The sequence below is a fragment of the Scardinius erythrophthalmus genome (assembly GCF_964197995.2).
Source record: "Scardinius erythrophthalmus genome assembly, chromosome: 5".
Taxonomy (NCBI): domain Eukaryota; kingdom Metazoa; phylum Chordata; class Actinopteri; order Cypriniformes; family Leuciscidae; genus Scardinius; species Scardinius erythrophthalmus.
In genome coordinates, this window is record NC_138225.1 from 20,690,073 (window position 1) to 20,761,401 (window position 71,329).

The following is a 71,329-nucleotide window of genomic DNA, read 5'->3' on the forward strand; positions in this document are numbered from 1 at the left end:
GTATAACAATGGCGAAATGTATGAATACTTACACACATACGTAAACTCCTCCATCGTTAGTATGACCGTTCTGACTGGTGATGACGTGGTGTGCGAAATGACAGCTGGGTGATCATCGCACTCCACTTCCTGTGAAGTGATGTATCGATGTTCCCTTATTCCCTACGCCGTGCACATGTGCCCTTCGAACTGAACATGTTCGCTCCCTTCGGATTGGAATCTCACTTAAGATGGCGGAATACCCTGTGAAGTCCACTTCGCAGTCCACTTACGGTCAAATGGAACGCACCTCTAGAGCGACGTTGTTGATTGTTTGAGCATGTGACTGTGCGTTTCTTCTTGTTTTCTATTGTTATGGGCAGCATATTTCCCGCGCGTACAAACACAGCCACAGACAGTGAATTGTTTGTCGGTTAGCGAAGAAGAGCATGATGTATTTTGTATAAAGTTTTTTTTGTTATTAACTGTTTTGAGAACTGGAAATGCACAATTCATGCATACAAATCTGTAGATATTAATAAATGAAGATGATTAAATTAGACCGATGCATCAAAAGTTACCCCCCCCCCCATAATCTTTAGATCCCCCCCATGTGACCCATGTAAGTGGGGAATTCCCTCCCAGTTTAAAAAACGAAATTCAGGCCCTGCATTTATTAATAAATGCATTAAAAAGCTGAGATCCTAAGCTTTAAAATGATATATAATTTGTGTTGTTCCATTCAGTGGTTGCTTAGTAATAATTTTTTTTCTTTCCGAATGGGAATAAATCAAATAAATAAATAAAAAAGCTATAGGCCGCCTACTCTATTTTGATGTGAAATGTTGCATTTATTTAAAAAAAAAAAAAAAAAATTAATATATTAATTCTAATGGAAAAATAGCTCATAAAAATTATATAATTCATGCAAAATATCATAAATTCCAAAAATTCTAAATAATAATCAGAAAACATTATAGAACAAAAATATATTTGATTGGTTATCCTGGGAAAAAGTAAAGTAAGATTTTAAGGCTTCGCCCGTTTTCGGGCGGGAGGAAGCTAAGTGTGACTATAATACGAAGAAGCCCAGAGGGTTAAGACAAACCTAGTAAAAACGAATGCAGTCTATACACTGACTTGGCAGCTCTGTGAAATGTAATACAACAGTGCCACCTACTGTCTAAATGCATTAACATTAAAAGTGTGAGGTGAAACTCTTTTGCATAGACATAAGTAAAAGGGTTTGTCAATTAGCCTGAAATTATTATTTTTTTTTAAAGAATTCAGATCTTGTAAATCCTCACATTGGAGTCCCGAGTTCATGTACAAAGTTTGGTTTCGATACGTGGCAGAGTTCCTGAGAAATGGACGACTTCCTGTTTGGCGACTACGCCGCCGATTTCATTTGGCTGTGACGGGCAAATGCTTCCGAAAATCAAAAATCCTTCTAGTAACTTTTGTGAGGCTTGGTCCAAGGATCATGTATGTCCGGTTTCATGAAGTTCGGACCAAATTTGTGACCTGTGAAAATTTGGTTTCGCTTTCTGTTCAATATGGCGGACGAACGACATGGACTTGTGATGTCATCTTCGCGAGCAGCTTACACCGGTACTGGAACGGTGTCTCTGACTCAAAGGGCCTAGGCGCAGGAGCTGGCCAAAATTTATCTCCCGGGAATAATACGAATAAGAATAAGAAAACTTAAGAAGAACAATAAGTGTGCTGCTTTCAGCAAGCACACTTAATAATATCATCTCATTGTACCCAGTTTTTGAAAATGCATATTATTGCATTCACAGAGGAAACTTTTCGCTGATTGTATACAGTTTAACAGAAGTTACTCCCATAATTTGAGCAGAGTCACGGGACAGAGGACAAGCCCTACTGCATAAAAGCTTTTTGTCTAGCAATATTATCTATGTTGGTTTCAAACACCTTTTTGCCACATTTAAACATCTCTTTATGATTTTTTTTGTATCAGTCATTGAGTAAATTAGAGTAAATCTAAAGGCCAGGCAACTTAAGGCAATGCTCAACTATATCAGTGACCTGAAAAGTTTAAATGAAAATTTGTTCTTACGTCACTTCGATTTCTCATACTCACACATAAACACAAATACAAACTTTTATATTTTTGTTTCTGTTATACATTCTGTTATACATTTGTTTCTGTTATACATTTTGTTATTTTATACAAATCAATAACTAAAAATGTTCAAGTTCACAACAATGGCTCATATTTAAAACTTTTCAAAATAAATAAAACAGTTTAATATACCCCTTAAACTTGCAATGAAGGAGGGGCCCGAGCCAGATCTAATGAATCTCATAGAGACTTTGGGGTGGGCTCATTTGACTTGGGCCAGTACTTAATCATATAGCAATCACCCAGCAACTCTAGAAACAGCACAGCAATATGCTAACAACCACTGAAGACACATTAGCAACTGGATAGTAACACTATTGCAAGCACACAGAACACGTTTGCATGGGCATGCACCACTTACATTTTCTTTGTAGATTTTCCCAAAATTCTAGTTGTATGTTACTTTTTCCATTTTTGAGCTTTTACTAAATTAATTTCCACAATAGACTTACTTGCTTAAAATATTGCTTAAACCTTTCATAAATAAAATGGATGTTATTGAAGAAATTAAATCTGCTATGCTTTAAGGTCTTTACCGCATTCAAAGCCATTTTCTTAATGTTTCAAAACTTGCTTGGCATCCTATTTGCACGTTCCTGCAAATGTTGCCAAATGCCAACCGTGACGACTGCCCTGTTGTGCCTTGCAGCTCAGTCTTGTCCGAGCCAAACAGTCTACAGAAACATGTAATGTATATATACATATACAGGGTGGGCCATTTATATGGATACACCGTAATAACATGGGAATGGTTGGTGATATTAAAGTCCTGTTTGTGGCACATTAGTATATGTCATGGTCACCACCCATCTTGAGGAGTTTGCCCCCTCACATATACTAATGTGCCACAAACAGGACTTTAATATCACCAACCATTCCCATGTTATTACGGTGTATCCATATAAATGGCCCACCCTATATGTATGTATATATATATATATATATATATATATATATATATATATATATATATATATATATATATATATATATATATTTTTTTTTTTTTTTTTTTTTTTTTTACTTGCTCTCTTGGTCATTTCTCCTACAGGACGTGTTATATATGCCTGTGTGATGTAAGTGGCTCAAAAGGAATTCAGAGGGTGGGGTCAAACCTTGTTCAATTATGGTAAATAATCCTATAAAAAAATAAAAGGAAAAACATAATTATGTTTAAAAATCAAATGCTATTCTGAATGTTGTTGATGTCAGTAATGGTTACAACCCTGCCTGAAACTACCGTAAATTAAAATGTAGTCACTTTTTTCTTTATATGAGACAAAAAGTGGAGAAATATATGAGACATTCTCAATGTATGGTAGTGACAAGATGGGGACAGTATTTTGAATGACCTGTACATAGTTGTGTATGTAAAGTATATTCAGGCCTACATTGCAATGCCCTCAGAGTGAATGAACTGTATGAAAGTACTGTCAGTAACGTGCCAAAACATATTAGAGAAGTATGCAGTAATGCAGCTTGGCTTCATAGACTCTTTAACATTTAAAACAGATTAAGATGAGAGGTTGACAACTTCACACCTGCTGTGTTTGAAACTGTTTTGGAATAGCTCTCATTGTGTACATAGTCTGAGTTCAGCAGCTCATAAAGGCTTCCATAATTGATAGCCACAAACAGCCAACAACTATTAAGCTTCTCATCACTCACAGCCCTAAATACCTTCAGGGGATATAGTGTTTAGCTCAGAAATAAACAGATAAAGCAGAACATGATTTACACACAGCATTTATTGTGTTTTGAGTTCTAAAAAATAAATTTTACAAGTTAAAGAAAAGTGCATTCAATGTTTGAACACGTTAAATGTCAAAACTCATGGAACCGCCAAGAATTGATACATATAAATTATTTTGCTTTGTTACCATTTCGAACTTTTTAAATCACAGTTAACATTTTAAATTATCCACAAACTGAATAATTCAGCTGCATATTGCAATATAAAGAACATTCTTTTCAATCTACATTTTCTTTAAGCCATAAATGTTTGATTATTTTGTTTATCATGTATGAAGGAAAAATGTTTAATACTTTTTTTATCAAGACAGTCATCAAGACCGTTCCATACAAGGTCCTGAATTATGACACTTGGCTGCAGTGACCCCATTCAAAAGACTGAGTGTGAAAAGCGTCTTGAGACGTGAAAAGCATCTAAACCGGACACCCACATTCCTCTATCTGGTTTCCGCTGTCAAAGCTACATTTATTTCTGAACATGCCAACTGCTAACATGGACCATAAGGGGTTCGAACAAACAGCTGCAAGCTTAGATCAGCACCAACTAATTACCTGGCATAATTTAATTAACTGCATTGAGCTTTGTATTTTTGTATATTCAATAATTTAGTTCAAATAAATTACTAATAGCAACACATGTTATGACAAATAAGGTCTGAGGCCTTCATAAATTCCCTTTCTTGATAACCAACCTAAAGGTAACAGTTTAATTTAATGGTCGCTTTTTTGTGTGTGTGTATTGAATTAATCAGAATCATATGTTGCTGAATTGCTTAAGAGTAAACCTCTCTAGTGGAGGAATTTAAATATTACTCTTCTTTTCATAGTTTATTTACTGCTGCAGTGTAAATGAATTACTTAAGTAGTGTTACCCATGTGTCACTTTTTGACACCCTGACATTTATTATCCCCTTTTGAATGATTTATAGCCTCCTTGTCACTCATGATTGACAGGTAAGCATGTGTCAAGAAAACAGTGTCTCTGGTTTACAGTGCCAAAATGACTGGTCATTTGTTGAATCATGGGTATTCCAGTTGGTATACCTGTTGAGGGTAAACTGTTGCTGATTGTATTTTCCTTTGATTGTTGGGGGTGAAATTCACCCAAGTTAGTATTACGTAATGTTGACACCCTGAGTGTCAAAATCTTTGCTGTTTGATCAATAGGGTAGCCTATATGTTAATTGAGTCAAAATATTTGAGTCAATACATATGAATACCATTACACCTACAGCACACTGGCTATATTCATTAAAATAACATGTCTGGGGATGTTTTAAGAACAACTGTGTGTGTGTGTGTGTGTGTGTGTGTGTGTGTGTGTGTGTGTGTGTGTGTGTGTGTGTGTGTGTGTGTTATGTCTGTCTATCTATCTATCTATCTATCTACTGCTTTAAACTTCCACAGCAAAGACTCCAGTGTTGAATGAACTCTCCTGGGAGTTTATATGGCTCCAGACTCAAGAGTGTTAAAGTCTTAAAATATGAGAGTTAAATTAACACTCAAGAGTGTTAAAGTTAATGAGATAATTAAGTGATTCATTGAGTGATGATTGACCATTATTGAAGACACCTGATGTTAACAAGCAGAATCACTGAAGAAGAAAAAGCACAATTTTAAGTCACCATGTGGTGATTGGTGTTTGTTTTAGTTGGGTTCGTGACCCTTACATGTTTAACTTTAGTTTTTGTTTGGTTGTTGTATCTGAGTTATAACTGCCAGATATGCAAAGAGAAAGTTGATCAGGTGGTGTTATGTTTTGACATCATCATCATTTAACCTGAATCGCTAAACTCATTTAGAGTCTAATCTCTGGCTTAAATGTATATTGTTGATTACAGCATCACTGTGATTCTACAGCACAAAATCCAGAATTTTCTAAATAATCCAAAGGATGTTTTAAAAGTTGTTCTGATAAAGATAAAAATCTTTCTTTTAGGCACACACAGACATCAAGAATCAGTGTATGAATCTCAACAATGGTGACAAAAAGAATATTCAATTAGGGAAAGGAAATTATTAAGACAATTCAGATCCTAATTTATTCATACCGCAATGCATGATGGGAGCCATAAATTAGTTTTGATTGGTGGCACCCAGAATGCACTGCAACATGCTTTATTATTGTCACCATTGTTGAGATTCACAGGCTGATTATTGATTACAGTGTGTCTAAATAAAATAAATTTCAAATTTCAGAACAACTTTTGAGGTATATTTTGGATAATATTGAAAATGCTGAAAATTGTTTGTTATAGAATCACAGGCTGCTGTAATCAACAAGGTAGACATAACTCTCGAAATGAGATTTGTGATTCAGGTCAAATTATGATAATGTCAAAACATAACCTGATCACCTTTTCTCTTTGTTCATCTGGCTGGTATAACTCAAATACAACAGTCAAACAAAATCTAATGTTAATAGTTTAAAACATGGGTGTGCTCTTTGATACCAATCTTTCATTTGAAAGTCACGTGTCTAGTATCTGTAAAACCGCATTTTTCCATCTTAAAAATATATCTAAATTACGTCACATGCTCTCATTGACAAATGCGGAACAATTTGTTCATGCGTTCATGACATCAAGGCTAGACTATTGTAATGCTCTTCTGGGTGGTTGCCCTGCACGCTTAATAAACAAACTACAGCTAGTTCAAAACGCAGCAGCTCGAGTTCTTACTAGAACCAGGAAGTATGACCATATTAGCCCGGTTCTGTCAACACTGCATTGGCTGCCTATTAAACATCGTGTAAATTTTTAAATATTGCTGATTACTTACAAAGCACTAAATGGTTTAGCTCTGCAGTACTTGAGCGAGCTCTTAACGCATTATAGTCCTTCACGTCTATTGCGATCTCAAAATTCTGGCCAGTTATTAATCAAAATCGACTGCTGGCGGTAGATCCTTTTCCTATTTAGCACCAAAACTCTGGAACAGTCTTCCTAACATTGTCCGGGAAGCAGACACACTCTGTCAGTTTAAAGCTAGATTAAAGACACATCTCTTTGACCTAGCATTCACATAACACATTATAGACTTCTAATTCAATGTTAGGCTTAGGGTTGCCAACCGTTCCGTATAATACAGAATCGTTCCGTATTTTACACATAAAAGTCTTGTTCCGTATTGAACTGATACGGAACGCACTTTGTTCCGTATTTTTGAGAATCAATTCAGTGCAAATCCATGACAGACACATATAGCTTCCAATATATGTCAGACTATATGAACGAAGACATTTGTAGGCTATGATAAAGAAAAAAAAAATGACGGTGCGGTAGAAACTAATTTCTCCCCCGGATTGTCTATGATCAGCGTAGCTTTTAACAAGATGTTAAATGTTTTTAACATCTTGGAACATCATCAGAGAATGCCCTTTTAATTGGTCGTTTCAGTCATTGTGAGTCACGTATCGTAGCAACGATGACGACAAGTAACAACAGCGGGAAATGTAAAAATGACTACCTCCGAGCAGCCGGCGAAAAATAAAAGAGCACAAAAATATAGAATTGAATGGGAAAATGACTACCCGTGGCTGGAATGCGTGAGGGACAATGAATACACGGCCAATTGTCCGAGCGATGTCAAGGTTCCTTGTCCATCAGACGTCTCCAGAGGCTGATATGGTAGGCTATGTAAATTTAAAACTCAAATATAGTTCATAAGAAAGTGATTATATTAAAAGAGATAGTACAGGTTTAGCCTAACATTGTAAAAAAATCCAAAAAGTACACATGGAAAAAATAGCAGCACAATGTGCTTAGTCTGGAGGTTATTTCTGTGAGATGTTCCATGTGCATACATTCAGGTGTTGTATTGCTTGAATGCAGTATTTGAGTGCAATATTTTAGATTTTCTTTATTAGCTGTTTTTTTATTTATGTTTTTTATATTATTGTTTTGCACTGGAAAGAAAGTTAACTATAATGGAAGTATAATTATATAAATATATTTGCACCACACCTCCTTAAAATGTTGTCTAATTAAATTAAATATATATATTTTTGCACTGGAAAGAACATTCTAGAAGTCTAATTCTATTGAATAAGTTTGCACAAGGCTACAGAAAACTGTTGTTTATTTTTCTTCAAATGCAGTCTAAGCCGATAAGATTTGAATGTTATATGTTGTATTTGTTTAAGTTAAAAATAAAACGTATTATAAACTAAACAAATCCATGGTTCATTTTTGGCAAAATGATCATGATAGGCTTTATATTTCACATCTAACTTATGTGGTTCAGTCTTGTATATTGATTAGGCCTACTTTGCTATATAAATATAGGCCTAATAAGTTGTATTATAATGTGCTACAATGTATTAAATATATTTATCTAAATATATCAATTAGTTTCCACAATATTCACCAGAAGTCATCATTTCAGGAGTTATTTTTCAAACCCCCCCCCCCCCCCCCCTCCCTATGGAGGATCCCTTTACCGCTCTACAGATAAAGCGTCGTCGGGAGAATTCAATTCGTGTACCTACCCAGAAGTGACAAATAAAATAAAATTCTGTATCAAATTTATAAGGAAAGACCAGTACTTTGTTTAGGCTTGGTTTGTAGGGAATTCCAAACCTGCTCACACATATTCAAACGCACATAACTATAGAACCAATTCTTAATGCGCATGTGAACGCCATCAGCGTTTATCACAGGTTCGCGTTTAAAGTCTGTGTAGAGAGAATGGTGTCGTCTTGGCGGCCCATAATTTAATAACAAATGATCGTTGCGACGGAAGCGAATCAATCAAAACTAACTTTAGCTGGAAAATAACTTTATTAAAGAACCGCTATAAAGCCAAAACAATCTATGTTACCTTAAATTATACGTTTATCACTGTAAAGCTGCTTTGAAACAATCTAAATTGTTAAAAGCACTATATAAATGAAGATGACTTGACTTGACTAGTTTAAGGGTCACGAGCCCAACTAAAGCAAACACTGATCACCATAACGATGCCTTAAAAATTTCAATTTTCTCCTTCAGTGATTCTGCTTGTTAACATCAGGTGTCTTCAATAATGGTCAATCATCACTCAATTAATCACTTAATGAGCTCATTAACTTTAACACTTTTTGAGTGTTAATTTAACACTCATATTTTAACACTTTAACACTCTTGAGTCTGGAGCCATATAAACTCCCAGCAGAGTTCATTTAACACTGGAGTTTTTGCTGTGTCAAACTAATTTAAACTTTAAACTTCAGACTAATTTAAACTTCTTCAAACTCTCTGGTCCAAACTTTCTCAAGCAAACTTAAATTTTGTCTCGACAAACTTTTTAATTTAGTAATATATTTTAAGGGGTTTTAATTTTTTAAAAATAGGACAGTTGAGGAGGTGAAAAAAAAAAGGAATTTGTTCTCAGTGACACTGAAATTCAGGTACATATAAGATTTTACGAAATTAAAAATGACTAGATATTGTTTGCTATACTAAATATTTTTTTCAGGAGTTGCTCCAAGGAAATTGTGAAAGGCTCACTGAAACCCACATGAACAAATGGTGGCAAATGAAGACTGGGAGAATGGCAAAACCAGAGAGCTTTCATCCAGCCTTGTCAGCACATGTTGAGGAACTTCTAGGACACATCGACAACATTGTTTTTGAGCAAAAGAAGGACAAAAAGCTTGAACATATCGACCTTTTAATGTGTGAACTGATTCCTGAGGTACGCATTTTATGGGATCATGTTGGTACAAATATATACTGGATTTTTTGATCACCAAAAAATAAAATCATAATTTTCTTACCCTGTTATCATTTGATAATATGTTGAGAGAAATTGATGGCTGATTTTTATATTTTTTGGTGAACTAACTCATTAAGTAATTACTTTTTTATCTTTTGTTGTTCAGATCAGCCTTATAATACTGAGACGAACGGAAGGTTTCAGTCACTTTTGGGCTGATATATCTTATCTTGTGGAGTGTGTCATTAAAATAGCCTTTTAATGTCACAACATCCTAACAGTGAGTGATGTTGCATAGCACAAGCGGAAATGACAACAAGGTTCAATGAGCTAACGCCTGCTGCGTTGTGTCTTCCAGCTTGCCCATCAAAGTAAAAACAGTGAGTAATGTTCCATAGCACAACAGACTTTGCGAGTGTACAGTTGCACGTAACGTGTTGCAACATGCGACGTGTGTTTTGCAGTGTTCCCTCAAGCCGGTCCATGACAAGTCCAGCCTCCTCGCCTACCAGGTCACGACCCCACCATGCCGAGGGGAAATGGTGCCTTGGCACATCTCAAGTGACTACATCATCTAGGCCTTAGGATGGTTCCACAAAGAATTGACTGCACATACAACATGAATTTACTTCAGACTAAAGATTTGACTTTACATACAGCAAAAGACACTGCATCCATGTGTCTCATTAGCTAAAAAATACTTTAACCTTACACTCTCAGAAAATAAAGTACATAATTGTACCTTTAGGGTACAATGGCTTGTCACTGGGGCTGTACTCTCAAGGGTACAATATTGTACCTTAACCTTTAAAAGAAACGGTACATATATGTACCTTTTAATGTTTTTTGACCCTCAAAAAGGTACATACAGTATATGTACCTTGAGGTCCAATAATAAGCCCTATTGGGTACGTTAGTGTAGATTGTTAGCCTGACTTCGTCATACTCATATTCTAGTCAGAATGTGAGTCTGATACCGCTCCATAGAGATTTGATTATGGGGCGTGTCTCAACCGAACTAGGAAAAAAAAAAACTCTGCACTCAATTGGATAGACCTACAACCAATCAGAGCAACGGAGTAAATGACGCATGTTCTTCATTCATATTTTCAACCAACAAAATGTCGCGGGCGCGGCTCTCTGTTCCTCTTTTAAAATGAATGCGCTGTCAATATCTTCTATAACAGACGCGATGGCGGAATCTACACATGATGTTTCATAAACAAAGTTCGGGAGGAGCACGTACAAATAATCAATCCAATATCAACTTGTCATCAAACAATACCATGTCTAACGTTACCGAGGAAGCATATTCACTCTGTCAACTTACCTAACACTCCTTGACAGTTTTTCAGCATCCCTCGGTCCCTCCACCACCCCGAATCCTCACTCTTGTCTTGTTCTCTCACAACCAGGAACACGGGGGGAGTATGGCTACCGAGCCCACAGCCCTCTCGGACAGCACGTCATATACGCATTTGTTCTATCTTATTTGTGTGAACTCATGACATCTCATTTAGCCTACGCATTTATTCTATCTGACTTATTTGTAAATGTGAACTCGTGAAATCTCAATTCTCCAGCTGCAGTCGTCTTTGTTGTAAACTAATTCAAATCAAGCGCTCTTTGGTGACGTAACCGCAGACCATCTGTCCATCATCGATTAAAGCCCGCCCTGGCAATTTAATTTGGCTCGGCCTTCTGGGAGCCGAGCATAATTACTCCTCAATGGATCGAGTCCAGACCGAGCTTCCCGACCAAAAAATGTTGTGGGCGGGGTTCGGGCTGGCACCCAGGCTAGTAGATTGTACCTTGGGGGACAGAAATGGACTCCTACTGCACCGCTATTTCTGACAGTGTACAGTTCATTAAATATTTTAACACAGCTAACTCAACATTCATTGTTTTTTAATCTTCACAATGTATAGCCATGCAGAGGACTATCACAAAAGTATTTAGGAAATTAAAGACATACTAGAGTATGTCTGTTTAAAGCTGCTATTGCCCTATTGCTTAACAAATAACTTCATCACAAAACATACCTAAAAATGTTATTTCTTTCATTAATCAGGATACAAATAAAAGATTATTATGTGAATTAAGGGGTTTGATTGATTACATTAAGATTTGTGATTCCGTAATCTGTTCTTTAGTCAAGGCTAAACAACCAATTAATATTTATACTACCCAAAAAACATAGCTAGCATTCTGTCATTTATTTAAATATCTAAACTGTTAATAAGAAAAATAGTAATATACACAAATAAACATTATTTTATGGTTCTTTTCATTTTAAAAAAGTGTACTTGAAAATGTTTAACATATTGCGCTGATTATTACGATAAAAAATAATGACAATTATAATTGCATTACGAATTGCTGTGAATACGGTAAGGCAGTATCAGGGCAGTATAAGCTCAGGTAAAGCGCAGCCAGCACGATCATCGGATAACGTTAGCTGTATGCTATGCTACTATCTAAGCTAACTAAAAAACACTAACAACAAGAAATGTTTAATTTCACAATCTATAGCTTCGGTTAAATACTAGTATATGAAACGTATAAGTTAAAATACATTAATTTTAATGTGATAATTAACACGTGATAATTGCCATAAGGTACGCGCGTTTGTCCTCGGAGTTCCCCCCCCATCAGGATTTCTGATCGTAAATATTAGTTTTTTTACAATCGCTATGACAGTTTTTTCAATACTTTTAACAAATTTCCTAAACTCTTAATGCACCAACACACCTACAACACACAATTGGCAAAACAGTTAATTTCATGCTCAAAATCACACATTGTAAACTAAACTCCAACACTAATTTTTCAAAATACAATACACTAGCAACAATACACTATGTCTACCAAAACACTGCAAACATGTCTCAAAAAAAAAAAAAAAAAAAAAAAAAACACTAACATGTTCTCATCCAACAGGAAGATTTAGTCAATCATAGCACAATGTCATAAAACCCCTGACATCAGATGGAATTACAGAAACTGCATTATTTTATATGTGTCAGCCCTTATACAACAGACAGTATATTGTGATCATAGATTGTGTTTTGCACTGCAGTTTCATTTGAAGCCTCTCTACATTTTTGTTTTGTTGGGTTTAGGTCTTTTGCTGCAGAAATTCAATATAGTTTTTTTTACAGTCGCTAGGACACATTTATCAATACTTAAGTCATTTTTTCAAAACTCTTCACACAGTTCTCCTAACCAACTTTCGGCTCGGCACAGCAGTTCATTTCACATTCAAAATGCACTAAAACTACCAAATCACTTCATACATGTCTCAAATCAACACATTCCTCCACAACACTAGCAAAGGTTGACAGCCAACAAACACACTTTGTCACCCACAAAACAATGACCTAAAAAACACTAACAACATGTAGCATTATACAGTGTTTTCTTGTGTAAAACAAGGACACATCTCTGTTTATAATTCACTGCAATATATGGGTTACTGGAATGAAACAGACATGATGCAGAATGCTTCAATATATTTTATGTCTTTTATTTATTTTTAGTTTTTTGCAGTGAGTAATTCCAAAATACAAGAAGTTGTATACACACCATCCACTGATACAGAAACAATAGTAATGCTAATCTATTCGGTCTTCTCCATTTGGCCACAGGTTCTCATCCACATCACATCTTATGTCATCTAGGGCAAGGAAAGAATCTTCTGGCATGCCTGATCCATCCCTGGCATTTGATCATGTGGATGGTGGTCATAAACCTTCCACCTCCATGAGGAAAAGAATTCCTCCATGGGGTTGAGGAATGGGGAGTAAGGTGGGAGGAAAAGTGACACCATTCTGGGATGGGCTGCAAACCACTCAGTGACTGCACGGGAGTGGTGAAATGCCACATTGTCTCATACAATTATAAATGTTGGCTGATTTCTTCTCTCTGCATCCCTTTCCTCACCTAGCACAACCCTTCCATAGAGATCATGCAGGAACGCAAGGAGACGTTCAGTGTTGTATGGCCCAATTAGTGGTTTGTGTAACAGCAGTCCATCAGTGGATATTGCTGCGCACATTGTGATGTTGGCACCCCTCTGGCCCGGGACATCCACTGTGGCTCTCTTCCCAATCACATTCCTCCCTCGTCGCTGTGTTTTGGCCAAGTTGAAACCCGCCTCATCCACAAAGATGAAAATGTGGGGTGTTTGCCTGCCTTCAATCTCCATGACTCTCTAAAATAAATCCACAAGGCAACATAAGCTGCTACAGTAGTAACGTGCGTACACCAACTCCTGAGCTGGCGTAGGATTTGAGCGTGCAGTACACCAACGTCCATATTGATAAATCTCAAAGTCACCGTGGTTTTGGGTGTACGCTGGAAATTTGGTGTACGCACTTTTGATAAATTAGGGCCACTGTATGTAAATGCTGTGCTGTACTGTATATCTACTGTATGTCCTAATGTACTCCAGGTTTATAGAGTAGTTTACTGCAAAACACACTGTGTATAGTACAGTAATGTCTGTATTGCATAACCTTACCTGGATGTATTGGTGACGGAGTTCTTTGATGCGCTCACTGTTCCTTTCAAAAGGAACTTTGTATAGTTGTTTCATTTGGACTCTGTGTTTAGCTAGAGTCCGAGAAATGGATGTTATGCTGATTGCTGCAATGTTCCCAAAGACAAGGTTGTCCTCTACAACTCTGGACTGAATGTCCTTCAGTTTTATTTCATCGTCAGCAATCACCATGTTGACAATAGCAAGTTCCTGTTCTTCATTCAGGAGCTTTCCTCTGTCCCCTGAGGGAGGTAGATGTTGAATCCTTAGAGGGACAAAATACAGTTACATATTAGAGACCGGAGACATACAGTCACTCTAATACTGTAAATGGTAATATTACAGTATTTACACTTTGCTGTAGGAGAAGCAATATCCTACCTGTTGGTTTCTCTGAAAATACGGACAATGGATGCCACTGTGTCCCTGCTGAGATTTGGCTGTACTCGTTCACCAGCCTCTCTGTATGATAGCCCGTGGTTTATGACATGGTCAATGATAGTAGCTCTTATTTGATCAGTTACCCTAGCTCTGGTCCTTCTTTGAGCACCACCACGCATTCTAACTCCTCTCCCTCTACCTTGCCCCACTCCTCTCCCTTGTCCTTGTCCTTGCCCCACTCCTCTCCCTTGTCCTTGCCCCACTCCTCTCCCTCTACCTTGCCCCACTCCTCTCCCTTGTCCTTGTCCCACTCCTCTCCCTTGTCCTTGCCCCACTCCTCTCCCTTGTCCTTGCCCCACTCCTCTCCCTTGTCCTTGCCCCACTCCTTTCCCTTCTCCTTGCCCCACTCCTCTCCCTTGTCCTTGCCCCACTCCTCTCCCTTGTCCTTGTCCCACTCCTCTCCCTTGTCCTTGTCCCACTCCTCTCCCTTGTCCTTGCCCCACTCCTCTCCCTTGTCCTTGCCCCACTCCTCTCCCTTGTCCTGGTACTCGTCTTCCTATCCCTTGTGCATGCATTTTTTTTTTTTTCTTTCTTTCTTTCTTTCTTTCTTTCTTTCTTTCTTTCTTTCTTTCTTTCTTTCTTTCTTTCTTTCTATTTTCTATATTGTTCCTTTTCCACACAAGATCAGCCCAAAGAGTCCTCTTTTAGAACATATGATCATGTGATTGAAAGAACCTCAACACCTGAGTGTGCTTCCTAGATGGGAATCAGCTGTGATTTATATTTGCATAACTTCAATAAGCTGTTTCTCATTAGCAATGGAACAAAATACAGGGAATATATTCGTGTTTCAATTCACAATGGCCCTCATTTATCAAAAGTGCGTACACAAAATTTCCAGCGTACACCCAAAACCACGGTGACTTTGAGATTTATCAATATGGACGTTGGCGTACGGCACGCTCAAATCCTACGCCAGCTCAGGAGGTGGTGTACGCACGTTTTGAGTGCGGGAATGCGCAGAAAAACAATTCCTAACACCACAAAACGCACTGACAAACTAAAAGATATAATATATTATGACCCACTGTAAAAAACAACAACAACATTGTAATTATAAACTTCAGTGTTTATTTTTGTGCAACATGGACTTTAATGTTTAATTTGTGTGAATTTGCCAAAGCATTTCAATTGTAGGCATATGTATTCCTTAAGTTGCGAGCCTGTGCGCTTTACCTGACGTTTCAAGCCTTGTTTATACTTTCGCCTGGCTCCGCAGCGCGAGTCTCCGCAGACTGCGCGCGCACCTCCCCAAACGGACGAGGCGCTTATACTCGACGCGCTCGCCGTTGTATTCTTTGAAACGATGGTTAGGCCAGGGTTAGGCCCGGCAGGTGTGCACGGACTGGGTTTAGTAATGAAAGGCTTTCAATGAACAAAAAAATAATTCAGACTGACAAAATAATAAAATGCCATTCTTCTTATTTTAAATAATAATAATAATACAAATAATAATAATAACGAAATTCTTCTTCTAAATAACAATAAACATCATTAATAATAAAAATCTAGAAATCAATTTTGTTTCTTTCCACTTCCCTGGTTTCGCTTTCTCTTTCTCAAAGAAGTTTCTCTTCTTTGCCGTCTTCCGTGTGTCCATGGCGTAAAATGAGGGCGTGGGGGAAGCGGAGACTTGAATATATAGGGGCGTGTTATTCTAATGACGATCGATTTCAGCCGCGGCATTTATCAAGGGCAGGTATTGCGTACACCAGAATTTCAAAGGTACGCACAGCTTCATAAATCAGGCGATGAGAAGAGTGTAAGCATAATCTTACGCCAATATATACGCCCATTTCTACGCAACATTGATAAATGAGGGCCACTATGAACAGCTGTTCACTTTGACTTTAGCCTGTAAGGTTAGGTTTAGAACATGGTGTTATCTGTTCTGACATACAGTGTTAAAGCATTGGTATATTTGGCAGTAAAAATCCATTGTTTTGGTCTTGTTTGAGCTTGTGTGTAAAAGAAGCTCAAACATTTTAAATTTGTGTTAATTGTATGCATTTTATTTTAAAGCAACAAGAAATGTGTTAATAGTATAGCTTACACAGACGGATGTAGTGCTAACTGTGTTAAGAGTTTTGTAAAATTGTTAAAAGTATTGAAAAATCTGTCACAGCAATCGTAAAAAACTGTAAACATGTTGAATATTTACGAAGAGAGCTGAAGAGGTCTCCTAAGGAGTAACAAGATGGCAGCAGAGAGGACGCGGTCACACACTTTTCAATGAAAATATGATGTATTGGGGTTAAATGATGAGTTGATCAAACGATAAAAAAGTTTAATCATCAAGGTATTCTTTTTGTAACCTACCTTTAAGAAATTTTACAGTAATTAAATGAAATTAAAGTAATAATTATATTTTTGGCGACTGGAAAAATGCAGCACTGCACCGGTGATGACTCCGGCCCTTCGGTCCACAGTTAGCAGGCTCTTGAATAGCACTATTGTGGTACTGACCACACCAAATATACAGTAGTGGCCAAAAGTGATGTGCAGAGGGTTTAAAAAAAAATAATTATTACCCTACAAGTTTGCTTAAACCATCAAATTATAAGGAAAATATTTTTATATTTATATTTTTTTAAATATGAGGGAAGAACAAAACACTAAACCTAGTGAAGGTATTTATCTGACAAAATTATTTCAAGTCACCTTTATTTCTACAGTGCTTTTTACAGTACAGATTGTTTCAAAGCAGATTTACAGAGATAACAGGAAAATAATGCAACAAAGTTAGTCTTGGCTGTACAGCAGCTCTAAAAGAAAATAGTGTCATTGTCCAGCTTAAGTAAGTTCAGTGTTGATTAATTTCTACCAGAAAGACTCGAGAGGCAAAATGCCTAAACAAGTATACATTTATTACAGTTTTTTTCAGTCGCTAACAAGCGTTTGTCCAATCAGTTGTCACATTTTCAAAACTCTAAACACAATTAGCACAGCATCAGCCTTTTGTGGCCATACCATTCACACATTTCTTGTCGTTTTCACACAATATGCAGTCAGTGAACACGTTTCCACAATGCTTACATTTTCTTAACAGACAAGCTATACCTCCCAACAAAATGATGGATTGTTTTTGTAGTATTTACAAATGTTAACACACAACATCCCACAATAGCAAAAACAATATTCCAAACCTTAGATACAGTATGGACTGCATTTATTTATTTACCATTTACATGAAACTTTTACCATTTTTGTAAATTTCATGATTTTAGCAAAATGTGATTTTGATTGCTAGCAAAATGTGTTGCTTTTGAACAATGTCATGAAGAAACAAGCTTTTCTTCCTGGAGTAATGATGCTGAAAATTCAGCTTTTCATCACATGAATAAATTTTACACAATTTATTACATGACATACATATTTTTAAACAGAAATCAGTTATTTCAAATTGTACTACTGTAATATTTCACAATATGAAAGTTTATAAAAACCTCTGCTTCTGCAATGATATCAGTTCAAAAACAATATATCAGTGAGAGAGTCAAGGAGCTACAACAATATGTCCAGGTATAGTGTATATTCAATTCAATGTCCAGTTCTATAAGCTTTGCACTTTGCAAGTAGGTAACCTACACAGCAATAGGTTACAGTACAGTATGGTATACAGTAAATGACATGATTTACATAAACTTTGTTTTGAGAGTTATGGAATTGGAGGCCAACAGGCCCCTCATGAATTCATATACATAGATGAGGCAGGATTCAATCTGGCCAAAAGGCGTCGACCTGGACAAAATGTAATGTGGAGGTGGAAGGTTTATGGCCATCAGCCACATGACCAGATGTCCCTCCTTGAAGCCATGGATGCTGGCTCCAAGGGTGGATCCGACATACCAAGCAGTTTTATCCCAGGTGCATCACCTTGGATGATATCAGATGTGATCTTGATGAAAACATGTGGCCTAACCCTGAAGATCGCAGAGATTAGATACAGTAATTTTATGGTTTTTTTTGCTGTTGTTTTTTTGTTCAGAATGCTCTTGTGTGTTTCATGGAAATTTTGTTCACTGTAAGCAATACTGTAAAACTTTTTCTGTTCTATCAAACCGTGTTTCTACTGTACCTCCTGTAGTAAACAGTAAAGGTATAAAAACTGATTTGCTTTTTACTGGAATGATTATGAATGTGAACAGTACTGTACATGTGGACAGTTCCCAACCAAGAATTTAGTGTAAAATGGTGGATTGCACGTTTTGCATGCAAATACCTGTAAAACTGAAACATAAAAGTCTATGCAGTTTTAGTAATGTCAACAATAGCCAGGATTTTGAAACCTGGTGTACTTTGATTGAGTGCATGTACCTTGTGAAGTGAAAACAAGTGTTATTCTTTGACAGAATAATCTTATTTTGAGTCAGATTTCCAGTGTTTTGGTAAAGTTAGTGTGTGCGCAGAGAAACATGTTTTCTGTTTTGAAATGAAGAGTTAGTATATATTTAACAAAATGTGTTTTTGAGAAGACAATTAACCATTTGGCCAATTGTGTTTTGTAGGTGTGAGTCTGTGTTAAGAGTTTAGAAAAAGTATCTTAAGTATGGGTAAGCGCTTGTTAGCGATTGAAAAAAACTGTAACAGCCCAGCAAGCAAATATTATTGGCGTAGGCCCTGTCCGTAGCTCGCAATCAGAGGGTACGGAATCTGCATTTCTTGCCAGAAGATGAAGGTGGAGCGCACCCTACCCCTGGGAGATATGGACAGGGACCATCCTGGACTGGTGGTGGTGGGAGAATGGAGGAGAAGGAACCATCCTGGTGGTGGTGGGGAGGATGGAGGTGAATGTAGGCGTCAGCATCTGCAAACTCAGAAGTTACTCAAGCTCAAACTGAGCAAGTACCGATCTTTTACACTACAAGTATTAGAACACGATTGGATAGATGAGAAGGTAATAAATGATGTAACAATTTAGTCTTCCTGGCAGAACTTGCGCTAAAGCTTTCATTTCCATTGTAAAAAATAATTAAATATCTATTTAGTAAATGTATCTATACAGCTGCTCTGGAGAAAACAGTGATGTCATCGTCCAGCTTAGTTCAGTTCGCATGTAATGGTGTCAATGCAGGCAGATCAGTAATTTTGTTGAATATTAAGTGACAAAAAAGGGCAAACTACAGCTACAGGTTTTAGAAAAACTAAAAAGATCACAGGAGGGGAAAAAATCATACATTGTCTGCAACATAGTCATTTATTAATATTTCGTTGTCCTCTCTTGTTTTTTCATGTGTTCATGATTTCTTTGTATGACAGCCTGGCTAAAAACTATGTCTGTACAATTTGGAATGTTTCATTGTGTTATCACAAATAAACAATTGACTCCAGGCACAACTACACAATACGCTTACAAAATCTTTAACACATTTTTAATACTATTTGAATAAAGGGTGAATCTGACAATTTTCCTTTCCACAGCATCAATAATAATTTCTGATAATGTTGCACAATGCAAAGCAATAAAAACCAAAAAAACAAATTTAAATATTAAAGTTTCAGGGCCCTATTTTAACGATATGAAACGCAAGTATCAAGCGCAAAACGCAATTAACTTTGTGGGTGGGTCTTGGGCGCTGTTGCTATTATACCGGCGGGATAAATGACTCTTGCGCCCGACGCAAATCTAAAATGGGTTGGTCTGAAGTAGCTTCATTATTCATAGGTGTGGTTTAGGCATAACGTGAAATAAACCAATCAGAGCGACATCTCACATTCCCTTTAAGAGCAGGCGCGCTTGTTCTATAGCGGATTGCTATTATAATGGCGGATTTGCCAGGCGCACACCAGCAGCGGTTCACAGCCGAGGAGACCGACGTTCTCGTCAGGGACGTAAAACACAGAGAAGTGACATTGGGGATGGAGAAACACACCCAAATTAACTTCGGTTAAACAGGCGTATGATAATGTTAATGTGTAAGCTAGATGTATGCTTTTATAATAAACTGTCTATCTATCTATCGTAATAATGTATGATTTGCAAAAATGAAAACTGCTGCTTCTGTGTAGATGAGAGAATCAAAGTGTATGCGCGTTGTGCACACGCTACATTGATTATGGCCAAGCATGCGCCCTTAAAATAGCATCTGAATAATATGCGCAATGCGCCACTGAATTTAAACTAGGTTTTTTCGGTCAGTGGTGGAATTGTTTTCTAAACCTGCAAAATAGCATCAGGGAACGTTTGCGCCGGAACACGCCTCCTCTTTGCGCTGAACCGCCCCCGGGAGCGCAAGTGTATTTCTTAGTTAACCGACGTGCGTCTGTGGAGGGAAAAGTCCACTGTGCGCGGGTGCAAAATAGGAATGATACATGCGTCGGTGTACAAAGTCAATTGCGCTGGGTGCAAGTTATGGCCCCCAGTATCTTAAAGGTCCCGTTGCATGCGATTCCATGTTTCAAACTTTAGTTAGTGTGTAATGTTGCTGTTAGAGCATAAATAATATCTGTAAAATTATAAAGCTCAAAGTTCAATGCCAAGCGAGATATTTTATTTAACAGAAGTTGACTACAAAAAACGGCTCGTTTGGACTACACCCCTCTACATCCTGCATTAGTGACATCACCAGAACCGTTTCTTGACTAACCTCCGCCCACAGGAATGCTCCCTCAACTCTACTGGCTACTTGCGCACTTCTTATAACTTAGCCTACTGTGTTTACTCAGCTCTTACGGTGATTTTCTGAAGTAAAACTGACGCTTCATCTTTTGTGTGATGTACAATAAACTTTATTAAACTCATCAGTACATGTTTGATCATCATTCAGACAGCAGACTTGTAGGCTATTAATAAATAATGGATACATAGCCTACAAGCAGATGACAAATACGTTATAATAACCGTAATTAAACTACTAAACCATACCTGTTTCATCTCTATACAGCACTCTGACTCTGTAGGCATTATTGTCCGACTCGAAATGAACGCCGTTACTGAGAGTTTCTGATATTATCATCATTCCATGAGATGAATTTTTCCTGACAGACTGAGCACGAGCTCATGAAGCTCCGCCCCCTGTGTCGTCCAGCAGCACCTCATTTGCATTTAAAGGGGACACACTGAAACGGCTCGTTTTTCTGAGCCCCAAAAAATGTCAATTTAAACATGCTGTAAAAAATGATCTGCTGGGTATTTTGAGCTCAAACTTCACATACACACTCTGGGGACATCAGAGACTTATTTTACATCTTGTGAAAAGGGGCATAGAACGGGACCTTTAATTAAATAATTTTATTTTAATTACATTAAATGATTGGTGTCATGCTTCAGTGACCTCACCCTTGCAGGCTCACTATTGGCTGATTCAGTGGTTGAGGGCGGCCATTTTGGGTTGACATCATTGTAGTCCATAGTTTGCAGCACTTAAGTCCCACTTCAGTCAGTACTTAAGAATCAGTCTAAGGCTTTACTGAAAGTTGCTTTTAGCTTCTTTATAAAAGTCTCCTACTCTTAGAGAAGTCCTACTTTTTACTAAGAATTTTTTTAACCTTAGGTCAAAGCTTAAGACTATTCTTAAGAGCATTTCTGAGAAGTTTTATAAATATGGGCCCAGGGAACGAGACACTGCGTCTCGTCGCTATGCCTCCGGGCTGCCTGCACAGTCCCTTCAGATGAAGAAGTGGATGACATGTTCTCTAGGCACCCTTTTAAACGTCATGGTCACACTAGTAGTGACGTCATGGCCAATACGATTGCAGTGATTATACAGAACTTCAGTCATCAGTCATGCTGGTGTTCCCCAAAGTGTCTCAGGACGCAGTGTCTCGTTCCCTGTTTTCAGGGAACAAGAGTTACAGTCGAACCCGAGACGTTTTTGAACGATGGTGCGCAGAGAGACGAATCCTTTCGTTCTTATGCTCTGTATCAGATGTTCTCTGCTTTCTGCAGGAACTATTAGATAAAGAGCCTTTTCAACAGTTAAAGTTCATCTCAGCTTGTCATGTGGGGCTGGATTCAGAAACAATAAGCCAGCACCCCTTAATACAGTAAGACGATTTATGAGGGGGCGAGACGGTTACTTCCAGTCACTAAGTCTCTGATCCCATCCTGGGATTTATCTGTGGTTCTGGATGTGCTCTTCCAGCCCCCTATTGAACTACATCAAAGCGGGTGAGTGAATTACACGCTTTGTCTGTACATTCTCACTGTATGCGGTTTTTAGTGGGTGGATCGAAAGTTACACTGAAAACTAATCCGGAGTTTGTTCCTAAAGTCAATGTGCAGAGGATGAGTAGAGCAGTCCGCTCTTCGTCTCTTGTGCTGACAATTATAAGGGGGGACACATTTAGTTTGACCACTCTCTAACTGAGTGGTAAATGCGATTGTAATGTGTCACAAAGTCGCAAAAATTTAAGCTCTAAATTAAAGATTCAAGCTCACTGTTCAAGGGTGTTTCTATTTTGGACATTTGTGCTGCAGCGAGCTGGGCATCACCGCAAACATTTGCAAGATATTATAGACTGGATGTGACTGAGCCATCTCTGGCTCATTCAGTGCTTGGTGTGGGAGAGTTGTGTGATTAGTACTCCACACGTGTCATTCACTCATATTTTTGTATTTCAGAAAAAAACCTTGTTGCTTGCTTATTATAGGGTATTATATTATAAATGCATGCATTATATTATAAATTAATTAAATTATATTATATTAAATATATTAATTATAATAAATATATATATATATATACAATATATTATAATAGAATAGAATAGAATAGAATGAAAATGATAAATGTTATATGTTACAGATAGCTTTTTCCAGGTATTATATTTACTTTTTAGATCTCTGAAATGTGCTAACTGGAAGGCTAGTTCACAGAATAAGTCAATAACATCAGTCCAGGGTGGAAACTTTTCAGTAAACCTGAGAGTTAAAATTTATGAAACCTTTTGAACTTTTATGAAACCTTTAAAAGTTCAAATTTGGATTCAAGACACTCTTGATACTCAGCACTCTTGTGATGCAAATAATTATGGGGCGCCCTTTGTAAAGAGGCTCACGCTTAAAATAACAGCAACATTTTGTCACATTTAGCTTCAAACAATGTTTAAAAAACTGGTATGAATTTTTGACGGTCACTTTTTACCACATTTACAACAATATTTGTCAACTTAGAGATATTTTAAATAGTTAAATCTAAATATTAAATGTTACACCTAAATGTTAAATATTAAATCTAAATGCTAAATATAAATCTTAAATGTTAAATCTAAATCTAAATGTTAAATCTAAATGTTAAATCTAAATCTAAATCTAAATGTTAAATCTAAATGTTAAATCTAAATATTAAATCTAAATCTAAATGTTAAATCTAAATGTTAAATGTTAAATATAAATCTAAATGTTAAATATAAATATTAAATCTAAATCTAAATCTAAATGTTAAATCTAAATGTTAAATCTAAATCTAAATGTTAAATCTAAATCTAAATCTAAATGTTGAATCTAAATGTTTCGGGTGAAACTAAATATTTAACTAATATGCAAATTCAAAAGGCCGGTAAGCGGAAGTGCCAAAATAAAAGCTTGAGGTGGTCAGTGTGTGTTTATAGCATGGTTTATAGTGTCAAATAACGAATAAAAACCATCTCATAATAATAACTATAATATAACGATAATAACTACCTAAAATAATAAACACGTTTGGAGAAACTGTAGAGTTTCGTCAGAGCCCGTCTACAGAGAGCCTGCCCACTCCCTATTAAGCTCTATTGTACCGAATTTTGGTTGTAGTACCACCAGAGTTCCACTGGGGGCGATCGCCATGAGTGCAAAATGAATGGGAGTCAATGGGGCTAGACGGCTAAATGTGTCTCTTTCACCCGATTGCCGTTGATAAATCTTAAATCTGATTGTAGATTTTGCAAGCTCAACATGGGTTTTAGGTCGAAAGTTGAATGAACAAGTACTTATGTCCTTTCGATTTCTTACAGGTTGAGTTGTTGTTGCCCATAACACGCTAGCATTCTGCTAATGAACGCTGATTGGTCAGCGAAGGACTGATTACGACCAGAGATACCGCTTGATGGCATCGTGTCATCCGCAGCGGGACCAGAAACAAACAAAACACAAACTCTTCCAGCAAGTGTGTTTACCTGTGTCAGCTGTGTTGTCGATGCCTCGAGTGAAAAGAAAGTGCAGAGCGCGAACGCAACAGAGTGACTGAAGGATTGCCGTTAAGCAGTATCTCTGGTCGTACATGTATATGACGTCATTGACACTTTAAAATACTTTTTAAAGCAAATAAGTGACTCAAAAAAAGTCTAACACCCAGCAATGTGTAATTTACTTGCATCTCCTTTCGAATACAACATTCAAATTACTAGACAAAAAATTATATCCTGAGAAAAGTGGATTTTTATTGGTATAGCGCCATAGACCTCCATTCATTCTGCACTCGTCCTGTGAGCGCCCTCATATGGAATCAGAGAGGAACTGCAACCAGTTCAGAAGCCGGAAGTGTACTGAGAGTGAAACTTCTCGCCATATTAGACATTCTCTGGTTTCGTGATGAGAGTAATGACATGACATTCAGTCAAAGTGAGCCCCCTAGTGGCCATAGCTTATGACTACAGGTCATAAGTCCCGCACTTTTCATAAAAGTGACACTAGCCTACTCTTCAAATAAAGTTTCTCCAAACGTGTTTATTATTTTAGGTAGTTATTATCACGATGATCCATGTCCAAGAGTCCATTTCCTCGGATGAGATGTTTTTTATTCGTTATTTGACACTATAAACATGCTATAAACACACACTGACCACCTCGAGCTTTTATTTTGGCACTTCCTGTTACCGGCATTTTGAATTTGCATAGCCTATTAGTTAAATATTTAGTTTCACCCGAAACATTTAGATTCAACATTTAGATTTAGATTTAACATTTAGATTTAAATTCAACATTTAAATTTAGATTTAGATTTAACCTTTAGATTTAACATTTAGATTTAGATTTAACATTTAGATGTAACATTTAGATTTAACATTTAGATTTAGATTTAACATTTAACATTTAGATTTAACATTTAGATTTATATTTAATATTTATATTTAACATTTAGATTTAGATTTAGCATTTAGATTTAACATTTAGATTTATATTTAGATTTAACATTTAGATTTATATTTAGCATTTAGATTTAACATTTAACATTTAGGTGTAACATTTAATATTTAGATTTAACTATTTAAAATACTATTTAAGTTGACAAATATTGTTGTAAATGTGGTAAAAAGTGACGTCAAAAATTCATACCAGTTTTTTAAACATTGTTTGAAGCTAAATGTGACAAAATGTTGCTGTTATTTTCAGCGTGAGTCGCTTTACAAACGGCGCCCCATAAATAATAAGGTGTTGTAATAGTGTATCTTGTTGAAAAATCACACAAAGGCTAATTATTTGCTGAAATAAACAGATTTATTAAGAAATGTACTTTTACAATAAACATTCATATTATATGACTTCAGCAAATGCTCCTTTCAAGTGTTAAAGATTCATTCTTCTTTGGCCTGGGAAAGAAGGAAGAGTTAAATATTAGTCTAATTAACAAAAATGTTCTTCACTTTACATAATGAAGAGAATACAGATGTGTAAATGTCATACAGGATATGTAACATCAGCAAAATGCAATTATTATAGTTCCACTACTACTTCTAAGAGGTAGTTCATGTATTTGGATAAACAAGTTGAATAAATAATGCAAAAAAAAAAAAAACTCATCTACTTAGTCTAACCTTTCCAGAATCACGGCTCTTGGCTCTGAGCTTGTTGACCTGAGACTCAGAAATGTCAGCACGCTCCTCAGCCTCCTCAAGCTCATGCTGCACCTTCCTCAACTTGGACAGGTGAACATTGCCTTGCTCCTCCTAAAGTTTATATATATATATATATATATATATATATGGTTCATGTATCACGTTTCATCAAATTAGAATTCCAATATAAATAATTACAGTGTCAAAATGTTCTATTAGATTTACATACCGCCTCTTCAGCCTGCCTCTTGTAGACTTTGACCTTCAGCTGCAGTTTGTCAACCAAATCCTGGAGTCTGGTGACGTTCTTCTTGTCCTCTTCAGTCTTAAAAAAAATACATGTTTACAAAATTAAGCATTGATCCTTTACTAAAAATAGGCATTGTCAGTACATACACTATTATAGACTCTTTTGTCTGAACAAACTTGTGAGGAATATGGTCATACCTGATAAGTGAGCTCTTTCACTCTCCTCTCATATTTGCGGACACCTTTAACAGCATCAGCTCCACGTCTCTGCTCAGCTTCAACTTCAGCCTCAAGCTCACGGACCTAAAGAACATATTATTTTTATTCAAACAAATCATAATATAACATACTTCACCTTGCCCATATCATAACTATAAAGAGGCTTACTCTGGACTCCAACTTCTGGAGTTGTTTCTTTCCTCCTTTCATGGCCAGATTCTCAGCCTCATCCAGACGGTGCTGCAGGTCCTTCACTGTGACCTCCAGATTCTTCTTCATCCTCTCAAGGTGAGAGCTGGTGTCCTGCTCCTTCTTCAGCTCTTCTGCCATCATTGCAGCCTTTTGCATTAATACAGAAAGTCATTAGATCCACATTTTTTACGTAAAATATATGTAAGCGCCTTATGAAACATTTGGCAGCTACTCTTTCTCACATCAGTGATGGCCTTCTTGGCCTTCTCCTCTGCATTTCTGGCTTCCTGTACAATGTCATCAACTTCACTCTGGACCTGAACAAGGTCAGCCTCAAGCTTCTTCTTGGTGTTCAGGAGACTTGTGTTCTACAAAATGGAAAGCAACAGTTTGAACATTTTGAATGATGCTCTCAATTCCCTTAATTTCAGGGAAACAATATGCCCTTACCTGAGAGTGCAGCAGCCCAGCACGCTCACTGATATCCACCAGCTCTTGTTCAGCCACTTTGCGGCCTCTCTCTGTCTGCTCCAGAGCAGCTCTCAGCTCCTCAATCTCAGACTGCATCAGAGTGTTTCTGCGCTCCACCATGGCCACTTGCTCCTTCATGTCTTCCTGTCCTCTCTGGGCATCATCAAGGTGCAGTTGGGCATCCTGAACATAACAATAGCTGTAGAATGAGCTTCCGATGTGATTTCTGCTTGGCTGTACTTACCATATGTTAGATTATTAAAAAAATATATGAATACATCCCAAAGGCAAAAAGAAGAATTCCTATGCATACCTTGAGTTGTCCCTGAACGTTCCTGAGCTGTTTCTGGGCCTCAGCAGCCTGGCGATTGGCGTGACTCAGCTGAATCTCCATCTCATTAAGGTCTCCCTCCATCTTCTTCTTGATTCTCAGGGCATCATTCCTGCTCCTGACTTCAGAGTCCAGAGTGCCCTGCATGGATTCAATGACTCTCTGGCTGTTCCTCTTGATCTGCTCCATCTCCTCATCCTTCTCTGCAAGCTTCCTGTCAATCTCTCCCTTGATCTGGTTTAGCTCAAGCTGGACTCGAAGAATCTTGGACTCTTCATGCTCCAGTGTACCCTATGAAAAATAAAACAACATTTAAATATAAGAATGAAAATATACACAGTGTATTGATGAATACAACACTGTATGATGGTTCTAGCAAGAATTCCATATTGATCTCCAGATACTCACTTCAGCCTCTTCCAGGGCGGTCTGAATCTCTGCCTTCTCAGTCTCCACTGTCTTCTTGGCCTTTTCCAGTTCATGGATGCTCTTACCAGTCTCACCTATCTGCTCTGTCAGATCTGAAATCTCCTCTATAGAGAGAAAAACATATAACATGTATCATAATGCACATTCATTAATAATATGTGCTTACTTTTTAATGCTCACTGAGAATTAGAACATGTAAAGGGATAGTTCACCCAAAAATGAAAATGTTATCATTAATTAATTACTCTCCCTCATGTCATTACAAACCTGTAAGACTTTTGTTCATCTTTGGAACACAAATGAAGATCTTTTTGATGAAATTTGAAAGCTTTCTGTCCCTCCATAGACAGCTACACAATTGATTCTTTGACGCTTCAAAAAGGTCATAAAACTAATCCATATGAATTGAGCTCTCAGATTTCATAAAAAAGATCTTAATTTGTGTTTCGAATATGAACAAAAGTTTCACGAGTTTGGAACGACATGAGGGTCAGTAATTAGTCAAAGAATTTTCAAAAAGAATTTGGGTGAAAAATCCCTTTACGTTTTTTTCTAATTTAACGGTTTCATTCTTACGCTGCAGATTCTTGTTCTCTCTCTTGAGGGTCTCCAGCTGATCCAGGCTCTCCTCATAGGAGTTCTTCATCTTGAACAGTTCAGTGCTGAGTGAACGAGCCTCTTTCTGGGCACCTTCCAGCTCGGCCTGACCTTCCTCATATTTCTGCTTCCATTCTGCCAGGACCTTTGGTGGAGATATTTTAGGATAGAGTTTGTTTAAAAAATGTTGAACAAAGCCCATTCCAGCAATACTTTACAAAGAGAATATAATATGACTAAAACTGTTTACCTTGTCGAAGTTCCTCTGCTTCTTGTCAAGGTTGGCAGCCAAACCATTGGCTCTCTCCACGTCGATCATGAGGTCCTCCACCTCACCCTGGAGTCTCTGTTTGGTCTTCTCCAGAGATGCACATTTGGAGTTTACGGCCTCAATTTGTTCCTCTGCCTCTTGCAGACGCTGAGCCAGCTTCTTCCTGTTGAGTAATACACATTATTTTGAATTCTAATCTATAAAATAGCTGTGAGAGTTAGGAGTATTATACAATAATATACATACTTGGACTCTTCAAGCTCCTCTGTGCGCTGGATGGCATCAGTTTCATATTTGGTTCTCCACTGAGCAACCTCACTGTTGGCCTTTGACATTCCCCGCTGCAGCTCAGCCTTTGCCTCCTGCTCTTCCTCAAACTGCTCACGGAGCAGGTCACAGTCATGACGGGCAGATTGCACAGCATGGGCCAGTGCGTTCTTAGCCTAAGGGACAAAGTCACATAATATTACTGTATTATTGTCTCTACAGTAAAGTAATTCATGAATTGATTATGCTGTATTACCTTAACCTCCTCTTCAATAAGCCTCTTAAGCTCCTCAATTTGCTGAGTGAAAGCTTGTTTGCCTCTGGTGAGCTGAGAAACCAGAGCCTCCTTCTCCTCCAGCTGACGGCCAAACTCACCTGTATAGATTTAGATTCACTGTGTCAGATTGTGCTGTCTTTATCAGTTACTATCAAAACAAACTCCTTGAAAGCAGAATGTAAATAAGTGTTTTCTTCTGATAAGACTGTCAGAAATTCAGTGCTATATATAATCTTAATACACCACACTCAGTTACTGTTGGAATACTATTAATTTATTCATGATTTTCATTAGTTACCATTTTCAGTTTGAAGTCTTGCTCTTTGAGCACTGAGGTCATTTAACTGGCGAATGTTCTCATCATTCTTGGATTTTATTTCACTAAGTTGGTCCTCAAGTGTGCGGCACATCTTCTCAAGATTAGCCTGCAAATACAAAAGTCATTAGATAATTGAAAAACTTCAACATGTTATGTATTCTTTAAACATAAAATTTCCTACTTTTCCTTTGGAAACAGCTTCCATGTTGCTGGAAAGATCGTCAATCTCCATTTTGAATTCACTCTTCTCTTTCTCAAGCTTCTGCTTGACACGCTGCAGGTTGTCGATTTGCTCTCCCAGCTCGGCCACGCTGTCTGCCTGCTTCTTGCGGAGGGCAGCAGCAGTAGCTTCATGCTGGAGGGTGGACTCTTCAAGATCACGACGCAACTTCTGGAATTCAGCTTCACGCTTCTTATTCATCTCGATCTGAGCAGCAGTGGCTCCTCCAGCCTCCTCAAGCCTCTCACTGATCTCCTCAAGTTCCCTGGAGAGATCAGCTCTCTGCTTCTCAACCTTGGCACGAGCAGCGCGCTCAGCCTCGATCTCTTCCTCCAGTTCCTCAATGCGGGCCTATGGTGGTAAGTAGTTAATTAGATTTTTGGATATCTGTATTTGATCATAATGATGTAATGTTTGAAAAATCTCAAAATACCTGAAGCTCCTTGATTTTCTTCTGGAGTTGAGCACCTAGAGATTGTTCATCTTCAATCTTGCTGAGCAGCTGACTTATTTCAAAGTCTTTCCTGTTCAACAATAAGTAGTTGTAAAAAAAAAAAACATAACACAACAATAAAAAAATTAAAAGTTTTCAAAGATTTCCTGCTTTAATTACTTTTTTATTTTCTCATCAGATTGCTGCTTGTCATTCTCCAGGTCCATGATGGACTCTTGGGATAATTTCAGGTCTCCTTCAAGCTTTCTCTTGGTTCTCTCCAGGTCCATGCGGAGCTTCTTCTCTTGTTCAAGGGAACCCTCAAGCTACAGGACAATGATATATAAAATATGTTCACAGCAGAAAACAGTTGATTTGATGAATTAATATAATTCATTTACATAATCAACTCACATCATCAACTTGCTGCTCAAGCTTTGTCTTGGATTTGGTCAGGGTGTTGACTTTGTCCTCCTCGGCCTGAAGATCATCCAGTGTCTGCTGATGTGCCTCTTGGAGGGCTTTCTTCTCCTTCGTAACCTTAGCAATGCTCTCATCCTGAGCTGCCATTTCCTCAGTCAAGTTCTTGACCTGTAGGATTTTTTGTTCCAAATAAGCTTAAATATTACAATTCATATTCTATATCAATATATAAAACAGAGATTAAATCTAATCTTAAACCAACTCAATCTCTAACCTTATTCTCAGTGGCATGTTTCTCCTTCTCCACTTTAGCCAAGGTGAGCTCCAAGTCATCAATGTCTTTCTTCAGCTCAGAGCACTCGTCCTCCAGTTTCCTCTTCTTGGCTGTCAGTTCAGCATTGATTTCTTCCTCATCCTCCAGTCTCTCAGTTGTCTCTTTGAGTTTAGCTTCAAGCTGGATTTTGCTTTTAATCAGACCCTCACACCTCTCCTCAGCATCTGAGAGATTCTCAGAGTCCTGTTTGTAAAATAGATTGCTATTTCATTGGAAACAACCTTGCTCATTTTTAATGTAGCCAAAATTCAGTTAATTATAAAATATACTCACAGATGCTACTTGCAGCTGCAGATCATTTTTCTCTTGCAACAGTGCTACCATCTTCTCTTCAAGCTCCTTCTTTTTGGCTTCAGCCTTAACCAAAGCCTCTTTGCATTTTGCATAGTCCTCTTTCATGTTTGCCAGCTCCTTCTCAGTCTCTGCACTCTGAAGCAGAGGCTTAATCTTGTAATAAACCTTCATCCATGGCCAGTGTTTGACATTCATGAATGAACGGATGTTGTATTGGATGGTGTAAATCGCCTCCCTGTGAATAATTCATCATTAAATGGCATAATCATCATTAAGTTTGCACAGTTATCATTGATGTCATCTTTACTCATGACAATAATCACCTCCTCTCCATCATTTTCACATACTCCCTCCTCATCAGGTAACCACGGCAGAGAGCCTGAGTCATTGTGACCAGAGTAGCCAGTTTCTCATCACGCATCTCCTCAAGAACACCCAAAAGACCAGCTTTGAAGAACACCTGAATTTATGTAAAACAGTAAATCAAAAAATATTGATTTAACCTGTATAAGCTAAATGACCATGATCACTGAATCTTTGAAATTTGTAAAGCTAAATAGTGAACCTTTGTATGTCCAAATCTGTAGTCGTCATGATTAATGTCGATGGATCCCAGGAGTTTCTCACTGGCCTTCTTGTTATCCATAAACTGTCCATCTGGGATAACAGCGGCATTCAGCACCTTGTATCTGTGGAAAATGTATCAAAATACTTCTTATCTTTTAATTAGGAGCCTCCTAGGAAATGTTGTTTTCATGTGGTCCCATTTACCTCTGCTTAAAGTCACCATATTGGATTCTGCTGGGGAAGCCCTTTGTGCAGATTCTGATGCCCTCCAGAACACCGTTACACCTCAGCTGGTGGATAACCAGGAAGTTCTCCATGAGACCTAAAACGAACAGTCTACACCATGAACTTGGTAAATTAACTTCATCATATATATTGACAACCAAAATATCTGTACGTTTTTTTTTTTTTATATATATATATATATATATATACTTTACCTGGAGTCTTGGACTCATTAGGAATCAGGCAACGCACAAAGTGAGGGTGAGTGCTCCTCAAGTTGGTCATGAGTTTGCCCAAGTTCTCCTGTGGAGAATAGAAAAAGGTTGGCATGCTTTGTTTTTTTTTTTTTGTTTTTTTTTTTTTCTAAAATGAAGCAATAATACTGTGATGTCATCTCTATACATACCCTGAACTGGGAGGACACAGTCTGCATGGAGCCACCCTTCTTCTTGCCTCCCTTTTTAGAAGTATCTATTGAGATAAAAATACAAAGGAAACTAGAAGTTGCAAAAATAAATGCAAACAAAAGGAAGAAAGTTTAAAACTGAATCAAAGTTTTGTTAAATAGATTTTTTCTTTACCCTCAACAACAGGTGGGTAGAGAGTAGCCAGCAGTTTGACAGAAGACTTCTGGTACAGCTGCAGAACAGAATCATTCAGTGGATCCTTGTTCTTGTCCAACCAGCCAGTGATATTGTAGTCCACAGTTCCAGCGTAGTGAACCAGGGAGAAGTGGGCTTCAGCCTTGCCTTTGGCAGGCTTTGGTTTCTCGAAAGCTTTGTTCTTGCCAAGATGCTGATCATATAGCTTGTTCTTGAAGGAAGTGTCTGAAGCCTTGGGGAACATGCACTCCTCTTCAAGGATGGAGAAGATACCCATGGGCTGTTTATAAAAGAATGTTGTTTATTATCAAAAATAGGAGATTTTGAGAATAGGATCAATGGAAATTAATAAATTCATAAACCATTGATAACCTTCTCAATGAGCTCAATGCAAGAAGCCAAGTCCATGCCGAAGTCAATGAACTCCCAAACAATGCCCTCCTTCTTGTACTCCTCTTGCTCCAGCACAAACATGGTGTGGTTGAAAAACTGTTGCAGTTTCTCATTGGTGAAGTTGATGCACAGCTGCTCCATGCTGTTGTACTGGAGGACAAAAAAAAATGACAGAAACATTTACTACCTTCTGAATGTCATTCATTTTGACATAAAAAGAGATAAAAGAATCATTCTTACATCAAAGATCTCAAAGCCAGCAATATCCAGCACACCAATGTAGAAATTTCTTTGTTGTTTTGTGTCCAACATCTGGTTGATACGAATGACCATCCACAAGAACATCCTCTCATAGATAGATTTGGCCAAGGCGCTAACAGAGTTGTACACCTGTAAGTAGAATAGAGTGAATATTTTATTCTGCTTCTGCAATAATTAGCCAGAATTTTAGGTTAAACACATGGCATGCTGGAAATGTTACTATACCTGTGGTACGGTCTGGCCTTTGGTCACATACTCATTTCCGACCTTGACTCTGGGGTAGCACAAACCCTTCAGCATATCAGCAGAGTTCAAACCCAGAAGGTAGGCGATTTTGTCAGCCTCTGTTAAATACATTAATTAAATTATCTTTGCTCTATAGAGTCTTTTATGTAAAATTATAATAAATCAGGCACTAGGTTCTTTCCCTTTCATTTTAAGATTTATTGATATGCACGCAACTTCTAGTTTATATTTACACTAAACATTTTACACACAGTTTCTGTTGTCAGCAAAGTCGGTGCAATGGTTACTATTTTAAAGCCCAGGATAACACAAGTCTCACCCTCTGTGCCATCAGGCTCAGCCTGCTCCTCACGCTGCTTCTGCTTGAACTTCATGTTACCATGATGAAGCACCGCTCCAGTGAACTTGTAGATGCACATTTTCTCCTCACTTGAGAAACCAAGAATGTCAATAGCATCCTGTAAATTACAGAGAATAATAAAATATATAATTTGCCATATTTAAATAGAATATGTCAATATTCAAATAGCAATGACTCACATCAGTAGCATCCAGCTCAGCTTTATCATCAATGCTGGCCACTGTGATCTGACCCTGACTGCACATGGGGAAGTCATAGGGGTTGGTGGTGATGAGTGACATTTCTGTAAAATACACAGCATTTATGAAAGAGCATCTTACAACATTATTTGAAACATTGAATTAATGAAATATGTGCACCTACCAATAATCTCAGGCTTATGGTTGGTCATCATCTGGAAGAAGATGTGGTAGCCTCTCTCATCTGGAAGCTGGAATGACACTCTAGACTTCTCCAGCAGATCTGTTGAGAGAATGTAGTTGAGTCACAATCATCTGAAGAGTGACAGACAAAGACAACTGTTCAGGATGGATCAATGAAATCATGTCCACCTACATGTCTCAATGTCAGCACTAGCCAGTTTTCCAGTGGCGCCGAAATGAATTCTGATGAATTTACCCTGTTTAAATCATAATAGTATAATACATAGATAATTATTATAATCTCTTTATAGAAAACTCTGTACAGTAAAATTGAACACAACTGACCATCTGTACTGTAAATAAACAGTGGTTAACTTACAAAACGAGAGGAGTTGTCATTTCTCACAGTCTTGGCATTACCATAAGCCTCAAGCAGAGGGTTGGCAGCAATGATCTGGTCCTCAAGAGAGCCCTGTGAGGTTTGAAGGGTTTTCATTTATTTTCAATTGTTTTTCTATTTCATGACTAAACACAATTTATAGGCATTTCTCAAATTCACATATCGTATAGTTTGTGAGATGAGTGTAAATCATCATCTTTTAAAATATTATATATGACATAGTTTTGTATCTCATACCTTTATTTTACTGGACTCTTTCTTGACACCTGACACTGCAACTGTGGCAAAGTACTGGATGACACGTTTCGTGTTCACAGTCTTTCCAGCACCAGATTCTCCACTGGTTTATAAGAGATTAGAAGACAGAAGTTTGAAAGACATGTAGACTTTTCAAAGTATATTCAATCTTTGTTCAATCTTAAATTCTATTTTGTAAATATCTCCATAAATTTTCAATCTATGTTATACTTTGAATTTTTGTCATGGTCTGAAATGAAATGAAAATACTTACGTAATCAGGACAGACTGGTTTTCTCTATCTGTTGATTGAAATTTGTAAAATATCCGGTAAATATTTATTATATTAACAGCAACATCTACTTCATGTTAATTAATTCTGTAGAATTTAATTCCATAATGTCTTACCACACTGCATGAACTGATATGCGTTGTCAGAGACAGAGAAGATGTGGGGTGGGGCCTCCATACGCTTTTTGCCTCTGTAGGCAGCCACCACTTCTGCATCATACACTGGGAGCCACTTGTAGGGGTTCACAGTTGCGCAGAAGAGTCCAGAGTAGGTCTGAAATGAGCAGAGACATGGTCAGAGTCCAACAACACAGAAAAAAAAAAGAACTTAAATGCTTTTTATGTCGTTTCAGAACTTACGTAGATCATCCATGCAGCATAACGCTCTTTGAGGTTATACAGCACAGAGGCTTCATTGAGATGGGTCATCATGGCCATGTCCTCAATCTTGTCATACTTGGGAGGATTCATTGGGTAGACATCTTCTTCCTTAGCAACTCTCTCCTATAAATTTGATAAATTAGATATTAGATATAAAAGAAAACAATGTAATAAGTAATTTAATGAGCATCTACATGAAATGGAAATTCAAATTTACCTCCTTAGTGTCAAGCAAAACAACTGTGACTTTGCCACCGTCTTTGCTCTTGATTGTTCCCTTGAGGTACAACTCTTTGGCATCAGCCACATAGCAGGCAGTCTTGGCATCAAACGGTTTGGCCTGAGCCTCCATTCTCTCCCTCTCAGGCTTACGAAGGTAAATGGCAGCTTTGCCATAAATCTCCATCTCCGCGTCTGTACTCATGGTGGCGGCTTACTAAAGAGAGAAAATATCAACTTATCCATTACAAATTTCATAAATATTCAACAAAGGCAAGACACACAAAATATAAAACACATGAATTGTGTTAGGAAAGAGGCATATTCCTAAGTGTAGGCTTACTCATGAATACAGACACATAAAACAATACTAGATAAACATTTAAATAGCAAGAAAGAAGCAGGTAAGGGGCCCATTAATTGCAAAAAATGTCGATTGAATATGTCTTTCTGGTGATGAAATTGAAATGCTGGTGTCAGGGGATGGCACATACAGTACAATATGAATTGTAGCGTATATGAAGTTTCAGGACAACAGAGATTTTCACTGCCGACTATGAGTCTCGCTTGTGGTCTCTCTCCCTGAGTGCATCCTCCTGCTACGAGTATGTATGAAACAGACAAATATTTCCTGACAAATATTAAGAAATTTCTTTCACAGATTTGGTTTCATTATATTAACTTTTCTAATGATTTATATTTATGCAAATCTCATGATGGATTATGATAGCAACACTGCATCCCAAGTTTGAATTTAATCAGACCATCAGTTCTGTAGTTTGAACCAATTTCATGTTTTGCTCTATTATAGCATCATCAATTGGCCCTTTCCTGCTTCTGTTCTGTTTCCTCAGACTGAGTCTGCACATAAATGTGTCAAATGTCCTCTGCATTTGGGCCAAATTTGTATAACTTTCCCACAAGGGGTTCTATGGGCTCTCATAGACTCAAAAGTGGTAGAAGAAAAACATAATACAATACAACATAATAAAAGCGAATACAATAGTTGGTATATTTGGCACCAAAATAAAGGGTCAATGGGACCCCTTCCTTAAATTCATCTTACTAATAAATTTTAAACACATTTCTTTGTAAATAAATTACATAGGTTTTTAAAAACAGCATGCTTCACCAGTTTTCGTCTATAATACAGACTATAACAACTGTTTTCCTCTACCTTAATCCACACACTGAATCATAAACTCACTTGCCTTTTGTCCTTGAGACCAGATGAAATGTTAACTTTTTTAACTGTGGATAAAAAAATAAAATAAAAAAAATAAAAAAAAATACAACGTATTAATATAAATAAAAAACACAATTACTTTGAGTGCAGACGCATAAGTGATGATGTTAAATTCCTTTCAGTCACAGTCAGCACAGGCTCTTACCACTTGATGGAACTTCTGAGGTCTCTTCTCTTCTCTGCATCTCTTCTGGTCTACCCTCTTGGCTTTTATAGAAGTTGATCATGCACACTAAGCAGAATCTATACATGGGCAACCTCACATATTTTGATATGAGCTTTCTGGACCCATTTTATAAGAAATGTATGGACAAACTGACAGACATCCTACCTGATGAAATCAGTTATAAGTCAAACCTTTATCCTAAACTTCCATTTCAAAGTTATTGTGTATTATAATTATATATTTTTAGTCTATTAATATCTTACTTTGACATATGACACACACTGAAGTAAAGAAATCCTATTTTGGAAAGAGGGTAGATGTACATTCAGCCACCTCCACGCCCCCCTCCCCTCGCCTCCCCTCCCCTCCCCTCCCCTCCCCTCCCCTCCCTTCCCTCTAATCAGAAAACATTTCACCCTTTCACCTATGGAAGTTCTTGTAGAAGGCTAATGTGGCAGCAATTGGGCTAAACAATAAAATATGTTACAGATCTGACAAGATATATTGTTCAAGAATATAGAAGAATATAGAAAAACACTGTAAAATATGTCTAATACAGTGAAAACACAAGTGTCAGTTTTTCTTTGTAGAAGAAAGCCAGTAGTGATAGAAATGGCACATTCCCATCGTGCAAAAATCCCTTTGTTATAATTTCTGCAAATATTCAAAGATTGTAGACATTTCTTGGTCTTCAACAGCTACAGTCTAAGCCTCAGACACATGGAGACTAAAATGATTCAAAACCACATGTTCACCCTTGAGTGGTCAAAGCCAGCAAACAATGCTAATTACCATGCTGTAAATAGAATATCTTGTTTGTCGTCTCTCATATCTCTCGTTGTACGTCATTAACAACTAGATGTTCAGTTTTTTTTTTGTTTTTTTGTTTTTTTGTAAATGCAGTTGTCACTACCTTAAATTACTAAACTGTGTGTGTACAGAACAGGATTAAGCCAAAGGTGAACTGACAGCTGAATTTAGCTGCAGTGCTTACGTGGTCTTAGAGCTTCCTTCTAGAGGTTTAAAGCTACATCCACCAAACTCAGCTCAGACTGTCAATGTCATTCTGTGTACTGCTCTGGTCTGACTGCCTATCAGCGTCAGCTGTGCTGACGAGCAATCAGATCAGACGCAGGTGTCAGCAGTTAGGTCCTTGGCAGTGGGCTGTAATCAGATCCTAGTATATACGGGGAACGCTGAAGGAAACAGCAGTGAACGTCAGCCCAGGCAATAATCCAAAACTCAGGCAACAGAGAGCAGGAAACAGTCCGTAAAAACAGGAGAACTGGATGGACAAAACTGCACAGACAGCAAGACACCAGAGAACCAGTAACAACGATCTGACAATGAAACTGACAAACACAAGGCTACATATAGGACCCATAAACGAGACACACCAGCTCATATTAGCCTATTGTTTTTTTTATTATATAAAAAGAGTAAACCATAATGAATAAGGGATTTTACATCAAATATTGATTCATCAAAGGGTTTAGAACACCTGTAAAAAAAATTGGGTGAAAAAAAATATAAAGAAACAAAATAACTATTTATATTTCTGTGACTGTAGTCACCATTATGTTTTTTGGGGGAAAACACAGAATATTGCACTGTGCACTGTATTTGCACATCAGTCTTTCAACATTATTCTAACATTTTACGTGTTGTGCCACATGTGAAAGCAGTTACGCTCTGGCTGTAGGCAGAGTGGCACATCACACTCATTACATTTCCATGAAGTGTCCTTTCTTGGGACCCCATCTGCCTTACATTTCTCACACCTCAGCCTTGCAATTGGTTTTGAGATTGGCACAGGTATATGTCCAGTTCTCCTCTGTACAGGCACGGCCCCAACTGTGACCCCACACAGCTCAGCCACAACCTGCTCCATGTAGGCCCTGTGGGTGATGAGCTGGGTGGCTGGTGTGTTCCTCAGCTTTTGTATTTCTCTGTACATTATAAAGCCATTGGTCACAGCAATGTTAATAAAATGAAAGAACATGGTTCTGTACCATCTTCTGGCTGTGTGATGAACTGAGTATCAGCTGGTCTGATAAGTCCACTCCCAATTTCACCACAGAGTCAAATGAGAGCCCTAGCCCAGAGGCCAACCTCCTTTTACCTGTTTATATGTTGAAGTCACAGGTATAGCCATTGCTGGAGTCTGCCAGCACAAACAGCTTTATCCCCCACTTGGTGGGTTTGGCTTTCTGGTACTGGGTCATCCCAGTTCTTGCCTTGGTGGCCACCATCCTTTCATGAATGGAAATCTGCTTCCTGGAATGGTAGGCAGACTGACAGGCGGCCTTTATCTCAGTCATCAGTGGCTTCAAACGAAAGAGTGTGTCATACTCATCTGGCTGAGTCTGCTTCTTTCTGTCATTTACTACATTCAGACTCCTCTGGGTCACTCATATGGATATTCCAAGATATGGTACGGCACCTATCCCGTGTCATGAATGTGTTAGGAAAATTCACAGAAAAAAATATTTTTTCTCTTCCAATAGTCATTTACTGCTGGCAGCTTTAGAACTCCCATGTACAAAACTAATCCAATGAATTGGAAAATCTCTCCAGGGTTGATGGTGGTCCACTTGTACTTTTTCCCAGCAGCAATGTTTCTCACTGCCAGCTTGTTTGAGTTTGCACACAATGGTCCTGATTGAATCAGCACTAAAAAAGTGCTTGAAAAGGCCGAGGGGGCTTTGCTATACAGACGTGTACAATTGCACTCCAGGTTCCAGTCTGGGGCAAAACCTTTGTGGAATGGAGGTCACATCCAGTGGCGTTTTCTTGCGGAGGCCAAGGGAAGCCAGGCTTCCTCACTTTTTCAGAATATAATCGTCATTTAATAAACACTTTTGTTTTCACAGTTTACGCAATCCTTCTGTCATCTCCTCATCGTCTCTCTTCGTTCATTACTGAGTGTTTTATGATGTGTAAAACAGCGCCCCTATAAAAGTGACATGGTGAATGAGCGTTGAAAACATGGTACTGCACCCTGTGTCTGTGAGGAGGCCAGGCTGAGTTGGCATCCCTTGATAGAAAAAAAAAAGAATGACTAACCAATCAGGTGACGCTATTGTCATGACACTGCTCCCCTGTGATTGGTCAGGACAGTGTCAAGGGAAGCCATGAACTTGTTGGCATCAAGCCAATCACATCACGTTATCATCGTCAATGAATGAATGAATGAAATAGCGGAAGATTTGTGGTTTTGTGCCCATCTTTTTAATTCCTTTATTTATTGACCATACACTCAAAACAAAGACACATTTAAATGTAAGCCTTACAAACAACCTTTTCACACGTAAGTTTTTCAAGGCGACCGTTATTGATCGTAGTATCACTTTATGGTTCCCATGGAGACGCGTCTTTCATTGCTTGTCACACCGCAGGCACAATAGCGCTGAATGATCAGCTTTTATTTCCTTTTTTATTCAAAATTTCACAAATTTATTAGCTATAGCAGGATATATCTGATATTCCGTTTGTCAAATATGTGCAAGAGGATGTGTTTTGTTGTTCAAACACCTTTATAACAATCGCGTTAGTTGAGCTGTATGCGCAACATATTTTAGGCATCTACGTGCTCAAAGTGTTGGATTGTAACAAGCGTAAGTCCCGGTAAGATGATGCTGGGCGCTCTAATAGTTCATCCAAATAGCAACATATAAATGGTAACGTATGATTTTCTGCCCCCACCCCTTAAAACACACAGCTTCAGTCTTAATTGGCTTCCTCAGAAATTTTCCCCACGCCACGCCACTGGTCACATCAGGACCCTTTTCTGTCTTCCATCCTTGTTCCGGCTGGTCTGGTGGTGCTGGACATCTGACAGGTGAAAGTGACTGGCCGCGTCCTACTGGGGAGCCAAACTGACTCTGTAACACAGAGGGCCTCCTTCCCCTACGACACAACCTCAAGGTAGGGGTCGCAACCCGTCCTCTTGGTGGCTCTGTGGCAGTGCTGGAGGAGCCGGGTCGAGGAGGAGACCTGGATCTGTGGGCTGCAGGAGGAGCAGAAGCAGTACTGTGTAGAAGAGGGCGAGCAGTCGGGGTCCTGGGTTCAGCAGATGATGTACTCGGCTGCTCTGGGGTTTCCTGATTTAGACTAAAACACACACATTTTTAAATTAATTTACATTCCCACATATCAAAAGTTGTACAGCCTTTATTACAATGTGGTAAATAAAGATAAGCTATTCATCATCATGTGTGAATTTTTTACATCAAGTAAAGAGTCATAGAACTTCTAACAACAAATTATTACTGGAGCCTTCCTCATAGTATTATATGCACAGAGTAAATACAATGTCTAAACCAAACCCCCTCCCCATTTCAGCTTTATGTAGACAAATAGTACAGGCCTTAGATAAGGCTTACTGCACCATTATTTCTGAAAAGCTGCAATAAAATTTCCCTAAAAAACATTACAATAAAATAGACAAGCAAAGTAAACGAAATAGCTTATTACTATGCAATAAATGAAGATGGACTACATGCAGCCAAAACTGCAAACTCATTTTAGCAATAGGCTACTGTACTACCGTTTATGTAGCAGACAAAGGCCCATGCATTTTCAAATCTACTTACTAATAGTAATGGCGCACATTATTTGATTACTGCCCCGTTATTTCTGAAAAGCTATAATTTTACTAAAAAAAGGATACAATATATATTAGACAATATATTATCAGCAATATTGCCTTCATACTTACTCCTCAAATGGATCGATTCCGTCCATAATTTGATCCTCTTCATCTGAATCAAATCGATCTGGATCAGATCCGTTATCACTCTCATCGCTCTCAAAAAAAAATCATTGCAGCAGCTTGCTCGGCAGTGGATCTTCATTTGGCCATGTTGATTTTCTGTAAAATCTGACGAGTACAAAAATGTCTATCCCTATTGTGTCCAAAGACAGTATATAAAAGGTTGTGTCTGGGAAGACGAGCAGGATTTATTCCAAACCCCTCCCTTTTTTACGTTCCTAGGACACCTGACAACATCCTTGTTTGTTTTATATTGGTCTGTGATTGGTTCACACACCAACAGCATTTTATATCATTAGATAGGGTAAAGTACCATTTCTCTGTTTTGCTGTAAAATGCTATAGATTTGCACTCAAATACGGAAGGCTTATCATTCGCGGAAGTCAACACAGTCTATTCATTATTACGCAGACGAATGTCAGCTTTTTCATAGTAAGAAAACTAAGTTAATACCTTAATCCATTCCGAAGCTATTAATAGATATGTCAGGCGTACTTTGGCGCTCTAGAGTGTCAGTCGACTTTGAAGGGTTAACTTATTGGTAGCAATCATGTCGTTATATAAATAGCACAGTTAGTGTTGCATCGGCGGCCAATGAACTTGCTGCTCAAACATTCAAATAGTTGGCATTGTTTGCTGTTATAGTCTGCAGCGCACTTTTAGAACCCTCCACCTTCCCCAGCTCCACCTGCGTAGATCTGCTACGGGGTTAATTCATGTTACATGTGCAGCAGCAGCATGTCTTAAATGCTCACAGAAATGTCTGTGAAGGTGTTCGCAGTAGCAAGTCTCGGTACTTGCTCTGCAGCAGCAGCATAGCAGATCTTTTCTGCCAAGACCAAATACATTAACATTGCTATATCCATTACCATGCCAATCTCCATTACCATACCAATCTCCCGAGAGTTGTCATGACAGAACTATGAGTGATGTAATTTCCGGACACAGCTAAAAGCCTATTAGAGGAGGATTGTCAGTTACATTTTATTTTAAGGTGTCCTTGTTACAGTATAATTATATATTTAAGTAAAGAGTAATTCTAACTACATGTACTTAGGGTTAGGAATAGGGTTTTGGTGTAGGGTTAGTTGCATGTAATTATGCATAATTTATAGTTATTACAACATCTGTAACAATGACCATGTAAAATAAAGTGTTACCAGATTTTCCAATCATTTAAGTATATGAATAACGATGATGATCATATATTCATTTGATAAACTGATCTAAACTGCTTTTCATAACAAAAATGTGTTATCTCATAACACTCTATACCAACAGATACCTTCCCCTGATCCTGCTGGCAAGCTTACCTTATACAAATACTCAGAGTCATTGTATTAGCCTGACCTTTCAGTTAACCAAGCTGTAATTTCAGCCTCCTCAACAAGTTTTCCACATCTCAAAATGCATATCTGGTAATTAAATATTTTTCTATTAGGACTTTCTTAAATGGCAACATGAGTTTAGATGCTGGAAAATCTCATTTCTATTCCAGCCTGTGAAACACACATAGTCCTTTTGGACTGCTCTAACCCATAGTATGCCCTTTAACCTAATAAAAAATTCAAGAGAGATTATCCCTGCTTTAACATATGTTATCAGCCATATGCCACGTACTGTATGTGTGCCATATATATACTAGGTTATTTATTTTTACACCCAAATTTCATCATTTAACCTGAAGTTTAATGTTGTGCAACTGTACGGAAAGTATTTATGAGCAAAGACAAGGGATGGTTGCACTGATCTGGGTGTCATCAAGACAACTTATTGTAAGGCGGGTGCCAGTAAGTCTGGGCTACCACGCGAGAAAGCAAAAGGCTCTCCTGAGAATTAACATTTGAACTCTCTCTTGCATATGTAACAGCAACATCCGAGATGCACCACACAGTGCAGCTCACACCTCACTTTTACAGTCTCATCATCTCCCCCTGCTCCCTCTCTTCTCCTCCTCACCTAAAACTCACTAAAAACCTATGCAATGTTAAATGTGTACAATAAGTAATTATACATGTTTGGTATCATTTGAAATGTCTCAGTGCAACTGATACAAATGTCTCATTCCCAAAGAAGTAAAACATAAAGTAATAATGTTTTTTAAGAGTTTAGAGATAGCTTGCACACAGAGGAGGTTGCGTCTTCCAGGCAAATGGCCTCCTGCTCTCAAAAGGTGTAAACTCTGAATGCAAATTCCCATTGTTAGCAAATGTTTCCATGTGAAAGATTCTGTCTTGGTCTGGGTATATAATGAATTGCAACAAGAGGCTCGGGGTGATTTGTAATTCAAATTAGCCTGTGATACTGAGTGTATGCAAAACACTTCGAATCATGTATTTTATAATGTCAGGTTCGCATCTTCTCTCTTTATTCCAGAGCATTTGATGTTTTCTATTTATTATCTTTGAACTGATTATGAATTTGGCATGATACATTTACCTGACATAATAAATTCTTACATTTGATTTATTCAGACTGACTCTGAAATTGTTTTCCCAAGAAGATTAAACAGATTTGTATGTTACCGCAAGTTTTGCGTCAGATTAGTGATGACTAATATTTGCCACTAATTCAAGTGTACTTGGTTTGCAAAGACAAGAAGTGAATTTCCGTTTAGGGCAGCAAACGTGCTGCTTGACCAACCTAAATCCGGGTGTCTTACCTCTGTTTTAATTTAATGTTACTTTAGATAAGTGTACATGGGAAACCACGGCATGACCAATCCAAAGCTATTATAAGAGAAGTAAAGTTGGTTGACTTATCTGTAGAAGTGGCCATAGCTCCACTGAAGTAAACGTTACGTTAAATTCAAGTGTATGCAATTCCATGGGGGCTATACCAAAGTATCTTTGATTGTGTAAGCGTGAATGCGACCAATCTCAGGTATATAGCAATTACCTCTGTTTGGTGAGGAAAACTGACGAGCTTGTGAACTTGAGACCCGCGTTAAGTGTGAGGACCTCTGAGCGACATAGCTTCCTAATATGAACGGGTAAAATATAAGTAAAGAGTTGAAAAGAATTATCAAATGTGCTGCTAAACTATTACATGATTGACCAATAACTAATTGACAATCTAACCTAAATTTGAGGTCGTTATAAAATGGAGTCAGATAAAAGCTTAAATGGAATTAAATTACTTTGCTGCACGGAAAGACAGTAACAAGCAGAGATCTTCACCCGTTCTATCGGATGCCGCCTTTGGACCAATCCAGACGGGCTTACACTATCAAACAAGTAGTAAGCTAGTTAGGGAAAGGTTGTTGCCAGTGAGAAGTAGTTTTGTTGACATTTTCCCTTTGGCGGTTCTCTTGAGTGTAATAAGTATTGTCTTTCATTTGTGTCTAGGTCATGGGCTGATAAGCATCCCTTTTAAGGTTGAGACAGAAGCTGTGTTTACATGGACCCTAATAATCCGATTGTATTTAAACTAGTTCAATTCTTTCACTGTGGTGCACTTTCGTTTCTCTCTAAAAGCCCAAACTTAACATCCAAATTAGTCAGATAAGTTTGTGTTGTAAAATGCAGTCTACTCTTACTACATGTTTGATATTAAACAGTGTTATTAAAAGCACATTAAAAAGCGCATTTCAGTGTGCGCGCTCCGAGTCGGAGCTCAACACGGATAAGCAAATAGCTTCGGATACGAGCCTAAACACGTATACACAAAAATGTCAAAATGTCTTTTTGGAGAGTATTCAAGTAAACACAAGGGGTTATGTCTTAAGTAAACATTCACAGCTGAGAAAGAAAACACGTGTAACAGTATATTGGATCTGTACATTAGTTCTTAATTTGACAGCAGCCTAATATACCTGCTGCAGTCTGTCATTAATGATAATCAAACAACAAATGACAAAGGAAAATCAATCACTGATCTTGACTGAATAACTTAATTAGCTTTAATAAGGCTTCATCTATATTTAATGTGTACAATGAGACTATGCAGTGTTATTTTACATTTGAATATTCATTTTTGTTGTTGTAGGCTATTACTTAACTGAATACCATCATTACATCTTCCTGAAATACTTAAAACACTATTTCATTTGCATTTTTGTTCCATTATATTTAGTTGTCTGTTTTGTTTGTAATTAGCTTCTTTGTTATTTTTGAATTGCTGAATGTTTACTTGTCTAATGTAATTGTTTTGTGGAAATTTCACTGATATTTAAGATTACTCATAATAAGCCTTTGATCAAATCGCCCACCGATAACCATGTTAAATAATCGTGATTTCAATATTGACCAAAAATAATCGTGTGAAAAACCTGCCTAATCCAAAAGACAGGTGCAGAGTCAGTGGCTGCGAATGAAATCTTAAAAACGCTGCCTTCGGAAGTTGCATTCCAAGGTGGGAAGGAATCAAGCCACGTCCAATTCCAATATTAGCTTCACTTTGTGTCTCCTGAGATACTGTCAGGATTTACCAGACTCAAGAAATGGAAAAAAAGGTGTAAAGTGTTTCAGATAATTTGTTGAACAGTATGTGAAGAAACAGAAACATGCAAGTAAACTTGAAGTAGAACCATTTAATGAGTGTTGGAAAAGAGTGGAGACACCCGGTCCAACCGCAATGCCATGGGACCTCACTTTGGGGCTCTGCAACACCGTGGGACTCCTCATGGAGGGCCTCAACACATTAAGAACATGTTCCATGTTCCATTGCAACTTCACCACCATCGAAGTAATAAACCATGAAGACTTTCCTCCAAGACAACATCTGGATGCTGGTTCAACGACTAAGGCATTGCAAGTATCCCACATTTAACTAAGGTTTAACAGAGGTTTAGTCTAAGCGGCAGACCCCTTGATAACAAGGTGCTTTAAATTAAGATTAATTAAATTAAAACTTTTGTGAACATTCACCTTTGTAATGATTCTGTGGTCACTGCTTGCAAAACAAAGTCCCTTTGACAATGCGATCACAGCTACATGCTATGAGTAGTAACTGTACCCAGTAAGATAGTTATTTTTCTGTTGCCACAAAAATACAGTTTTTTCCGATTGCTAAACGACAGTGAGCACAACTGGAGCTACATGTGCAAAACTCTAACTACAGTCTGCACTACCAACAGTCACCTGAGCTAAACAGTTCACATCACCTGCAAAACTCACTCCAAGCAACACAACTCTTACAGTAACACATGGCTCAAAACAGGCTCAGTGCAGCCAAACACTATGCACAACCCTCACTGAGATAACACACACTGTCACTCAGAACACACTGAGAGTAAAAACACTAGCATCAAACACCAATACAGAAAATACAAACTTTTCATCTTTACAGTTTGAACAATTTCAGTGACTTCATACAAAGTAATATTTTCTTCAAAGAAAAGAGTGACATTTTTCCCCATGATTTATTTAATTTTTTAGAACATAATAGGCTATGTGCACAAGCGCCGCGACGAACTTCCGCTATTGTCAGTTGTCGGCATATCAGTTTCCGGTTTACGGCCGCTTCATCGGCATCCGCTGTAAACAAACAAGATGAGTGCTGCTGTTGTACGAAATAAAGAGATACTATGTGCGTGACACATCTAAGTTTCTAAGAACTGTAGGTGGATCTTACGGCCGTTTCCCCACATACTCCGTGTGCAGTGTGTGTGTGTGTGTGTGTGTGTGTGTGTGAGTGCGGTGCAGGAGCAGCACGCGCTATAGTGCTTCATATGCGTTCGCAGTGAATAACTGATTCACGGCTGTACCACAAACACTATTTTTATTTAAAATCCAGAAGTTACGCTGCAACTTTTATTTAATAAAATGTTTTTTCAGCATTGCGATTCTCTTTGTAGCCTACACATATAACCTACACTCTTTAATGGACGCATGCACGTTTAAACACATTAAACAACGTAGGGCTATTATTCCATGCATTACTTATATTAAGTTGCTCAAGCAAGTGGTCAAATATTTAACTGTAAATTGAAAAAAACAGCCGACTCTCATGCCTTTTCTTTTCCATTTAAATTTTAATAAAATAAATCTTGCATGTCACAAAGAACTTGTTTTTCCACCTCCACGAATGAGACTACAATTTATTTAATTAAACGCATTTATGGTGAAATTACTACATTTTCATGTCAATCTTTGTTAATTTTGACCACGAAACATGCGCTGTCACTTTAATTCAGCGTTTGCAGAACAGCAGAAATAGACTCGGTGCGGAAACGATCTAGATAAATTTTAATTTGTCAATAAATTGTAGTAATCTCACCATAAATGCATTTAATTCTATAGGCCTACTACTATTTTTCACAGTCATCTTTTTACTTTTAGAAGACCGGGGTAAAGCAAGGTAAACTACAATTTACTTAAACAAGGCGACATAATGATTGGAGGTGGAAAAACAAGTTCTCTTACGAGAGGTTCTCTCGTATTGCGTAGTTGCTTACGCTACGGGAAAGCCTTTCTTTCTCGAGATACTGAAGCCAAAAATTATCCTTAATTTTTATAATCTTGTCAACGCAGTGCGGCAGCCTGCAGACCTAGGGCAAGCTTACTAGCGTGCCCATTGGCTGCCCTGCGGCAACTGCAGCAGCCTACCGCTGAGCCCTTGGCGTGACGTCACGACCAATGAGCGCGCTTGGCGCGCTTAATGCGTCACAGCCCGCGAAAAGGGGTGTGGCTTAGCGTATATAAACAGGGCTCGGAGGCTGCTTCTCTGATTTCTGTCTTTTCAGCGAAGCTCTACGCATCGCTGCTCTCTGAGGAAGCCGCCGTCGAATCAAGCGACCAGCACGCCGAGGATCTCAGCCTGAGGACGCCGGCCGCCTTCGCCGCCTTCAGCTTTCCCTGCCTGCTTCGCTATCCGGCGAATATATCCTTTTACTGCTCTGTGTTGTATGTGTTTGTGTGTTCGCCCCGCGACACACTTTGCATCTAAAAGAGCGCGAGGCGTTGTTGCAAATGCCTCGCTCATCCTGTGGCTCGTGCAGAGCCGCGCTCAGCGACGGAGACCGCCACGTAATCTGCGCTCTCTGCCTGGGTTTCGACCACGCAGCCCGCGCCCTTCACGGGCGGCTGCGAACAGTGTGAGGACTTGCCGATGTCGACCCTGCGGGCTCGACTCGCCATGTTTCACGATCCTCCACCTTCTCCGGCTGCCTCTTCCGGGCCGCGTAAGAAAAAAACGCCGCTCTCAAGGCCTTCCGAGCCGGTGGTTATAGCTGAGCGCTCGCCGGAGCCCCTCCCGCGAGCCTCGCTCTCTCCTTCTCCCCCGCCCTTCACCGACGCGCAGCGGCCGGCCTCTGCCCGCACTGCCGTCGCCTCAGGGGATGAAGCAGACCAGCAGGTTACTCCCCTCTGTCAAGCCGCGCAAACGGCGCCGCTCACAAGGGATGTCAGAACGGACGGTCACGGGCTATAGCTTCCTTTACGTTACAAGGAAGCTACCCCCCCCGGATGACGCACGCCCTCTCCCCCTCTGTTCGAGCCGCGCAAGGCGCCGCTCACAAGGGATGTCAGAAGTAGACGGTCACGGGCTGGCTTCCTTTACGTTATAAGAAAGCTACCCCGCGTCTCGGTCGCGCGCGTCACTCTCCGGCCACCTCCGTTTCTCACACATTTCTCAGTCCCCTCCTAGCTCAGGCGACTAGAAATATCTATATTGCAGTAAACGAGCCTGTTATACACGCACGCCTGCAAACAAACAATGTCACAGCACATAATGACATCTTCCCGCTCTCTCTCCCTTTGTTCGAGCCGCGCAACTGCGCCGTTCTCAAGGGATATCAGAGCGGACGTCACGAGCACCGGCGAAAGGAGGAAGAGAGAGTGTTTTCGTCCCGCTTAGGCCGGACTTCCTCCAATCCTCGCATATTTCTCAGTCCCCTCTAAGTTCAGGCGGCTGGGAATACTAATACTGCAGTAAACGGGCCTGTTTTAATACACGCGCGCCTGCAAACAAACGCCGAAACGAAACACGACGCTCGGTCATATGCTCGCACTGACCGGAAGCTCATGTGTGCCCCTGTGGCTCAGTGGCAGAACATTAGGCTTCCGCACCAGAGACCCGTGTTCGAATCCGGCTCTGGCAGCAGAAAAAACTTTTTTCTGCTGTCTTCTCCGAGCTCGCGGCCAGCTTTCTTACATACAGAAAGCAAACCCGCATCTCACGGGATACATATTTCTCAGTCCCCTCTAAGTTAGGCGGCTGGAAATACTAATGCTGCAGTAAACGGGCCTGTTTTAATACACGCGCGCCTGCAAACAAACGCCGAAACACGACGCTCGGTCATATGCTCGCACCAACTGGAAGCTCATGTGTGCCCCTGTGGCTCAGTGGCAGAATTTTACGCTTCTGCACTGGAGAACCGTGTTCAAATCCGGCTCTGGCGGCAGAAAATATTTTTTCTGCTGTCTTCTCCGAGCTCGCGGCCAGCTTTCTTACATACAGAAAGCGAACCCGCATCTCACAGGATGGTGCTTGAGTATTTATGAGCGTCTAAACATATGAGCCATCAAAGCATTTGCTCTATAACGCCGATGGTGTTACAAGTGTAGAAAATGTGCCCACTCCCATGTGCTCACTGCTACACACAAACACGGTCCCCATGGTAACGCGTTCAGAGCGCTCTCTCATTAAGCGGTCACACGCCGCTCGAGTAATAAGTGTAGTAAATGTGCCCACAACTCTGTGCTCACATCTACCTGTAACTCGCTCTGCCACTCGGTTACCCCGGGCAACAGCGGCTCAAGCCGAGGGTGTTATAAGTGTAGAAAATGTGCCCACTCCCATGTGCTCACTGCTTCACACAAACATGGTCCCCATGGTAACGCGCATAGAGCGCTCTCTCATAAAGCGGACACAAGCCGCTCGAGTACTAAGTGTAGTAAATGTGCCCACAACTTTGTGCTCACACCTACCCGCTGCTCGCTCTGCCATTCAGTTACCTCGGGTCGCACACCCTCTAAGCTCCCAAACTCTGGCCGTGTCATAAGTGTAAACTCTGCGCCCGCTCAGGTGCACGCGCACTCACTTTTAGACATTACAATCCCCACGCCGCTTTCGCGCCAGGGGTGTTTGTCAGCAAATCGCGCTCCATCCTCTGGGACCGAGCTACCGAACGCTGTACAGCCGGCCAATACTGTTTACCAGCCCCCGTGTTCGAGCACCAGCGGCGCGCACGCCGCTCCATCCTCTCTGATACAGGTTCCCCAATCCCGCGCAGCGCGGCGATCTGAACCCAGAGACCATTCGACCCCTAGCTATGCATGCGGAAGCATGGGAAGCTATTCAGGGCGCGTCAGAATGGGTGCTGAGTACTATAAAACATGGCTATTCGCTTCAATTCGCTCGTCGCCCTCCGCGCTTTCTAGCACAGACGGAGACGAAAGTGAGTTCAGAAGCTGCGCACCTGCTTCAAGCCGAAATAGCGAAGCTACTGCGCAAAAGGGCTATAGAACAGGTTCATCCTTCTCTAAGCGAGTCGAGCCTTTACAGTCGCTACTTCCTCGTACCCAAGAAGGACGGAGCGTTAAGACCTATTTTAGATCTGAGACATCTGAACAAAGCCCTCATGAGACGGCCGTTCAAAATGATCACAACCAGAAAAATCCTCGCGCAGATTTGCCCAGGAGACTGGTTTATCTCTCTCGATCTAAAAGACGCATATTTTCAGATCCAGATAACTCCCCGTCACAGGCCATTCTTGAGATTCGCCTTCAACGGTCGAGTATATCAGTACACAATCCTGCCCTTCGGCCTGTCTTTGGCACCCCGTACATTACGAAATGCATGGACACGGCTCTCGCTCCCCTGAGAAAACAGGGAATGCGAATACTGAATTATCTGGACGATTGGCTTATTCTAGCGCTGTCAGAGACGGAACTTGTGTCTCACGGAACAGCGCTTCTCAGCCATCTGGAGGATCTGGGTCTCTCGGTCACTGACCAAGAGCTCGCTATCGCCCCTTCAGTCAATTTCCTTCTTGGAATAGAACTGGACTCGGTGGCTATGACGGCCAGACTGTCGGAGCAGCGCGCGCGCCGCATCCGCCTCCTCGCCGCATCCCTCCAAATAGGCAGCCGGGTTCCGCTGAGGACATTCCAGCGTATCCTGGGGCATATTGCCTCAGCTGCAGCAGCGCTCCAGCTGGGCTTACTGCGCATGCGCCCGCTTAAACGCTGGCTGAAAGCGCGCGTGCCCCACCGAGCCTGGGCGGCCGGCGGCTTGCGAGTCAGAGTGAATCAGAGCTGCTTTTCAGCCCTGCAGCCCTGGCTGGCAGCCGAATGGTATCACACAGGAGTGACTATGGGAGTGATTTCACACCGGAAAGTTGTCTCGACAGACGCTTCCAACCTAGATTGGGGAGCGCTCTTCGAAGGCAGACCGGTCTATGGCCGCTGGTCAGACCAGGAGAATCTCCTACACATAAACTGTCTAGAGATGCTCGCGGTCGAGAAAGCTCTCAAACACTTCCTCCCATTCCTCCACGGTCACCATGTTCTAGTCCGCACGGACAATACATCGGTAGTGGCCTATGTGAATCGCCAGGGCGGTGTCAGATCAGACGCTCTGCACCCTGGCGGAACGCCTCCTCGTGTGGGCTCAGCACTCTCTGCGCTCGCTGAGAGCCGCGCATGTGCCTGGCCACCTGAGCGAGGGCCCCGACAGACTGTCCAGGGACAGCGTTCCCCCTGGGGAGTGGTCTCAACACCCCCAAACAGTCCAGTCACTGTGGCGCCGTTTCGGCAAAGCGAAAGTCGACCTTTTTGCGTCAAAAGACAACGCTCTTTGCCCAGAGTTCTTCTCGAAGAACGAGGACGCGCTGGCCCAGACCCGGCCCAGCGGCCCGCTGTATGCTTTTCCCCCGGTCTCTCTGCTGCCTCAGGTCATCAAGAGAATCAGGGAAGCGCGCCACACAGTGCTCCTCTTAGCCCCATACTGGGAGAACCAAGCTTGGTTCCCGGATCTAATACAGCTGGCAGACTCAGCCCCCTGGCCGATACCGGTGAAGAGAGACCTTTTCTCTCAAGCCCGCGGCTCGATATGGCATCCCCATCCAGAGCGCTGTCTCTGCATGCGTGGAGCCTCAACGATTACACGCTGATCTGCCAGACGGGGTCATGAACACGATCATACAATCTAGAGCCCCCTCTACGAGGCGGCTCTACATGTCGAAATGGTCAGTGTTTAACAGATGGTGCACTGCTAAGGGGCTCGATCCACAGACATGTGGGGTATCGCGAGTACTGTGTTTCCTTCAAGAGTTACTGGACGCGGGCAGGTCCCCCTCCACGCTCAAAGTCTATGTCACGGCCATTTCAGCGCTCTCTGTTCAGAGCTGGGCCGCGCATTAGGAAGGAACGAGTTCGTCATCCGCTTCCTTAGAGGAGCCAGGAGGATGAACCCCCCGCGACCCCCCTCGGTTCCTATGTGGGATCTTTCACTGGTCTTGGAGGCCCTGAAAGCGCATCCCTTCGAACCCTTGGAAACTGTGGATATGAAATACCTCACGCTCAAAACCGTTTTTCTGATAGCACTGTCTTCAGTCAAACGAGTGGTGGAACAGCTCTTTGTTTCGTTTGGCGGGCGCACCAAGGGTCTCGCCGCCTCGAAACACAGCCTGTCCAGATGGATAGTGGACGCTATTGCTGCTGCTTATGCGTCTAAAGACCTGCAGTGCCCATTGGGCATTCAAGCTCACTCCACCAGAGGCATGGCCTCGTCGTGGGCGTGGTCCAGCGGGATTCCCATTCATGACATTTGTGCAGCGGCAGGCTGGGCCTCCCCCTCCACATTTGTTAGGTTTTACAACCTGGATGTTCCCGCCTTGCAGGCGAAAGTGTTATCAGTCTAAGTCTCGCGTATGCCAGCCCACTATCTGTGCGCGGGCTACGTTGTGTGATTTAGCTCTACTGGTTGAGCTGCACTATGCAGGGAATTGTCAGTTCGGACCGGCCGTGCCGCTCCTAACCCCCTAGTGTGTGCTTATGTACGGCGCTAGCCCTCTTCGGGCCGCCCGGCTCTCTGCTATCACGTTCCCCGGGCTCTCCCTGGGACTCATTCAGTGGATGCTGGGCGCGCACGGCGTTGACAAGGGCGTTCCCGTAGCGTAAGCAACTACGCAATACGAGAGAACCTCTCGTAAGAGAACGTTTCGGTTACTCACGTAACCTCTGTTCTCTCTAGAAGAGGGAACGAGTATTGCGTAGCCCGCCGTGCTCGCACCACGAGCTCATTTCGCTTCATGCGACAGAAACCAGAGAAGCAGCCTCCGAGCCCTGTTTATATACGCTAAGCCACACCCCTTTTCGCGGGCTGTGACGCATTAAGCGCGCCAAGCGCGCTCATTGGTCGTGACGTCACGCCAAGGGCTCAGCGGTAGGCTGCTGCAGTTGCCGCAGGGCAGCCAATGGGCACGCTAGTAAGCTTGCCCTAGGTCTGCAGGCTGCCGCACTGCGTTGACAAGATTATAAAAATTAAGGATAATTTTTGGCTTCAGTATCTCGAGAAAGAAAGGCTTTCCCGTAGCGTAAGCAACTACGCAATACTCGTTCCCTCTTCTAGAGAGAACAGAGGTTACGTGAGTAACCGAAACGTTCTTTGTGACATGCAAGATTTATTTTATTAAAATTTAAATGGAAAAGAAAAGGCATGAGAGTCGGCTGTTTTTTTCAATTTACAGTTAAATATTTGACCACTTGCTTGAGCAACTTAATATAAGTAATGCATGGAATAATAGCCCTACGTTGTTTAAATTGTGTTTAAACGTGCATGCGTCCATTAAAGAGTGTAGGTTATATGTGTAGGCTACAAAGAGAATCGCAATGCTGAAAAAACATTTTATTAAATAAAAGTTGCAGCGTAACTTCTGGATTTTAAATAAAAATAGTAAGTGTTTGTGGTACAGCCGTGAATCAGTTATTCACTGCGAACGCATATGAAGCACTATAGCGCGTGCTGCTCCTGCACCGCACTCTCACACACACACACACACACACACTGCACACGGAGTATGTGGGAAACGGCCGTAAGATCCACCTACAGTTCTTAGAAACTTCAGATGTGTCACGCACATAGTATCTCTTTATTTCGTACAACAGCAGCACTCATCTTGTTTGTTTACAGCGGATGCCGATGAAGCGGCCGTAAACCGGAAACTGATATGCCGACAACTGACAATAGCGGAAGTTCGTCGCGGCGCTTGTGCACATAGCCTATTCTTTAAGGTAAATGAAAATTAGCAGTTTGCTTCAATAGTCTGTAGTAATTTACGGAATTACAGTAATGAGAAAAAAATGGTTGAAACTAAAAGTACATACGAACATGTAATGTAATGTAATATAATGTAATGTAATGTAATTCGAACAAATAATTGAGGGGCTAATCCTGCCTCTCTCTAGCATCAGGCCACAGGTTTTCATCAACATCACATCTAATATTCTCTCTTGCCATGCACCTGGGGAAGAACCTTCTGGAGTGCCTTATCCATCCCTGGCAGTCGTGTCCTCACATCCGGCACGCATGGCTTCCAAAAGAGACCTTTGGTCATGTGGGTGGTGACCAAACACTTTCCACCTCCACCCATACAGAAAAACAATATATTGAAATATATATATGTGGCATATATTCCAAATACATTGAAATATATTTGCATTGTTGGTCACTTATATTTATCATTTTGAAATATATTCTGAAATATAACAAAAATATATGATGTTACAGTAAGTGTGAAATATATTTACATATATTTAACTAAAATATATTTATTGGGCCAATTTCGAATATTTGCATATATTCCAAAAATATGTTTCAAATATATTTATTTTGTGTATGGGAGCCTTTCAGCTGAGATTGCAATCAGCAGTGTTTGAAAGGCACAAGGCTGAAATCTATTCTGTTTTGAATGTGTGGTTCACAGTTTTGACAGCAGTGTGTTAGCATTTGAACAAAGTGCTGTAAATTCACAGTGTTGTGCAGGTTGTGGTTAAAGTCATGGGATAAGTGTGTAGAGTTTTGAAAACTGTGTTCAAGCAATGAAAAACGAACTAGAGTTTGGTCCACATGAACTGCTGCTGTGCAGACTGTAGAGTTTTGCACATGTGACTCCAGTTGTGCCCACTGTCGTTTAGCAATCGAAAAAAACTGTAACTTTTCTGAGAGTTTATAACCACCTTGGCAGGAGCTGTAGCATTGCTGTCACCTCGAGAGGAGTAGGAGAAGGCAGTTGCCATCACAGGAAGAATCTGTGGAAATATCACAGCCAACTGTGGAAGTACCTCTGTGACCACCGAACTCGGGACCACCAGATTTGGGACAACCTGACTCGTGACCACCAGGACAACTGGACTTGGGATCACTAGACTAGGGACTACTGGATTGGAGAGCTCTGGGATCACTGGACTGGGGAGCTTTGGGACCACCTGACTGGGGAGCTCAGGGACCACCAGTAACATTTTCATAGACGCACAAACCGACATCCGCCAACTTGGATGCCAGCCCCAAATGCCTCCCTCTCTGTGCTGGAGTCAATTAGGTGTCCAAACTGGAGGATGAAGAGAAATAGGCTGAGCTCCGGGGCTGAAACAGACTCTGGAGACTCAGGGGCAGGCGTGAGAAGGCAGCAGTCAGCAACACATTGTAATGTTGTAAATCAGACAGCATCTGTATTGCAAACCCCTCCATGTTGTGGTTGTTGTTGCCATATGCCTACCTACAAAACTTCATTGCCATAGAAACCAATTCAGTCTGTGTATAACAGAAACTAAAAGAAAGTTTATATATCATTTTTTCTGTATAGTTTAGTTTTTTTATAATACACCTCATAATAGTTTTGAGTCTTTCTTTTCTTTTCTAAAATACTAATTTCTGACACACTATACTGTAAGACTGAGTGAGTGTGTGTACCTTTTGGAGGGGAGCTGATTAGTGTGGTGGTGAGGACCAGGTGCAGGTAATTAGTAACCATGGCAACAGAACACTTGGGAAAGTACAGGGGAACTGTAATGGATACTTTTATCTGATCAATTTTTGAACTGCAGCATAGATGTATCCTTCTCTGCCTTTAATATCCCACAATCCTGTGCGTTCCATTCTCGAGGTCGGACATCCGGGACTTGTGCTCCCATAATGCACTGCGCACGCATAGCAACCACGGCGAAGGGTAAAACAAACAAGCGCCCGCCATTAAGCAACACACGAAGCGGAAGACAAACGAGCACCTAACTCTTTTCCTTTGGTTGCAAATCATGCCGAAAAACTGTTGTGGTGTTGGTTGCAACAACAACAATCTCAACTATCAGATCTGTCACTTTTATTACGAAATTCAGACAACAAATAGCGTTTTGGCGCTTGTAAATGTGACGCGACCATAGACAGTAGATAAGGACGCGACAGATCCCTAGCGGCACGTGAACCAACCGATCTTCTCTACTAGCTGACAGTAAATAAACACGAATGAACAATGTTGAAAGATACCTTACAACTTACCGAAATGTATATTTCATCATATCGACCAATCAATCAAACAAAGGGGTCAGTAAAACAGCTGGAGAATGTCACATTGCATTTACCTCAGGAAATCCATTTGATGACCATAATATGGATATGGCACGTAACGTTAGTTGGCTAGAAAAAAAGAGCTATAGGGAGTATTTTGCTAAATATGAATAATACTGCCAGCTGATGGGGCTCTCTGTATCATGTTTTCAGCATTAGGCGAGTTGTTTTTTTCTTGAGAAAAATTAATGCCTATCTTGCGTAGCCTACCTAATATTTATCCAAATGAGTCAATATTAAAGGTCCCGTTCTATGCCCCTTTTCACAAGATGTAAAATAAGTCTCTGATGTCCCCAGAGTGTGTATGTGAAGTTTGAGCTCAAAATACCCAACAGATCATTTTTTACAGCATGTTTAAATTGACATTTTTTGGGGCTCAGAAAAACGAGCCGTTTCAGTGTGTCCCCTTTAAATGCAAATGAGGTGCTGCTGGACGACACAGGGGGCGGAGCTTCATGAGCTCGTGCTCAGTCTGTCAGGACAAATTCATTTCACGGAATGATGATAATATCAGAAACTCTCAGTAACGGCGTTCATTTCGAGTCGGACAATAATGCCTACAGAGTCAGAGTGCTGTATAGAGATGAAACAGGTATGGTTTAGTAGTTTAATTACGGTTATTATAACGTATTTGTCATCTGCTTGTATTATTTATTAATAGCCTACAAGTCTGCTGTCTGAATGATGATCAAACATGTACTGATGAGTATAATAAAGTTTATTGTACATCACACAAAAGATGAAGCGTCAGTTTTACTTCAGAAAATCACCGTAAGAGCTGAGTAAACACAGTAGCCTAAGTTATAAGAAGTGCGCAAATAGCCAGTAGAGTTGAGGGAGCATTCCTGTGGGCGGAGGTTAGTCAAGAAACGGTTCTGGTGATGTCACCAATGCAGGATGTAGAGGGATGTAGTCCAATCGAGCCGTTTTTTGTAGTCAACTTCTGTTGAATAAAATATCTCGCTTGGCATTGAACTTTGAGCTTTATAATTTTACAGATATTATTTATGCTCTAACAGCAACATTACACACTAACTAAAGTTTGAAACATGGAATCGCATGCAACGGGACCTTTAAATCAAATCCCAATAATTGAATTGAAATAATAAAAAAGCGTAACGTTAGCTAAGCTTACCAGAAATTGTGCCATGTAAACATTGTAACATGTTGTCACTAAACCTAATAAAATTCAGATTAGTTACTAAAATGTTTTGACAATCAAAATACACTTAATGTGATGCAATATTTTTTTTTTTTTTACAGACGCTAGAAGACTGTTGATAAGACATTTTGTAATAGAAGATCTGTATTCATATAGCGCCTTTCTATATTCTATATGCGCCTTTCTTGTGTTAGTCACAAATCGCTTAATTACATGAGTGTTTTATTACATTCACTTCTCACCACCAATATACATTCGCATACAAAGACCATTCATCATTAATACAAAGTAGTCCGTTAGTATCCATAATTGACATAGTCCACAGCAAAACTTCCGTGAATAGATACCTTTTTGATTTGCCTCGGGCTTTGCCATCGGTTTGTTTTACCAGAGACAATTTATATGAGACATGCCACTTCCTCAATCCTCAATACAACTATATAAGGAAAACCCGTAACGGCAAAGATGGCGGCTGTATGCACATGTCCCGCCCCTCCCGCTGGAAAGCCAATCATCTGCTTTTAACAGTCAGCAGCTGACCACTAAGGAGCGAATGTAGAGTGACGTGACATAACTGCCATATTCAACCTGTGCTTTCGCGCTGTGGCTGGCGCTGAGCCAAAGACGGACGCGCTCAGCGCTTGTCATCTCTATCACAACTGTTCAGTGTTTTAACCACATAATGTTTATTTTAGGTTTCAGACATTTAAATACATGTAATTGTTTAAGTGCTGGCACAACACCGGCATTCTGGATAGAGACGTAAATTAAGTTGGTGTCGTGAACGTGAACCCTTGCGCATGCGTAGTAAAAGTATAACCTGTGGGGAAAAAGGCGTTTTAAACCTTATTTTGGGGCAAAGTCATCAAACTTTTTCAGCGATTTTTATCATATTTTACTGCTGTTTCTATACATGCAGTTTTTATGTCCCGGTGACCAGTGCAAAGTGCAGTTCTGACTCTCTGCCCATTCATTTAGATAGGAGCCTGGTCTTGTTAGTCCGAAATAGCTGCCCGGAGGCGTTGCCAAGATGGCGGCCGAGTGGCACGACTTGCCTAAAAGGACTTTGGTTTTACCCTTCGCGGCTTGTTGCTACGCAGGTCACATGATTTGTGACGCAACGCCGACCAAGAGAATTCTGTGACAGTTGAGCTAAAAAATAAAAAATAATGTCTGAAAGTCGCAGTTGGTGGTCAGTTTGTGTGTAAATCTATGTTGTCTACTTCTTGTCATTTCTAGCGAGAAATTTGAATTGTAGTAATCAAATATTTGCTGTTAAAAAAAGGGTCATGTAAATATTCAGTGGGTCTTTTAATAGCTAAATCAACAAGCATCAAGTGAGTGTCTGGACATGACATGTGAAAGAAATGTAATCAGTAGGACTATTAAGGGGACATTGGACTTGCATAATGATGGACTTGCATGATGATGGACTTGCATGATGGTAAAAATGACCTGATGTTGCTTGAGGCCAGGGTAAATGGTAAAGGAATTTTAGTTCATCTACCACTCTAGCAAAAACATGTGCCTAGAAAACACTTTCTTTTCTTTAGACACATACAGGAATATACTCATGTTGGTGTTTCATTTTCTTATACATTGTGTAGGATTACAAATTTAAGAATATGTTTACAGTTTTTTACAATTGCTATGACAGATTTTTCAATACATTTAACAATTTTCCAAAACTCTTAACACAGTTAGCACTACATCCGCCTGTGTAAGCTATACTATTAACACATTTCTAGTTGCTTTAACACAAAATGCATACAATTAACACAAATTTAAAATGCTTGAACTTCTTTTACACACAAGCTCAAACAAGAACAAAACAATGGATTTTTACTGCCAAATTTACCAATGCTTTAACACTGTATGTCAGAACAGATAACACCATGTTCTAAACCTAACCTTACAGGATAAAGTCAAGGTAAACAGCTGTTTATATTGAGAATTGAAACACAAATATATCCCCTGTATTTTATTCTATTCTTACTGAGAAACAGCTGATTGAATTATGCAAATAATTAGAAGATCTTTTTTTTTTTTCTTTTTTTTTTCTTCTGGTGCTTTTTCTGTTTGCATATTTTGTATTTTCACATTATTCCATTGCTAGTAAGAAACAGCTGATTGAAGTTATGCAAATATGGGACAATGTGGCATTCCACCATTCCCGTCTATAGTCACAGCCTGGTTTGACGCCCATCAGAGGATGATGACCATTTTCCTTGCCCCTTACTTCCCTTTCCTCAACCCCTTTGAGGAGTTTTCTCAGCCTGGAGATGAAGAAAGGTTTTTGACCATAGTCCACAGGACCAAATGTCCCTCCTGTATGCAGAAGATGCTGTATACCAAGACATCACAGCTGAACACTACCAGGGGTGGATAAGGCATGTTACTGTAAAAGATTATTCCCAAGATGCCTTGCCAGGGAAGATATCAGGTGTGATGTGGATGAGAACATGTGGACAAATGCAGAAGACTGGGCAGATTAGAAGATGGCCTTTTCTGTTTGTATATTTTGTATTTTCACATACAATAATACTGTAAATGGCAGCTATATTGCATATTTTTGTTATCTTGCAAAAATGTCCTGTTGCAAATAAAGCCGTTACAGCAGTAATTCTGTCTCTGTCTTCTTTTTTTCATAAACCATACATTCCATAAAGCTACTCTAAGAAGGGTCATTTATTTTGTTGTATTGAATTTCTGCTGCAAAAAAACAACAACAAAATGCATTTACATTACAAACAAAACAAAAATGTAGAGAGACTTCAAAAGAAACTGCAGTGCAAAACACAATCTATGATCAATACATTATCTATAGATATAATAGATATAGTATAATATACCTATAGAATAATATGTCTGTTGTATAAGGGCAGACCTGACACATATAAAATAATGCAGTTTCTGTAATTCCATCTGATGTTAGTGTTTTTTATGACATTGTGCTATGATTGACTAAATGTTCCTGGTGGAAGAGAACATGTGTTAATGTTTTGGTAGACATGGTGTATTGTGTTAGTGTATTATTGTATTTTGAAAATTAGTTTTGCAGTTTAGTTTATAATGTGTGATTTTGAGCATGAAATTAACCGTTTTGCCAATTGTGTGTTTTAGGTGTGTTGGTGCGTTAAGAGTTTAGGAAACTTGTTAAATGTATTGAAAAATCTGTCATAGCGATTGTAAAAAACGTACTCGGTTACTAACGTAACCTCGGTTCTCTCTAGAAGAGGGAACGAGTACTGCATTTTGCTAAAAACGCTATGGGAAAAGTCTCTTTTCACGAAAACACTGAAGCAAAAAATTATCCTTAATTTTCGCGCCCTCCTCGCCACTTCCCGCCGAAACGGGCGTGGCTTATCCCTATAAAAGGAGCTCGAAAAGGCTGATTCACTCAATTTTGATCGCTGAAGCGAACCAGAGCAAACCAAACGCACGGCAGGGAACGCAGTACTCGTTCCCTCTTCTAGAGAGAACCGAGGTTACGTTAGTAACCGAGTACGTTCTCTTACGAGAGTTCTCTCGTACTGCGTTTTGCTAAAAACGCTATTGGAACCCCTTGCAAAACGCTGTGCGTGCCGGGCCAAAAACACCAATTCACCGGAAGCTAGTTCAGGCATACAGTGCATAATCACCGGATAGACTCACACAGAGTCAGGGAATAAGGGAGGAAGCCTAAATTCCCTAAACTGTAGCGTCCGTGGGTTACATTACCTCACGGGGAAAGTCTAAAGACGAAAGGGGTTTCCCCCGTCCTTATATAGACATGTCCTCAGACACGAATACATCACATAGCCAAGGCAAGGAGCTTGCACTAATGCGGGAAAACGTGGGTCTTACGTAGTTTGCCCAGTAAAATCGGCAGCGCATAGCGCCTGTAAGCAGATTACACCGACAAAAGCTTAGCCTGCAGGGCGGGAACCTCTAGGTTATAAAACCTAATAAATGTAGACGGCGAGGCCCAGCCCGCCGCCATACATATATCTTGTAAGGGAATCCCGCTAGACCAAGCCCACGAGGAAGCAACGCCTCTCGTGGAGTGCGCTCTAACTCCCAACGGGCATTGAATGCCTTTGGCAGTATAAGCCAGCGCTATGGCGTCAACTATCCATCTGGATAGACTCTGTTTCGAAACAGCCGTTCCTTTGGAACGACCGCTGAACGAGACAAAGAGCTGCTCTGTCTGTCTGAAGGCAGCAGAGCGGGATACATAAGTTCTTAAAGCCCTAACTGGGCAAAGAAAACTCGAGTCCCCCTCCTCACTCGATGCCGGCAGGGCAGCCAGGGAAATAACCTGAGCCCGAAAAGGCGTGTTGAGGGATTTCGGCACATAGCCGTGCTTAGGTTTGAGTATGACCTTAGAGTCATTAGGACCAAACTCCAAGCACGTCGGGCTCACAGAGAGCGCGTGCAGGTCGCCTATGCGCTTCACTGAAGCGAGAGCCATCAAAAACACTGTTTTAAGAGATAAGTGTTTGAGGCTGATAGACTGAATAGGCTCAAAAGGGGCACTTTTCATAGCCGCCAGGACTGTAGAAAGGTCCCAAATAGGGACTGAAGGAGGTCTGGGCGGATTCAGTCTCCTGGCTCCCCTGAGGAAGCGGATGACTAAATCATTCCTTCCCAGTGACTGACCTAGCGCTGAACCAGAGAACGCTGAGATAGCCGCCACGTACACTTTAAGCGTGGAAGGGGATCTGCCCTTATCCAACAGCTCTTGTAAGAAGGAGAGAACCTCCGTTACCTCACATTCGAGGGGTGAAAATCTCCGAGCCGTACACCAGCTGGAGAAAACCGACCACTTCGAAGCATAGAGCCGCCGAGTCGACGGCGCTCTAGCCTCAGTGATGGTATTTAACACTCCCCCTGTGAGACCAACGGATATCCGTTGAGTGCCCACACATGAAGGGACCACAACTCCGGGTGTGGGTGCCAAATCGAGCCCAAGGCTTGCGAGAGGAGGTCTCTCCTCGCCGGCACTGGCCATGGAGCGATGTCTGCTAGCTGCATCAGAGCCGGAAACCACGCCTGGTTTTCCCAGAACGGTGCCACAAGCAGTATTGGGCATTTTGTTTCCCTGATCCGTTCCAGCACCTGTGGCAGGAGTGAGACGGGGGGAAACGCGTATAGCGGGCAGCGCGGCCACGTTCGGGACAGCGCGCTGCTGGTCTTTGAAAAGAACACGGGGCAGTGAGCGTTTTCGTGGGACGCGAATAGGTCCACCTCCGCTCTGCCAAATCTCTCCCACAACAGCCGGACTGTTTGTGGGTGTAGAGACCACTCTCCTGGGGGAATGTTGTTCCTGGACAGTCTGTCCGGGCCCACATTCCGAAGTCCGGACACATGCACTGCTCTCAGCGAACGTAAGTTGTGCTGAGCCCATATTAGGAGGCGTTTCGCCAGCCTGTACAGGGACGCTGATTTCAGACCGCCCTGGCGATTTATATAGGACACCACAGCCATATTGTCCGAGCGGACTATGACATGTTGGTCCATGATGTGGGGACAAAAACGCGTCAGCGCGTTGTGTACTGCCATCATTTCCAGGCAGTTTATGTGTTGGAGCTTTTCTCGTTCCGACCATAGGCCGAAGCACGGTCTGCCCTCGAGCAGCGCTCCCCATCCCGAGGTGGATGCGTCTGTCGACACCATCGTTACCTTCGAGGAAGTCCCCAGGCTTACACCTGACCGGTTCCAGTCGTTCGCCAACCAAGGTACCAGGGCTGTGACACAGTCCTGATTGACCTTGAGGCGCAATCGACCGGTTACCCATGCTCCGCGTGGTACCCGCGCTTTCAACCAGAACTGCAGCGGGCGCATGCGGAGCAAGCCCAGCTGGAGAACTGATGATGCTGAGGCCATAAGACCCAGCATCCTTTGAAACTTCCTGAGCGGGGTTAAAGCGCCGCAGCGGAAAGACTTCGCCGCGCTCTGAACACTCAGCACGCGCTGCGGCGACAGCTGCGCTGTCATAGATAGTGAGTCCAGAACTACCCCCAGAAACGAAGTCGTTTGACTGGGGATCAGTGAACTCTTCACCCAATTGACCGTGATACCAAGATTCTCGAGGTGATCGAGTAAGATGGCTCTGTGCTCTATGAGCTGAGATCGTGATTGGGCTAGGATTAACCAGTCGTCCAAATAGTTCAGCACTCTCATGCCTCTGTTTCTGAGAGGGGCGAGCGCTGCGTCCATGCACTTTGTAAACGTACGAGGTGCCAGGGACAAGCCGAAAGGCAGGACTGTATACTGGTATGTCTGACCCTCGAAGGCGAATCTCAAGTATCGCCTGTGGTGCGACGCTATTTGTATTTGAAAATACGCGTCCTTCAGATCTATCGATATGAACCAGTCTTCTCGGCGAACCTGCGCGAGAATTTTGCTGGTCGAGAGCATTTTGAAACTGCGTTTCGCTAACACTCTGTTCAGCCGTCTTAGATCCAGAATGGGTCTGATACCACCGTCCTTTTTGGGGACTAGAAAGTATCTGCTGTACATCCCCTGTTCGCTTTGCGCACGGGGAACACGTTCTATCGCCCCTTTGCTTATCAGTTTTGATATTTCGGCGCGAAGTAGGTGTGCTACTTTCAACGGCACCGAAGTTTCGACGCGCGCTGTAAAGCGTGGAGGGCGTCGAAAAAACTGTAGCGAGAAGCCTCTCTTTATAATGCCTAAGACCCAGTCCGAAACCCCTGGAAGCGCTGCCCATGCTTTTGCATGGTTGGCTAAGGGCCGGATACAGAGCTCGCTCTGTTCGCCGTGCGACAGAGGTGCTACGGGACTCGCAAACGTAGGCGATTCGCCTGTGGCATTTGAGGCAGGGGGCGCGCTTAATACAGCGGGCGGAACGCTCGCCCTCGACCCCGCAACAGTGTTTAGCTGAGTGAGGGAGGGCTGCGAGAGTCCCGTGGGACTCATGTGTGCAAGTATATGTGGGCTGAGAGCGGGCACATTTACTGATTTGGGCGCGCCGCCTGTGTGAGCAGCGCGCGCGCTCACAGGTCTCGCTTTTACGGAGAGCCTGTGATCTGATAGACATAGTGTTCGTGGGCACTGGGCAGTGGGCACTTTTACTATGTTGGAAGCGCAATCGACCGGAGTCGATTTTATTCGCGCGAGCCCTAAATGTAGGGCTGTGCTTGTGTGTAACGATGGGCACGGGGGGGTGGGCATCGATACTACATTTATAGCACCATCGGCCGTGGCCGGGACACCAGAAATCACACTCATTTTGGGATATATCTGGGTAGCCGTGAAAACGGCTTTTGTGTGCAGGCAAGCGGGCAGAAGAACAGGCTTGCGCTTTGCAGATAGCACTGGAACAGCCGCGAATCTTGGGGCTGAAACAGCGAGGCGCTTGGGTGAGAGGCCGGCCACAACGGGACTCACACACCTGCGCTTTCCTAGTGGTGCTAGGATTTCTTCGGAACCTCAGGTTTCACCACAATCCTCGGTCGCGGCCCGTGCGCAGGGCGCCGGGCGGCTGATCGAGAACGGGGCCTCGAGCTGCGCTGTTGCGGCTGCTGTGAAGATGAGGCCGAAGGCGGGGGCTGAGGCTGAGAGCTCCGCGGGGTCCGTTTTCCACGACTCGCCGCAGAACCAGAGCGCTTCGGTAGGAAGTGCTTGAAGGCTTGGGACGCTTTCTGGGCTTCGGTAAATCTCTCCACGAACTCGGAGAGAGAAGAACCAAAGAGGCCAGCGGAAGACAGCGGGGCGTCGAGAAACGCTGTGCGCTCGGAATCAGCCATCTCCGTGAGCGTTAGCCACAAGTGCCTTTCAGCGACAGTAGCGGAAGCCATGCACCGTCCCATTGCTTGCGCGGCAGCCTTGGTAGCTCGGAGCGTAAGGTCCGAAGCACTCCTTAGATCCGCCAAACAGACAGCATCAGGTCCCATCTCATCCAACTTACGGAGGAGATCTCCCTGGAAGATCTGTAAGGTCGCCATGGTGTGTAACGCTGACGCTGCTTGCCCAGCAGAGGAGAAAATTCTCGCGAGCAGTGATGACGTCATGCGGCAGGCTTTCGAAGGCAACACCGGTTTAGTCCGCCGTCCAGCAGAGGGCGGGCAAAGATGTGTCGCTATCGCCTGTTCCACCGGCGGCAGAGAGAGGTAGCCTCGGTCTTTAGCATTATCCAGCGAGGAAAATGCAGGCGACACAGATGAGCGCGTCCGCGCAGAGTAGGGCGCGTTCCAGGCCTTCGCAACTTCTTCATGTAACTCAGGAAGAAAGGGAGCGGGCTTTGATTCCGGAGAAGAGCGCTCACCGGGGAGGAAGCTACCATCTAGCCGGGTGCGAGAGGGGGGCTCCGGTGCAGACCACTCGAGGCCGAGGCTCGCCGCGGCCAGCGCGAGTATCCGCATGAGCTCCGTCTCGATGCTGGCTCTCACCGAGGGCTTTTGGGCAGGAGGCGCGGGATCCTCAGAGACCGCCCAATCCTCGCTGTCCGAAGCCAGGAGAGAACAGGAATCCTTATCCCCCGACGCGGCCTCTGAAACGACCCCCTCAGATGAAGCGGCGGCAGACTGCGGGCGCTGAGCATCGGGGAGTGATTCGAGCGAGGCCGGTGAAGCTAGCGGGCGAACCGGCGAGCTTAGTCGGGCTGGAGCGGGTTCCGGGATCCGCTGCGAGCGCCGTTTCTTTCGGCGCGGCATCGCGGCGGTGAATGCAGGCTTCGCGAAGGATGCCAGGCGGGTCCTCAGAGCCACCATCGGCAAAAGCTCGCAGTGAGGGCAGCCGCCGTCAGCGAGCGCGAGCGCTGCATGGTCCTCACCGAGGCAGGAAACACAGATGAGGTGGTTGTCTCCCTCGGCGAGTGGGGCTCTGCACGAGCCGCAGGAAGGCATCTTGAAAAAGACGCCGCTCTTTTAGGGGTGAGTGTAACTGATACACCACACGCACACACAGAAAAACAGAGCAATAATAGAAAGGATATGATGCGTCGGAAAGCGCAGTAGGTACGGCTGTAGAAGGCGGCGTTGGCCAGCAGCTTCGAGTGCTCGTCCCGCTGAGATGCTTGCCTCGACGACGCTTGCTTCCGTGATCCAGCGATGCGTGCGCTCCGCTGAAGAGAACAAAATTGAGTGAATCAGCCTTTTCGAGCTCCTTTTATAGGGATAAGCCACGCCCGTTTCGGCGGGAAGTGGCGAGGAGGGCGCGAAGCGCCCTCATTGGCCTGATGTTGCATCAGCCTGCGCTCGATAGGCTTATGCAGTTGCCGCAGAGCAGCCAATGAGCAGACAAGCCGTCTTGCTTCAGCTGTCTGCTGCTGCCGCAACGCGTTTTACATATATGAAAATTAAGGATAATTTTTTGCTTCAGTGTTTTCGTGAAAAGAGACTTTTCCCATAGCGTTTTTAGCAAAACGCAGTACGAGAGAACTCTCGTAAGAGAACTGTAAGATCTGCTGATCCTAATTCCTTACATAACATCACATGAAAAACTAAGGTGAACTACACTGTATTGGGCATTCAAGGTGAACATGATGGTATCCATTTACTGATTAGATTCAATATAGTTTCCATTGAAGGGGTTTTGTTAGTCTTTGATCTTCCTACTGAGAGTTGAACTATGTGAATGTTTATAGTCTTAGTTCTCGTGACCATGTGTTGTTTATACAATTTGGGGAATACCATTATCTCCAGTTGGGGGTAATTGCCTCTATTGTCTTTAGATGATTAGATCTAGTGGTCATCTCTAAGGCAGTGTGTAAGGTCAAGACTTTTAAGGACTGTCAGCACCTTTAAGGACTGCCCACTGAATGCCTATAAGATACCATGTAAAGATCCCTTAGTTAGACTTGATGACTGCAGCTACGACAGCTCGTGTTCTCAACAAAGAATCCTGCTGAAGAAAGAACCAAGTCTCCTGGTCTCTGATTTGATGAAGGAAAAGTTTCCAACAATTCTTTTTAACTGTTGTTTTATAAGGCAAAAGAAGGCTTTAGGATGTACATTGCTGAACAAACTTCAGCTTATACAACTAATAGATATACACACTGTGAACATGGTCAGGGAAATTAATTAGCTTTCCTAAATTAAAAGTTATGATTTGGATGGAATGACACAATGATAATTTGTAATCAGTTTATTATGTTATGTATTTTTGTGAAAATTTCAAATAAAATGCAACAGAATCCTCAGACTGGTTAAAACAGACATTCTTGATCTGACTAGGTACTGCAGTGAACTCTCCAGTGGACTTTCTGTCAGTCTACCAGGTACAGTATATAAATACAGCTTGAATGTTATACTTGTGTTATAATGGTGAAGTTACAAATAATCAAAATCATTAAAGCACACTTTCATTGGAAGTGTAAGTGAATAGATTTTATCTTTATTCATTTCTGTGGGTGGGAAAATTACAATGTTGTAGCAGCAAAACTTCACAAAAAGAAGACATCAAAAATGTTTTGCATGCATGCCTGGAAAATGTACACTTGACCAGAAATATATGGACATCCTCTTATAAATAATGGGTTTGGCTATTGTAGTAATAAAAAAAATGCACATCTAAATGCTACAGCATTACATTCCTGAGAATTTTGGGCTTTCAACATTGAGGCAACTGTTTGGGATATTTCAGCATGAAGGGTTCACATACTGTCATTTTACAATTGCTTCTTCTGGCTATCATAACAATAACTTACTTAAACAATGGAAGAGATGCGAAGACTAAAAAAAACAGGTGTGTTTCTACCCAGAGAGATGACTAACAACAACCTTATCATCTGCACTCAATTATAGCAAAATACACACATAATGAATGTAAAGACATTACTGAGGATTTTGAAGATATTATCAAAACATTATCAAAAAATAATAATAAAAAAAATCAATAAAAGTATAATTCGAAAGGTTCTTTATAAAATGGATAGTTCCAGTCTTTGATTATGATTGGTTGAGCCACGTTCGAAGCCGTTGTAAATTACTATACAACAAACATACCTGTGGCCTCATTACATCAGTATTACTGCACCACTGTCTTGTGTTGTGCTGCAGCGTCTGTCCGTTGCTTGGCAACCATTACATTACATAATATAACATCATATTTTGTTTATCAATAGCTTTACATTTTTGTGTCTGTGTGTTTACTTTATGAAACCTTGCCAGGTATGCAAAATAACAGTTTTATAAAGGCAATAAGCCCAGTGAAGCTGTGATTTACAGTGAATTTAAACAGATTGTTTTAGTTGATTTAACAACGACCCTTAGCTGTTCTAAATTCACTGTAAACCATGGCTTCTTGGGGCTTATTGCTTATAACAATATATTGCTTATTACACCATTAAGGTCCTTTATAGCACAGTTCAAAACATAATTCTTTATGGGGAAAGAAGAGTTGCAAAAGTAGTTATATTTATTCATTCATATTTATTTATTCCTATGGCAGAGGGTAGTTGTCACAGAGGCTATGCTCCTTTTTCCTAATAAGCCTACTACTTTTTAGATTATGGGAGCACTTGGAGCACTTGGTTTGGAGAAGTTCCACTCAAAAACACTGAAACAAATCATTTCAAATCATAAGGTTGTGCTACAAATAATCTTTATCTGTCAGTTGAGGATGACATGTAACAAGAATATCTATGGGCTCTAAAGAGCTCTTTTATTTGTTTTTCTTTTGTATTCCACTGTAACAGTATGAATAAAGACAACATATACTGCGTATTTGTGGTCTGCTCCCCCGATTTATGATATATCCATGAATAATTCACTGGAAAGAATCTCTTGATTTTCTCCACAAATCCTCACATCTCCTTCCAGGTTTGTTTTCACAGATGCATTCAAATATAATCATCTCCCTTTTCACTTCTGATTTTATGAGCAGTGTTTACTGGAATGCTTCTAAAGCAGGAAACACAATATTCATTGTCTGTCAAAATTACAGAAATCACTGAAATATTCCAGTTAATGAACATTTTTGATGAAGGCAACATATGTTACACAATACAGAGAATACAATGAAATATTTTATTATTGAAATATTTTAAAATTTACTTTTAATGTTTGTTGGTTGAAGGGTCAGTAGAATAATATCATCTCATTGTACCCAGTTTTTGAAAATGCATATTATTGCATTCACAGAGCAAACTTTTCGCTGATTGTTTACAGTTTAACAGAAGTTACTCCCATAATTTGAGCAGAGTCATGGGACAGAGGACAAGCCCTACTGCATAAAAGCTTTTTGTCTAGCAATATTATCTATGTTGGTTTCAAACACCTTTTTGCCACAATTAAACATCCCTTTATGGTTTTTTTTTTATTTTTTTTTTTTTTTTTTTTATCA

General features: G+C 40.8%; 1 pseudogene across 1 annotated transcript; it reads right to left on the bottom strand.

Moving 5' to 3' along the window:
* Positions 1-27,761: 27,761 nt before the first annotated feature.
* LOC308691048 (myosin-4-like) lies at positions 27,762-37,411 on the bottom strand (annotated as a pseudogene). The gene is made up of 33 exons (XR_014032241.1): positions 37,391-37,411; positions 36,182-36,400; positions 35,944-36,087; positions 35,701-35,857; positions 35,567-35,594; positions 35,293-35,395; positions 35,035-35,127; positions 34,849-34,912; positions 34,657-34,755; positions 34,473-34,576; positions 34,252-34,390; positions 33,912-34,030; positions 33,666-33,815; positions 33,405-33,575; positions 33,012-33,312; positions 32,837-32,901; positions 32,646-32,733; positions 32,410-32,527; positions 32,204-32,327; positions 31,962-32,098; positions 31,618-31,873; positions 31,285-31,527; positions 31,002-31,178; positions 30,768-30,913; positions 30,588-30,678; positions 30,116-30,505; positions 29,914-30,040; positions 29,595-29,713; positions 29,318-29,514; positions 29,051-29,234; positions 28,780-28,945; positions 28,183-28,307; positions 27,762-28,065 (listed from the first exon to the last, which is right to left on the bottom strand). The product of XR_014032241.1 is annotated as a myosin-4-like (transcript).
* Positions 37,412-71,329: the final 33,918 nt, after the last annotated feature.